Raw genomic sequence first — 72,089 nt, forward strand, 5'->3', positions numbered from 1 at the left:
GGACAGAATGGATTTGTGGGAGTTCTGATGCTACAGAGTAGGAACCATTTAATGAGTGAAATACAGTAAGGTCATAGAACTAATGGCAAGCTCTTGAAAGTTTTAAACACAAAGGAATGGATTTCCTGAAAAAATTGCTAAAAATTGCTAAAACTTTCCTCCAGCAAAGTTGCAGGATATAAAATCAATGCACAGAAGTCAGTTGCATTTCTTTGCACTAACAATGAGGCAGAAGAAAGAGAAATCAAGGAATTGGTCCCATTTACAACTGCACCCAAAACCATAAGATGCTTAGGAATAAACCTAACCAAGCATGAAAGGATCTGTGCTCTGAAAACTATAGAACACTTATGAAAGAAATTGGAGAAGACACAAAGAAATGGAAAAACATTCCATGCTCATGGATTGGAAGAACAAATATTGTTAAAGTGTCTTACCTACCCAAAGCAATCTACAATTCAATGTAATCCCTATCAAAACACCATGAACATTTTTCACAAAGCTGAAACAAACAATCCTAAAATTTATGGAACCAGAAAAGACCCCCAAATAGCCAGAGGAATGTTGAAAAAGAAAAGGAAGCTGGAGGCATCACAATTCCAGACTTCAAGGTGTATAACAAAGCTGTAGTGATCAAAACAGTATGGTATTGGCACAAAAACAGACACAGAGATCCATGGAACGGAACAGAGAACCCAGGAATGGACCCTCAACTCTATGATCAAGTAATCTTCTACAAGGAAAGAACATCTAATGGAAAAAAGACAGTCTCTTCAACAAATGGTGTTAAGAAAATTGGACAGCCACATGAAGAATAAAACTGGACAACTTTCCTACACCATACACAAAAAAATAATAAACTCAAAATGGATGAAAGACCTAAATATGAGACAGGAATCCATCAAAATACTAGAGAACATAGGCAGCAACCTCTCTGACCTCGGCCCCAGCAACATCTTGCTAGACACCTCTCCAGAGACAAGGGAAACAATAGCAAAAAATGAACTATTGGGACTTTATCAAGATAAAAAGCTTCTACACAGTAAAAGAAACAATCAACAAAATTAAAAGGCAACCCACAGAATGGGAGAAGGTATCTGCAAATGACATACAATAAAGGGATAGTGTCCAAAATCTAGAAAGACCTTATCAAACTCGATACCCAAAAAACCAATCTGGTTAAGAAATGGGCAGAAAACATGAACAGACATTTTTCTAAAGAAGACATCCAGATGGCTAACAGACACATGAAAAGATGCTCAACATCACTCAGCATCATGAAAATACAAATCAAAACTACAAGGAGATACCACCTGACACCTGTCAGAATGGCTAAAATTAACATAGGAAACAACAAATGCTGGTGAAGATGCAGAAAAAGGGGACCCTCTTACACTGTTGGTGGGAATGCAAACTGGTACAGCCACTCTAGAAAACAGCACGGAGGTTCCTCAAAAAGTTAAAAATAGAACTACCCCAGGACCCAGCAATTGCACTACTAGGTGTTTACCAAAAGGATACAAACATAGTGATTCGAAGGGGCACGTCCACTCCAATGTTTATAACAGCAATGTCCACAATAGCCAAACTATGGAAACAGCCCAGATGTCCATCAACAGATGAATGGATAAAGATATGGTATGTGTACACGTACACACACACACACACACACACACACGAATATTACTCAGCCATCAAAAAGAATGAAACCTTGCCATCTGCAAGGTACCTGAATGGCACTAGAGGGTATTATGTTAAGCAAAATAAATCAGTCAGAGAACAAATACCATAGGATTTCACTAATATGTGAAATTTATGAAACAAAACAGATGAACACAGGGGAAGGGAAAGAAAAATAAGATGAAAACTGAGAGGTAGGCAAATCATAAGAGACTCAACTTTAGGAAACAAATTAAGGGTTGCTTGGAGGGGAGGTGGGTGGGGGGATGGGATAACTGGGTGGTGGGCATTAAGGAGGGCACTTGATGGAATGAGCACTGGGTGTTACATGCAACTGATGAATCACTAAATTCTACCTCTGAAGCTAATACACTATATGTCAATGAAACTGAATTTATATTAAAAAAAAAAAAAGCTGGGGGCACCTGGGTGGCTCAGTGGGTTAAAGCCTCTGCCTTCAGCTCAGGTCATGATCTCAGAGTCCTCAGATCGAGCCCCCCATCGGGCTCTCTGCTCAGCAGGGAGCCTGCTTCCCTTCGCCTCTCTCTGCCTGCCTCTCTGCCTACTGGTGATCTGTCTGTCAAATTAAATAAAATCTCTAAAAAAAAAAAAAGCTGGATTTCTTGACTCATGTCACTTTACCTCTTCAAATTTAGTTCCCCTGCTAAGCTACAAATCAGGACCAGCACAAAAGACTCGTGAAAATCAACCCCGGTCTCACAAGTCCCACCGGTCCATTTAAAATAATCTGAATGACATCTCATATTCTCTTGCAACCTATTATGTGAATCCAATGGTTTCACTTAAATAATTTTTTATTTTTTAATTTACATCACGTGCCCTCTTCAATGTCCATTACCCAGTTACCCTATCCCCCCACTCTCCTCCCCTCCAGCAATCCTCTGTTTCCTATGATTAAGAGTCTCTTATGGCTGGTCTCCCTCTCTGATTTAAATAAACAATTAATAGGACGGAATAATTTCCTAGGCACTGGGTTTCTTGCAATATTTTCAAAAAACGTCTGTCAGAAATGAGTAGAGACCAACACGGCCAAGAAGGACACCTATTTTTCGCTTCGTCCCTAGAAGCAACACGTTTCTTCACACGAAATGTTGTTAGTGCGCTCAGGATACATTCGGAGCCCTCCATCCAAACCAACCAAGCGGAACGTCCTGCGGCCACGCAGATGGGGAGGAGGGGCAACGAAGAGAGGGGAAGGAGGAACCCTGGAATCCGCGGGCCCACCCACAGCCACAGGGAGACGCTCCCGGGCCCACTCGCCGGCCGCCGAGGCCCCAGGGGCGCTACGACGACGCTCGCCCTCCTCCCTGCGCCCGGGCACAGAACTGAGGCGGCGGTACCATCCCGGCGCTCACGCACGACCAGCCTCGCCCCAAAGCCGCACCCCGGCCCGCCTCGGCCACCTGCCCCTCCAAGCCGCCCGGGCTGCCAGCCACCTCCGGCCCAGGTCGCACACCGGGCACGGGCTGCTTACACGCTGGGGGTCAAGGAAGGTCCTCGGGCCCGGAAGGGCCACCCAAACCCGGCCCCCAGCCCCGGGTCCCCTCCCGGCCGAGAAAGGAAAGGAAAGAAGACAAAGGCCAAGGGACCCACCTGGCGGAGGCCAACGGCTAGCGGGAAAGACAAGGTGAGGTCCGAGCGTTCACGCGAGGGCAGGCGGTCTAACTGCGACCCTAGCCCACCTCTGCCGTAAAGCAGCGTCCTCCAGGCCCCGCGTAAGCCGCAGCCCCTCCCCCCAGCGTCGACGTCTCCTCCTATTCCCCCAGAGCCCGCCGGGGCTGGAGATACGGGGTCTTGGGGGAGGGGGTGAGAATCCGGGTTCCTCGGTGTTGGCCCCGCCCAGGGGAGGGGTGGGACATCCTGAGAAGGTCCCAGGTGCAAGAAGGGGCGGAGAGAGGTGGACCTGGGAAAGTCAGAGCGGAGAGCTGTGTTTAGCCATTTGCTCGGGAAAATCAGTTTGCCTTCCTTGCAGGGTCCCTGCCGGCAAGACGATGAATGTGCTGAAACAAACCGAAAATTTACCGTTCAACAGTCGCAAAACTGCTGAGAGAGAAAAGAAATTTAAATAAATACACTTCCAAACGATTGTTACAAGTTTGCATCATTCATCTGCCTGAGGTTATGAAAACTTTAATTGCTCCCTCCCCAGGTGAGAGTCGGGATCCGAAAAGTTGGCACTCCTTCCGCCCCGTCACCGCCCTCCCGCCCTTTGCCAAGGACCTGCTAGGGAGCGAGCCAGCGCTTCTTAACGTGGGTAGGGGCTGCTGCAGGTGGTGTCCACACGGCCTAGGTGGATGGGGATGTGCTGGGTCTGAAGGAATCACAGCGACTGGAAGGTTTCTCCTGTCTGACCGATGTCTTGGTTCATTCCTTCCTAACTATTGAAGGAGGAACATGTGGCTCTTGCAAAAGAATGCTCCCGTAATGGGGACGCGTGTAGATGACCAGCAGAAAAGGAACCTAACAGGTGATGCTGCCCCTCAGAGATGAGGGCTGTTACTTTGGTACGTGAATCCTCCCAGGAGGTTGTAATCTAAGGACAGAGAGAAATGGATGCAAATAAAGATCTTTCAAAACAGTCTAAGGAGCTCCCTAGGTTCATGGGTCCTCCAGCTATTTGGTTACTAAGCAGTTGACTGTGAAGATATTTTTGTTGACTCTTCTTATTTTTATTGACAAATGCAGCCCTTTCGTGATTATTATTAAAAAACATTTTCACAAATAGAGGAATACAGACCTATTTCAAGGGAGAACTGAAGTCACCACTGCCCACACCTGCATTGCCCCCTCAAGACTACCTGCTGTCTGGCTGCTCCCAGCCTGGCTCAAGCTCTGACTCACAGCCCATTTTTCTCACCCATTCCCTAGTTGTTTGAGCGGAGGAAAGGAAGACAAAGAGCACCCTGAGGGGCTTTGTCCTGGTCTGGCAGCTGCATTTTTGCATTTCAGGTCAACACAGGAAATCTTGCAAAACCCTGCTGCCTCCCACTCCCAGGGGGTGGAGAGAGGGGTTAATGCTCTGCCACAACTTTCCCACCAGGTAGGATGGAAAGTGAAAGAGCTTCCCCCACCTTCCCTTGTGGAATTACCTGACCTGATCCCTGGGCTCTGTATCTCAGCTAACCCCTCTGGATTCCTCCTTGTGTTTCCTGTCCTTTACTTTAGGGAGTTGGGGTCATTTCCCCACACAGAGATCCAAGCCAAAACCTTTTTTCTGTCCCTCTTCCCTGGACAGACACAGATTCGGTAACTACTCATTGTGTCGGGAACTGAGATGGGAAGATACTTACTCGATTTGCCATTGTGAGCCAGGGTTGCACAGGATGGATTCCCACACCTGGAGCTCTCATGCTGCAAATCCATCGGTCCCTCCATGCTAATGCCAATGAACACAAGACACGATGATCAACATCATTAGTCATTGGAGAAATAAAACTTAAAACCACATGGAGATACCACTTCTGCTTAGCAAATGGCTCTATTAAAAATAAAAAGGAAAGCAGCAATTTGCGGTGAGGATGTCAAGAACTGAATCTCACATACCCTGCTAGTGGGAATGTAAAATGGTGTGGATACCTGGGAGAGCCATTAGGCAATTCCACAAAAAGTTAAACATAGAGTGACCATGTGATCAGCAATTCCACTCCTCTGTATAACGGAGAACTGAAAACAGATATTCAAACAAAAACTTGTACATGAATGTTCATGACAGCATTATTCATAATACTAAAAGGGGGGAAATGACCCAAATGTCCATCAAACTGAGGAACATTTTTTTAAATTTTTTTTTAAGATTTTATTTATTTATTTGACAGAGAGAAATCACAAGCAGGCAGAGAGGCAAGCAGAGAGAGAGGAAGGGAAGCAGGCTCCCCGCTGAACAGAGAACCCGATGTGGGGCTCGATCCCAGGACCCTGAGATCATGACCTGAGCCGAAGGCAGAGGCTTAACCCACTGAGCCACCCAGGCGCCCCCAAACTGAGGAACATTTTAACTAAGTGTGCTATATCCCTACTGTGGATTTTTATTTAGTCACTACATGGAATGAAAAATGGATACATGATACAATGTGGATTAACCTTGAAAATGCAGTGCTTTTTAAAAGGCAGACACAAAAGAATACATATTGCATGATCCTATTCACAAGAAATGTCCAGAAGAGGTAAATCCATAGAGAAAAAAAGTAAATTCAAAATTGTCAGGGGTGGAGGGTTGGGGGAATGGGGATTGACTGCTAATGGGTATGGACTTTCTTTTGGGGATGATGAAAATATTCTAAAATTGTGTTGATGGGCGCACAGTTTTGTGAACATACTTAAAAATAACAATGACTTGTATACTTTGAAATGATAAATTATACAGAGGATGAATTATATATCAATAATGAAAAAGTAAGCCCATGCAAATTTAATAAAATTTAAGTAAAAGAACTATGGGACATTTTATAATGTGGATGAATCAAGGTAAGAATACTATGACCCATTGACCAATCTTTCTTTCTTTCTTTCTTTCTTTCTTTCTTTCTTTCCATTATTTATTTGAAAGAGAGACAGAGTGAGAGAGAGTGTGAGCAGGGGGAGGGGCAGAGGGAGAAGCAGACTCTCCGCTGAGCAGGAAGCCTACTGTGGGGCTCTATCCCAGAACTCCAGGATCATGACCTGAGCTGAAGGCAGACGCTTAACTGACTGAGCCATCCAGGAACCCCCTGACCAATCTTTATATCAGCAGTGTGTGAAACAGATATCCTGTGTGTTCTGATATGATATAATAGGAGTGCAAAGCATCAAGTATAAAACATTCCTGCTAAGTTAATTTAGCCTGAATCTAACCAAGTCTGACTACAAGATATCTGACTACAAGATATTCTGATTATAATGGAATATGTTCAGGACAAGGATGCCTCCAGAAAAATCCAGAATATGCATAATTCTACAGCACAAATAGTCCAGTATTTTCATCAAAGAAATGGCAAACAAAAAGGGTTAAGAGGACATTATAGATGAAAAAAGATTACATCATAATCTGGCCAATTATGTGGTTGATCCTTGTTTGGATCCTAATAAGAACAAATCAAATTTGAGAGACGTATTTAGCTCAAGCAGGGATATTGGACATGGATATTTTCATGTGGTATTAGGGAATACAATTGACCCTTGAACAATGAGGAGAGTTAGGGGTGCTGACCCCCTCATGCAATCAAAAATCCAAGTATAACTTTTGACTCCCCCAAAACTTAACTACTAGCTTACTGTTCATCAGAAGCCTCACCAGTAACATAAATACATATTTTGTATATGTATTATATGCTATATTCTTACAATAAAGTAAGTTAGGGTAATGAAAATTATATTAAGAAAGTCATAGGGAAGAGAAAATACATTTACAATACTGTGCTGTTTCAAAAAATATATGTGTGTAAGGGGACCCATGTAGTTCAAATCTATTTTGGTCAAGGGTTGACTGTAATTATAATTCCTTAGTTGCAATGATGATATTTGGGTCTTTTAAAAACCTTATCTGTTACAGTGTTTGTTACAGTAGAGTGTATGGTTTGTATAGCTTAAGATTTATGTGTGAAATCATATATCTGCAATATGTTTTAAAATACTGAAGCAAAAAAAAAAAAGCAACCCCCCCCCCCAGCGAAATGTCGAATATTGTTTAAGTTGACTGTTGTTGTTGAAGCTGTTTGGTGGATACATGGAATTTCTGACATTGTCCCATCTGCTTTATTTGAAATCACCCATGATACCTACTAAATAGGAACAACAAAATCATAGTTTCAGTATGTTATTGAGAAATATGGGTGAAAATAGCAAACTTAAAGAGTTAATGTTGGTTATGTTTACAAAGCTAAATAGTATCTCCGACTAGGAGTGGAAACAAATAATTTTGTTCAATGTATTGTAGAAATATTCAAAGCTAAATTGAGGTGAAAATCCTGAAAAAATGCACACTACACAGTTAACAAGGTCATCTCTGGCATGAACATGAGGCCAAAGGTGACTTTCATTTTTTGCTGAGAACCTACTAAAGGGCCAGACACTGTTCTTAGTGCTTGAAATACAGCCATGAAAGAGACAAAAAAGTCCCAGCTCAGGGGCACCTGGGTGGCTCAACCCTTAAGCATCTGCCTTCGGTTCAGATCATGATCCCTGCATCCTGGCATGGAGCCCACATCCGGCTCTCTGTTCAGTGGAAAGCCTGCTTCTCCCTCTCCCACTCCCCCTGCTTGTGTTCCCTTTCTCACTGTCTCTCTCTCTGTCAAATAAATAAATAAAGTCTTAAAAAAAAGTACCAGCTCACCTGCGGTTCACATTCTGGAGGGGATAATGAAAAAATAAGGTCAATGAGACACATATATATATAGTGTAAAGAATAATGATCTGAGCTTTCCAGCACTCACAAGCAGGAGAGGGGACTCATCTCTATATCTTGATGCATGGTGACCCATCCTATCACCACACCGAGGCGGGGTGTTAGGGCTGGGAAGGCCATGGGAATTTGCACCTTCATGTAGATTGGAAAGTGAAGGCCTCAACAAATAGGTGACATAAGAGGTAAGGGGGCTGGGGGAGAGCTGGGGATGAGAGCTGCAACAGGAGGAAATATCCTGTAGTTCTTACTGCTGTTACTCTGTTAGGTCTTTTCACCCCTGACTGATTGTCGTGTTCCCTCCAGTTTCCATGCAGCAGGGGCTGTATTGTATTTGGCAGCATGCAAGTGGACGGGTTTAGGGCCAGGATTACCTGGATGGTTTATGTAATCAAGATAGGGTTCAAGGGGCGCCTGGGTGGCTCAGTGGGTTAAGCCGCTGCCTTCGGCTCAGGTCATGATCTCAGGGTCCTGGGATCGAGTCCCGCATCTGGCTCTCTGCTCAGCGGAGAGCCTGCTTCCCTTCCTCTCTCTCTGCCTGCCTCTCTTGTGATTTCTCTCTGTCAAATAAATAAGTAAAATCTTTAAAAAAAAAAAAAAAGATAGGGTTCAAGACCTTCGCCACTTAAGAATAAACTGAAGCTCTAGCCCTGAAGCTCTAGCCCTGTGTACTAAGCATGTAGCTTCTATAAATTGGGTCTTTCTTGAAAATGCGTATAAATTGTTCCTTGCTTAGCATCTCACGTGACTCAATTCAGTTTTATCTTATTCTTTTTTAAGCTTTTATTTCTTTGTCAGAGAGAAAGCGCACAAGCAAGGGGAGCAGCAGGCAGAGGGAGAAGCAGGCTCCCCTCATGACCTGAGCCAAGGGAGATGCTTAACTGACTGAGCCACCCAGGCATCCCTCAGTCCAGTTTTATATAGACTGTTCACAGCTACTTGTGTGACAGTGCTATACAAAATCCAAACTGTCCCCTCCTAGTGCCAGGATATTCATCCCTCATTGGAACCATTAAATAGCAAGTGCGGAACAGTTCTGTATCCGTGGATATGGGGCTAACAGGATATTTATTTCATTAACCTCAGGGACAGTGGCTTAAATAAGCAGAGGGGCTGGTCAGTATCTTTGGCCACTGAATCCCAGCAAATTACAATGTGAAGTCATGAAATGGTCACAGTGGATGACATCACAAAGGGCTTGCAGGGTCTCAAGCCCAGACCATCTCTAGGTCCAGGCTTATTTCTCCCACGGGTGTGTGGTGACTGGAAGGGTTTCTGTTATAGGGCTAGTAAAAGACTGGTATATTTTCCTCTTTTTCATGAAGAATCTTTACTTGGAGAAGTTGATTTGTATCTGCAGCAAGGGTAATCAAAAATCCTTTCTTTCCTTTTCAGGTCACAGTTTTAGAAGAAAACCGAAGAGGGTGATCTACAGTGCCTGCTGCGGACCCCGGAGTTCAAGGTTAGACCAGGAGCAGACACTGCCCTCACACTTCTGATAGGTAAGTGAGTTGTCTCAGTTGTACCCCGATGCTGTGCTGTCCTTCTGCACATATGCTCCTTGGTCGAAGTCGGCCTCTCACTGACCTTCCTCTGTTCATATCTGGTTAGCACCATGTTCTCGTATGCTCAATCTCTCTAATGGTTCGTTATGATGATCGTGAGAGATCACGAGCCTGGGAGACTTGGAACTATTAACCCATCTGGTAAGTTCTGACACCCCTGAAACTCAGCTGTAGAATGATAAGCGGTAAGATCTGATCTCAGCTTTGCTCCTAATTTCTGTGGCTTTAAGTAACTCATACTCCTTGGATCTTGGCTTCTTCATTGTTAGAAGTGGAAGATAAGATTAGTGGACTTCGAAGAAGGCGTCTTCCTGCTCACATACTTTAGACTTGTGTGGTTTGAATTATACGTGTGGTTAACTTTAAATTAGAAACAGAGAGATCACATGCCTGTCTAAATGCAGCAGTGAACCATTTACAGAAGAAAATTGTGGACATTATCTTGCTCAGAAGCACGCAAAGAGAAGCTGATTTTAGGAGAGGGATGGAAGTGTGGATTCAGAGAAATCTTAACTTTTTTTTTTTTTTAAAGTAATCTCTGTACCCAGCATAGGGCTTGAACTCCCAAACTCTTCCGACTGAGCCAGCCAGGTGCCCCTGGATTCAGAGAAATCTTAACATGGATAGTGGGGAAGTCAAACAAGCTCACATCTTTCAGCGAAAGATTCATGTAGAGTATGAGCTTGGTTGGCTCAGCTGGTAGAGCATGTAACTCTCTATCTCAGGGTCAAGAGCTCAAGCCCCATGCTGGGTGTGAAGATTACTTGAAAAAAAAAAATAAAGCATCAGATCATTGATTGATCAAAGTCTTTGGGGAGGGATTGAAATTTAAAGATACTGGAGAAGATTAAGATTAGTCACTGTAGGATGTTTTCCAGGACTCAGATATGAATGGAGCAAACAATCACTAAGTAGTATTTTAGGTTTGACCCTAACCATTATTATTATCTAGATTGTTCACCCACTCTTCCTTCAGACTTGGATCTGAATGCCTTTTGTAATTTCTAAAGGTGAAATATACTCTGAGAAAGAATATTGATTAACAGTGAAAGTACTTATTGTTCCATTTAAGCTAAAGACAATTCCAGACAAGAAGGTATATCACTTTTAGAAACAGGAGTAGCATTGTTGTTTAGCTTTCTAAAATGACTTGAGGTGACATTGCAACAAAGGGGGAATAAGATGTAAATGTGGTGTTTCTTCTTTAACTGGGCCAACCACTGTTCATACTAAATAGGTTTGTTTGGTCTTTAGAGGCTTGACTGAGGCAGGAGCTGTGGCAGAACACAGCAGAAGAATGTCCACCATTTAGATGATCTCTCTGGCTTACTGTGTTTTAACATTTCACATCCCCTCATAACATTTTATACAAGTGTGTTTTTTTTAAAGATTTTATTTATTTGCCGGAGAGAGAGACAACAAGAGAAGGAACACAAACAGGGGGAGGGGAATGGTAGAGGGAGAAGCAGGCTCTCCATGGATCAGGGAGCCCAACGTGGGGCTCGATCCCAGAACCCTGGGATCATGACCTGAGCCAAAGGCAGAGGCTTAACCACTGAGCCAGCCAGGTGCCCCTATACAAGTGTTTTGATTTACTCTCTCAAGGAGAATGACTTTATGATGTGTATCATTCTACTGTCTGATTTGGTGGAGCACATCTTTTAAAATGCTAGGAAATTAAGGATACAGTAGAAAGAGTCTAATTTGTATTAATGTGAATCAACTTGAATGTTCTAGAAGTGTGATCTCATTTCAAGATTAAACATATTTAAGAAGTTGAACTGACAGCTTATTTTTTACTTCATTTTCTAATTTATTAACTTAAATATATGGTATATAATATTAAAAAACAGGGTAAGTTATTTTTGTTCTTCTTCCCCTTGCCTCAGGAGTCCTATCTAGAAAGAAGGTGCTATGACCAATGTCCAAGAAGCTACTGCCTGTGTTCTCTTCTAGGACTTCTAGGGTTTCGAGGTCTCACATTTAGGTCTTTAATCCATTTTGAATTTATATTTGTATGTGGTGCAAAGAAGTGGTCCAGTTTCATTCTTTTGCATGTTGCTGTCCAGTTTTCCCAGCACCATTTGTTAAAGATACTGTTCTTTTCCCTGCATGTTCTTGCCTCCTTCATTGAAGATTAATTGACCATATAATTGTGGGTTCATTTCAGGGTTTTCTATTCTGTTCTATTGATCTATGTGTCTGTTTTTGTGCCAACACCATGCTATTTTGATCACTACAGCTTTGTAATATAACTTAAAGTCCAGAATTGTGATGCCTCCAGCTTTGCTTTTCTTTTTCATGATGGCTTTGGCTATTTGGGGTATTTTCTGTACAAGTTTTGGGATTGTTCATTCTAGCTCTTTGAAAAATGGTGATATTTTGATAGGGATTACATTAAATGTATAAATTGCTTTGGGTAGTAGATACATTTTAACAATATTTGTTCTTTCAATCCATGAGCATGGAATGTCTTTCCATTTCTTTGTGTCTTTCCCAATTTCTTTCATCAGTGTCTTATAGTTTTCAGAGTACAGATTTTTTCACCTCTTTGGTTAGGTTTATTTCTTGGTATCTTACGGTTTTGGGTGCAATTATAAATGGAATTGTTTTCTTAATTTCTCTTTATGCTGCTTCATTAGTGGTGTATAGAAGTGCAACAGATTTCTGTACGTTGATCTTGTATCCTGTGACTTTATTGAATTTGCTTATCAATTCTAGCAGTTTTTTGGTGGTCTTTTGGGTTTTCTATAGAGAGTATCATGACATCTACAAACAGTGAAAGTTTTACTTCTTCCTTGCCAATCTGGATGCCTTTTATTTCTTTTTGTTGTCTGACTGTGTGGCTAGGACTTCCAATGCTATGTTGAATAAAAACAGAGAGTGTGAACATCCCTGTCTTGTTCCTGACTGTAGAGGAAAAGCTCTTGGTTTTTCCCCATTGAGAATGAAATTATTAAGATCTTGTTTTGAATAGTAAAATAAAAAAAATGCCCATGATACATGAAGAAAAATGTGGCTCACACATTTAAAAAATATTTTCTAGTATTTTTTTCAGGAGTAAAAGTGCTTTTGTTTGCCTTGGTTCGAAAGCAGAGTTCATCATTACCACCACTACCACCAGCAGCACTAGGCCCATCCCCACAGAAGGGGATTTAATTGTCATGAATAGTCACAAGTGAAGACCCAGGAATTAAAGAAGCAAAGATTGTTCCATTTATTTAATACATAATATTGTTTAAAGCTATGTTATTAAGTGTGCATTTGTGGTGATGATCATTGTAGACAAATGAAGAAGTCAGCACCTCAACCCAAGCTCAAAACAAGATGCCAGAAGAAAAGATCAAAGAGCTTAAGACAGAATTCCAGAAAAATCAAACGCAGGTAATGAAACTACATATATATTGTATCATTGCAAGATGAGTTCTAATTTGGAAAGTATCTAGTTAAATAGAAGGAAAATATGACCAGAAACAGACTTTCTCATAAATTAAAATTTTAATTTAGATAACTCTACACTTGATTTCCCAAGACAAATCATTTCCATGTGTGGAAAAGACTAAAACGTTAGTTTCTTTTTTAAAAAATTTTTTTGAAGATTTTATCTATTTATTTGACACAGAGAGACACAGTGAGAGAGGAAACACAAGCAGGGGGAGTGAGAGAGAGAGAAGTAGACTTCCTGCTGAGCAGGGAGCCAGATGTGGGGCTTGATCCCAGGAACACAGGATGATGACCTGAGCTGAAGGCAGAGGCTTGATGACCTGAGCTGAAGGCAGAGGCTTAATGACTGAGCCACCCAGGCATCCTTACAACATTGGTTTCTTAAGCTTCCCTACATATTTTGTGATAGAATATATTATACAAACAAAATTACTTTTGAGAGAAAATTTATCATCCTAATTTGAAAAATTGCATCCATTTTTATGACTGGGTTCTAGAGATACAGAACCAGCAGGACAGAGATTTTATGTATATATCATACATACATATATATATGTATATATGCTATATAGACATAATATATTCACATGTAAATATGACTATGTTTTATATATGATATATAACACATTTATAGGTACACATGCATATATTTTATATAAATTTGTATATGTATGTACTTTATAACATACATAACATATAACTTTATATAATATACATAATACCAAGTAACGAAGTGACTCACATGATTATGGTAGCTCCAAGTCGTAAGACCTACAAGGTGAGTTGGCAAGCTGCAGGCATAGGAGAGCCATTGGTTTAGATCTAATCTGATCAGAAAAGTCCTAGAATTATGAAAAACAATGGTGTTCTGGTTGGAAGGCCAGCATGATTGAAACCCAGAAGAGCCAGTGTTTGAGTTTGAGTCCTAATACAGGAAAAATGCCAGTGTTCTCTCAGTTCAAAGGCAGTTAGGCAGTAAAAATTCTTTCTCACTGATTGGAAGACTAGCACTTTTGTTACATTTAGGCCTTTAATTGATTAGATGAGGCATGGCCCCCTTAGGAAGAGCAATCTGTGCTACTCAATTTACCAATTCAAATGTTAATCTCATCTAATAACACCCTCGCAGAAACACCCAGAATAATGGTTAGCCAGATATCTGGGCACCCTATTGCCCAGTCACGTTGACACGTAAAATTAACCATCAGGACCACATTTCCTGTCCTGAAGAAAATCTTTAAGTATTGAATGATCCCCAAAGCTTTTGTAGACCTCTATAATCTTGACTACCTTCATTTCAAAACCTGTCAACTTTATATTCCCACTTACCTTCTCTTTGAGAAAAGTTCTCATACTTAAAATCTTTATTAGGTGGTGTACACTTTACAACTGATTAAGTGCTCTCCTCAAGACAGCTCATATTTGGAGGGAATATTCAGAATGTGAAGATTGTATCTTAATATAGAGGATCCTCAACAGATGTTTGTTGCTTGAATTGGTCTGTTTCTACCATTTTACTGAAAACTCACAAGAAAACTCAACAGTGAACTCCAAGTGACCAAGTCCCTGGTGGTCTTTTCTTATCCTCACTTTGCTTTACTGTATCTGTAATAGTTGACAGTTTTTTTTTCCTAGCCTACTTTACTTTTTTTTTTCTCTAAGATGTTGGTTATGCTCCCTTTTTTCACTCTCCAAATTCGAGCATTCACCTGGGTTCTGTCTTCAGCTCGTGACAAATGACTTGCGGGCATGAGGAGGTAATCTGCTTTAATAGAGAGGGAGCCAAACTAGGTGTGTAAAGAACTGCATTCAAGTCCTAACCATGTTTCATACTGTATTTGTGACCTTTGTCCAATCACTTAGGCTTTTGGAGTCTTGGAGTCTCATCTAAAAGCAGTGAGATAGGGGCTCCTGGGTGGCTCAGTGGGTTAAAGCCTCTGCCTTCGGCTCAGGTCATGATCCCAGGGTCCTGGGATCGAGCCCCACATCGGGCTCTCTGCTCCGCGGGGAGCCTGCTTCCTCCTCTCTCTCTCTGCCTGCCTCTCTGCCTAGTTGTGATTTCTCTCTGTCAAATAAAAAAAAAAAATTTAAAAGCAGTGAGATAAAACTACTTGCCCTACCTATATTATAAGGCTATAATAAGGCTCAAAAGAGATAATAGGTATAAAAACTTTGATAAGCATATATTACTATACAAATGAATGTTGCTTACATTAATATAAGATAGCTAGATCATTGGCATTCTGAGAGAGACTCTTTGTGTAAAGCCAATTAGCTCCCAAGGGGATCAAACCATAACCTTATATTATCCACATTTGAACAAACTAGTCTAATGGGCCCAGGCCAGATAGAATACTTCTTCTTTGCACACACTCATCATAAAATCTAATTTTTCATTATTTCAGAAAGCTTTTGATGAGGATGCCAACTCTTCTAGCATTAGAGTGTTAGCAGAAGGACCCTAACTGTGTAGAGTTAAAAATGCTTATTAAGTATCTGTACTGGTCTATTGCAAGTCCTAAGTCCTTGAAGATTGATAAATCAATAAGTAGTATATCAACTCTAAAAAACCCACAAATGTCTATTGCTTATTTTACTGTGAGCATTTTAACATTAGATTATTTCTATTACAGGAACACTGGCGGTCAAGTTACTTATAGATTTCGAGACCTCTTCTATTGTCTCTATAGGCAGATAGAGGGCCATGCCCACTATCATTTCTACCAGTGCCACTTCTACCCGGAGGAGTTGTTCCTTGTCTTCCAATTCTTTTACCTGGAATAAATGATAAACCATCACCACCACCATGGTCCTCTGTGTACAAGGACCTCCTCCTCTATCACCACCTCTGTTGAGGCAAGAGAAACTTCTGTTCCAGGATCATCACCTGATCTAATTTAAAGGAATGAAGCAGAAATAAATGTATAAAACTAAACTTCATGGATCCATTCTTAACCCCGTGACTTGATTCTCCTTGAAGAGAATCAAACGGTCAAAGACAAAACTTGAACTGAAGTTTATGGCATCTTTAAGCCCTCAGTGATCATTAATGTGCATATATTGCATAGCTGTAACCAAGTATGGTACAATGTTGGAGCATAAGACTGCTGGCTCTTCTGCTTTCCTTTGTGAGCTCACCATCTTATGCTCCTCCTTCAGACAGTACCTCAATAATTGGAAACTCCATGGGGACCATGAAACTCATGTTGAAGGCAAAGAGAAAACAGCAAGGTTGTGTAAAGATAACTGTATTAGTTTCTTAGAGCTGCCATAACAAATTATCATAAACTGGGTGTCTTTTTTTTTTTAAGATTTTATTTATTTATTTGACAGAGGGAGACACAGCGAGAGGGGGAACACAAGCAGGGGGAGTGGGAGAGGGAGGAGCAGGCTCCCTGCTGAGCAGGGAATCTGATGTGGGGCTCCATCCCAGGACCCTGGGATCATGACCTGAGCTGAAGGCAGACGCTTAACAACTGAGCCACCCGGGCACCCCAAACCGGGTGTCTTAAAACATTGAGAAGTTATCTCTCAGAGTTCTGGAGAATGGAAGTTCAAAATCAAAGTGTTGGCAGGGCCACACTCCCTCTGGAGGCTCTAGGAGACAATCTCTTCCTTGACTCCTCCAGCTTCTAATAATGGCTATTGGCATTCCTCAGCAACATCTCCCACTGTTCCAACCTCACGTTGCCTTCCTTTCTTTGTGTCTGTAAACTCCTTCTGTGTGTCTTTCTCTCTTTCACAAGGTGATTGCATTCAGAGATCACCCAGATAATCCAGAATAAGAAACTCCTCTTAAAATCTTTCATTTAATCACATCTTTTGCTACTTAAAATAGTTACAGATTCTGGGGATTAGAGTGTGGGCATATCTTTTTGTCTCACTATGGTAATATAGGAAACATTCTTTTTTAAGATTTTATTTACTTATTTGAGATAGAGCGATAGCTCGGGGGCTGCTTGTGCACATGAATGGGGGAGGGGTAGAGGGAGCAGAAGAAGCAGGATCTCGAGCAGGGGCTCAATCTCAGAACCTCAGAGGCTAAACTTCTTAACTAACTGACTCAATGCCCTAGGAAACACTTTCTTTTCTTTTTTTTTTTTTAATAATTTTTAAAAACATTGTACTTATCTATTTGACAGAGGGGAGAGAGGGAGGAGGGAGTGTAGAAGCAGGGGGAGCAGCAGGTAGAGGGAGAAGCAGGCTACCAGCTGAGCAGGGAGCCCAAAGTCGAGATGGATCCCAGGACCCCGGGATCATGATCTGAGCCACCCAGGTGCCCCATATTCTTTTTTTTTTTTTTTGTATATAGTATAGGGAAGTGCTTTCTTCCTGAATGTTTTGATGATTTGCTTAATGATCATGAAACAATGTATTTTTTTTCTCTTACTGAGATTTTTTTTTTCTGAGTTTTTTTTTTAAAGATTATCACATGGGGCACCTGGGTGGCTCAGTTGGAAGCATCTGCCTTCGGCTCAGGTCAGGATCCTGGGGTCCTGGGATCCAGACCCTTATCTGGCTCCCTGCTCAGCGGGGAGTCTGCTTCTTGCTCTCCCTCTGGCCCTCCCCCTGCTTGTGCTCTCCCCCAATCTCTCAAATAAATAAATAAAATCTTTTTAAAAATAAAAATAAAAAGCTTATCACAAAAATTATACAATATCCGTGAATTAGGAATGAATTTTCTAATGAAAATGCACTTACCCAGGCCACCATATGGAAAAATAACTCTTCTATGTGTATAAAAAAATCATTCACTTATTTTTAAAAATTTAGTTTTTTTTTTAAAGATTTTATTTATTTATTTGACACAGAGAAAGAGATCACAAGTAGGCAGATAGGCAAGCAGAGAGAGAGGGGAAAGCAGGCTCCCTGCTGAGCAGAGAGCCCGATGCAGGGGGGCTCGATCCCAGGACCCTGAGACCATGACCTGAGCCGAAGGCAGAGGCTTAACCCCCTGAGCCACCCAGGCGCCCCCCAAATTTAGTTTATTTATTGAATATTTACTCAGCAAAAAAAGAGATCTTGTGGTGGCACCTGGGTGGCCCAGTCAGTTAAGCATCTGCCTTTGGCTCAAGTCATGATCACAGGGTCCTGGGATGGAGCCCCACGCTGGGCTCTCTGCTCAGCAGGGAGTCTGCTTTGCCCTCTCCTTCTGCTCCTTCCCCCAGTAGTTCTCTCTCTCGCTCACTCTCTCTGAAATAAACAAAATCTTAAAAAAAAGAGAGAGAGAGATCTTGTGAATGAATATCACATATGCTAATGGCTCAGTTTATTTAACTTCTTTGTATTACCTGAAATAGGAACACATTCGTTTTCCTTGCCACCATACTTTATTGGTTTTAATTCTGTGGATCAACTTTCTGGTCTCTGTTCTAATAAAGCACAGATCCCAGGATACTCTCCTTACTTACACATTTCTGCCCTCCTGCTCAGATTCCACTCAACGAAAATCTATCTTAGCTAAATTTCTTGGTGTTTTTTTGGCTAAGAGGCCGAGTCAATGTCTATGTCTTTTCTCTTACTGGAGAAGCACAGAGTGAAAGTTTTCAACATTAAATTCCTTGGTATTTAAAAAATTAATAGTAGTTGGGAGGCAGCATTCCCCTTCCAAATGAGGTGGTATCTAGGAGACAGAGCTGGGCAAGCTTGATGAGGTGATGTTTCTCCCCCTCCAAACTAGAAAGTCAACAAAGGAGTTGGAGAAAGGAATTTTTAAAAATATATCCTGGGCAAAACCCCCAAGTAACCTGTACAAGAAATTGAAATCCTGCCTAGGTTTTCAGGCTGGCCTCTGAGTAGCACATACATAAAGCAGAGCAGAGTAGATTTTCAAGGCCTGAAAAAACAAATGTCATTCGAAACACAGCCCACAAAAGTACGCCATGACCCGAGGGCTAAATTTAAACTGTTAGCTGAAATATAACATGTAAGTATGATCCAGATACTCTGAACATAATGCCCACACGTCCAGGATACAATCAAGCATAAATCCCTTGTCATACAAAGAACCAGAAAAAATCTCAAGTGAAAAAATACTATTAACACAGCACGAATGAATTGCTCTCTCTAATCAAACATCTTCTGTTCAAATATCATCCCAAAGAAGCCTTCCTTATTGCAATAGTGGGGAGAGATCAGGCTCATCTCCACATATAACAAAGACTAAGGACTTTCTAAACATCCCAAATAGGGGGCCTGGGAGCCTCAGTCGTTAGGCATCTGACTTCAGCTCAGGTCATGATCCCAGGGTCCTGGGATTGAGCCCCACATCGGGCTTCCTGCTTGGTGGGGAGCCTGCTTCTCCCTCTCACACTCCCCCTCCTTGTAGTCCCTCTTGCTTTGTCTCTCTGTCAAATAAATAAATAAAATCTTAAAAAAAATGAAAAAATAAGGACAAGTGGAGCCTCATAGCCAAGTGAGGGGATCAGTAGGTGGAAAATTACAAAGAGGAGGTATCAAGGGTAGGAGAACTCTTTTTTTTTTAAGATTTTATTTTTAAGTAATCTCTATACCCAATGTGGGGCTTGAGCTTACAACTCCAAGATCAAGATTCGCATCGATTATAGACTGAGCCAGCCAGGTGCCCCAAAAGTATGAGAATTCTTGCTAAAAGCAGGCCAAGGACTTAGACGTCAAAGATAGGCGATGAAGGACTTCCGCTGGTGTGGAGCACCTAGGGCAGGGGCCTGTGACATCACCAGGTCTAATCGGGTATGATGCCCCTTTGGCCCAGGATGACTTGGAGGACAGCATCCAAAACTGAATGGCCCTTTGGGGTCTGCAGAGGCTACAAGGGTTGCCATCTTCAGCGGCACTTCCAGTTCTGGTGGCCAGGGACCCAGGCAGACAGCAGTGGTGGCTGGAGCCCATGGCAGGTGCACATCCAGCTGCAGGGACCAGCTGCAAATGCCTGTGTAGTGGCAGGATCCAGTCACAGATACCCATGGAGCGGTGGGGGTCAGGGCAGGCAGCAGTGGCCATGGCCAACTATGAGCTCACTGGCAGCTGTGGAGGCCCTGGCTTTTGGCGTGCTCTCCTCTTGCTGCATACTTTCCCCCGAGCATGTGGAGAGCATGGGAGGCTAATGCTGGGGTTGGGCTGGGCAGACGCAGGTGTATAAACTGGAGGGTTTTGGGAGAGGGACTCAGGTGACAGGCATCCGGAATACCAAAAAAGAAAAAAAGATGGCAAGATATCTTCAAGGTATCCGCGGTGTGTGTGCACTGGCTGTTGGCTTCATCAGTGATGAAATCCGCTGACTTTGTCTGCACTGTGTTCTCTATACAGCAGCCACTATTTGAAGATGAATGTTTCTGTGCCTCATGACCTGGCCCTATGTCCACGTGATGTCTTATCCCAGATTACCCCTCTGAGAGTCCCTTCTCATTCACGCAGTTGGAAAAGCAGATATGAGGGCGCCTGGGTGGGTCAGTTGTTAAGCGTCTGCCTTCAGCTCAGGTCATAATCCCAGAGTCCTGGGATCAAGTCCCATGCCAGGTTCCATGCTCTTTGGGAAGCCTGCTCCCTCTCCCTCTGCTTGTGTTCCCTCTCTTGCTGTGTTCTCCCTCTGCTTGTGTTCCCTCTCTTGCTGTGTTCTCCCTCTGCTTGTGTTCCCTCTCTCGCTGTCTCACTCTCTGTCAAATAAATAAATAAAATCTTTAAAAAAATAAAGAAAAGTAGATATGATAAAGGGACATGATCTGAGAAAAATTGAGAACCTGGGTAGACGTGAGCAGCAGTTTCACCGATTACTTGGAAAAAGGCAAACAAAGAAGGTGTTAAACTGATGAACGTTAATATGGAAAAGGAGACCAAAGTGTTATATGTTTACATTTTTCTTGTGTATGTGAAAAAAAACAACCCAGGCTTGGGGGCCCTGGGTGGCTCAGTCAGTTAAGTGTCTCACTCTTGATTTCGGCTCAGGTCGTGATCCTAGGGTCGTGAGATTAACCCTGTGTTGGGCTCCATGTTCAGCCTGGAGTCTGCTTGTCCCTCTCCCTCTCCCTTTGCCCCTAGCCCCTGCTCACACACATGCGCTCTCAAATAAATGAATAAATGAAAAAATTAAATTTAATTTAAAAAAACCTCCCAGGCCTTCCTAATTGGATCAGCAACAAAGGCGATGTCAGTGAGGAGCTACCACAGACACCCAGGTAAGGCACATTCCTTTCTTGCCAGCTGATAATACTCATGTCATCTGTCCCCTGGGACCCAGAAGCAGAGTGTTTTCAGTTTATAACCACGTGCATGGTGCCATGCATCGGCTACTTCCTAGAATTCTGCAGTTGGCAGCTGCATGAAATCCTGCTAGCAGAAGGATCTGCTATCATAAAGCTGTTTGTGTGTTCTAGCAAACACTTCGGAGTCTGAAAGATCATATCCAGTGTTACAATGACAAGGGGAGATTTGTGTGTGTGTGTGTGTGTGTGTGTGTGTGTGTGATCCTAACACATCTGAAAGAACGAAGGACTTTGGAGACCCATTGAGAAGGATTGATAATGATCACAGGTGAAGCTTTCCGTTAAGGGTAAGCTGGTGGCAGTTGCAGTGGTGGCAAGGGGGGGGTGTGAATCCCCCATTGATTTCATCAGTGATTTGCAGCTGTTTTCTCTATGTTTGTGAGCCTGGATCTAAGGACAGATCAAATTCACCCTCTGATCCTAACCACCTGTGTCTTCTTATTAGGGAAAATGCTGTGGTAAGGCAAGGGCAGACTGTTACTCAAATCTTAGCTGCAGCTAGCTTCTATGTTTTGCTAAACTCCAGAGAAGACAAAGAAAAAATGAAGAAATTGCAAAAACTACTCTGCTATTTGCTCAGTTAGAACTGTTTGCTAAAGGGAATAACCCTTATTCTGGACAACCTATGAAAGGGACAAAAGAAGAAGGGAAAATGTATGTCAATATAGCCAGAAGTCAGGATATTAGAAGGGGATGATAGAGAGTCTAGAGAACGCAGGAATTACATAAACAGGAAAGCCCAGAAAGCTAGGGAACACTTGATAAATGGCTTAAAGTGGACAAATGTATGGAATCTGAGTTGGAAACTGGTGCTACTGGTACTACTTATTCGGCCATTTTCTCAGGAATTTGTCATATTCCATTTGGTGATAGATCAAAAGACTGTTGCGTCAGTCTTTTCACTTTTACCTTTTCTGACTTGCTCCATTTCGTCCATGTTCCCATATTGATAGGTCTTCCGATGGATGAACATGTTTTGTTACTTTCTCCTGAATCTTCTGTCCACCAGTTGGTCAGGGTCCAGCAGTGCAACTTAGAGGCTCTCATATTCTGTGCTCCAAATAGACTGTGCAGCTCCTCTGAAGGCAGTATCAGAATCGGTTACTATGTGTCCACCAAAGGAAAGGCAATATGGTGGAGTGGCAGTCTCACAGCACTGTAGGAGAACATTCTAAGTTGAAACAAATCAACCACATTGTTTGGGGCCTTAGGGAATAATGATACCTATTATATCCAAACTATAGAGCCAATAAAAATATTTTACCATAGCCATGTCTAAAACAACATCCTTTGTCAAGGGCTCAATTAGGAGGAATAAACATAATTATAAAAGTATTAGAATAAGAGAAGGGATAATTTTCAAAAGGCACTTACCATGTAATACTCCTATGTTTCCAATAAGAAGGAAATTAAATTTGGTAAAGATGGTTACCCACTATATAAATTTGTATAAGATCTTAAAGAACTAAGAAAAATTTGTTGTTCCATTAACCTATGCAACTACTCTGACTTTGATACCTTTGTCTGCCAAGTTTTCCTCTGTAATTGATTTATCTTCTGTGTATCTGGTAATGATAACGATTATGGTGTGGATTATGATGCTGATTATGATGAGATGAAGATAGTGAAGAAGTTGCTGTTGCTGCTGGCAATAATAGTGAATGTGATGAATATTTTCTTCTTCTTAGAGAGAGAAAGTGAGAGACAGAGCACGAGCGGAGGGGAGAGGCAGAGGGGGAGGGAGAATCAGGCTCCCTGCTGAGCAGGGAACCAGATTCGGGGCTTGATCCCAGGACCCTGGATCATGACCTGAGCCAAAGACAGACACTGAACCGAATGAGCCACGCAGACGCCCCAGACTGTGATGAATATTAGTGAATATGCTGACAAGGCTGGTAAGGATGATAATGATGAGAGTGATAATGGTGATGATGAAGGTGAAGATAATGAGTATGATAACAATGGAGACAATCACAGTGATAGTGTTGACAATGATAATGCTAATTGTGGTGAAGGTGATGATGGTGGCAATATGATACTGAAGATGCTGCTGCTGATGGTGATAATATATATGAGGATGAAGGATATGATAGTGATGATAATGGTAAAGAAAAGGGGTAAAAAATGGGTGATGTTGGTGATGAAGATGAGGATGATGGTAATATTAATTGTAATGACATTGAAAATATTGATGACAGTGAGAATAATGATAATAATGATGACAATGATGATAGAAATAAGATGATGGTGATAACCATGGTGGTGATGATGATGATAGTGGTGATGACGATGAAAAGAATACTAAGAATGATGATGATGATGATGATGATGATGATGGTTATGGTGATAAGACTGAAGACAGTGGGATAGTGATGATGATGGTGATGATGAATGCAAAGCTGCTGAAGACAATGGTAGTGATGAAAATGGTGAGTACTGTGATGAGAATGAGGATGAGGCCGTTAATAAGATGATGGTAATAATGGTGGTGATGGGGATATTGTGGATGAGGATTGTAATAAAAATTATCATTGTGATATGGTCATGAGATGGTGATGAAGATGGTGATTGTGATGATAATGGTGATGATGATGATTATGTGACTAGTAATGGTGATGAAGGAGATGACACTGGAGATAAGGGTATTGGCGAAGAGTGTGAATGATGACGATGATGTGTTCATGATGAAGATGATGATGCTAGTGGTTTTAATGGTAAAGATAATACAATGAAGATGATGGCTGATGAAGAAGACAAAGATGTGGTAATGACGAAATGATGATGATGTTCATAATGGTGTTGATGGTAATGATAATGATAAAGTTAATGGTAATGAGGACTGAAAATGATAGTGGTAATAAAAATGATGATTATACTGATGAGTGTGAAGTTGATAATAGTGATTATTGTGATGATATTTGTGACAACTGCAATGATAACAGCAATGATTGTGATGGTCATGGTTATGAGGACAGTGCAAGTGATTAGATGATGATGGTGATGATGAAGATGAAAAAGAAGCTGATGATGATGGTGAGATAAAGGTAATGATTTGGATTCTCTTATGATGATGGGGATGAGTGCAAAGATGATAAAAATGTTGGTAATGCTGAACAGGAAGATAATTTTGAAGCTTATGTGAGGAATATGGAAATGGTGAAAGTGATTATAGTGGTAATGATGATGTTCGTTATGCTGGTGATGATGGCAATGATGGTGATGATGAAGATGTTGTAGATGATGGTGACAGTGCTGATAATTGTGATGAGAATGGTGATGATGAAGATGATGACTGCAGTTATGATGGTAGTGTTAATGGTGAGGATGATGGTGATGATCATATTGATGATTAAGTTTATGATGATGATGATGAGGAAATGATAATAGCAATGATGTTGAAGATGATGATGGTGGTGGACATGGTGATAATCGTAGTGATAGAGATGATGCTGTTGTTGACGATAGTGATTTTTTGGTGATGATGATAAGGATGGTGAAGATAATGAGGATGATAAAGATGATGAAATAATGGGAATGCACACATTGGTGGCCATGGTAGCCATTGGTGGTGAGAAGTATGGGGAAAATAATGTTGGTGATTATGGTAAAGATTATAATATTGATGATTTTGCTGATGATAAGAATCTGATGATGTTGAATCTTATGATCAGTATGAAGATGGTGATGTTGATGTTGATGATGATGATGATGATGATTTTGATGACATTGGTGGTAATGGTGATGATGATGGTGATAATTATGGAAATGAAGATAATGCTGATTTTATGGTGATGACTGTGCTGATAATGGTGAGGATAAGGATGGTGATGATGAAAAATATGATGATGGTGATTGACAATGATGATGTTGAAAATGGTAATAACACAGAAGATGATGATGAAAATGGTATTAACATAGATGATACATATGGTCATAATTCAGTGATGATGGTGATGGTGATCATGAAGATGATGCTAAGGGTGATTGATGATGGTGGTGATTGTGATTATGGTGAAGGTAAAAATAGTGATGGTGCTGATGATGAAAGTGACAGTTGTTGTGCTTTAGGTGATAAAGATGGTTGTGATGGTGTATTAGTCAGCTTGTGCTGCCATAACAAAATACCACAGACTGGGTAGCTTAAACAGCAGAAATTTATTTACAAATAGTTCTGGACACTGATAGTCTAAAATGAAAGTGCCGGTAGGGTTGGTTTCTGGTGAGATCTCTCTCCTTAGCTTGCAGATGGACACCTTTTCATTGGATCCTCACATGACCTTTTCTTGGTGTATGAGCAGAGAATGTGAGCTCTCTTGGAAGGACACAACTCCGATAGGAACAGAGCCCTACCTTTATGACCTCATTTAACTTTACCTTCTCAATGCCCTATCTCCAAATACAGTCACATTAGAGGTTAGGGCTTCAACATTTTTAATTTGGGGGGCATAAGTGAATCCATAACGGAAGGTGACAATGATAATGACGATGATGGTGAAGGGTGATGATGATGAGGATGACCATGGTTGATGACAATGATGTTGATGATCATGACAATGATGGTGAGGGTGATTGTGTGAATAATGATGGTGACCTGCTACTGCTGCTGCTGGTGATAAAGATGATGGTTTTGATTATTATGAAGATTCTTTTGATTATGCATATAATGTTCATAATTATGTAGGTGATGGCAATGATGATGAAGATGATGTTTATGGTGATGGTGATGAAGACGATGGCAATGCTGGTGTGGATGATGATACTGATAATCATGGTGACAGTGATGATGATGGCAATGGGAAGAGGGAAAGAGGGATGAACTGGTAGAGCGTGGGAGATTTTTAGGGCAGTGAAACTATTCTGTATGTTACTATAATGGTGGATAATATACCTAAACCCATAGAATGTTTAAGACAAGATTGAACCCATTAGTAAATGATGAAATTTAGTTAATAATCATGTATCAACATACATATTGATTGATACATTGATCATGTATCAATATTGCTCATCATTTATAACACATGTACAACACTATTGTAAGATATTAATAGGGGAAACTGCGTGTGTGTGTGTGTGTGTGTGTGTGTGCATGTATATTGGTGGGTGGGTGAGGGGAAGTGTTGGGATATATGAGAACTCTACATTCTGCTCAATTTCTAGACAAAACTGCTCTAAAAAGTAAAGTGTACTGATTTATTTAAAAAGTCAACCAACCTACAAATGAGCCAAAAAGAAAAATAGATCAACAATGAAAGAATCAAGATTAGATTGATACCTAACTTTTCAATGGTATTCTGGACTCAAGAAAGCAATGGAGCTATTTTTTTTTTAAAAGATTTTATTTATTTATTTGACAGACAGAGATCACAAGTAGGCAGAGAGGCAGGCAGAGAGAGAGGAGGAAGCAGGCTCCCTGCGGAGCAGAGAGCCCGATGTGGGGCTCGATCCCAGGACCCTGGGATCATGACCTGAGCCGAAGGCAGAGGCTTTAACCCACTGAGCCACCCAGGCGCCCCAGCAATGGAGTCATTATTTTTTTGAATATTGAGGAAAAGAACTTTGGGCCTAGACTTTTTATCTAGCTAAATTGTTATTCAAATGTAAGGGAATAATAAAAATGGTCTTTGGGTAACTAGGCCTTAGGAGGTTTGTTACACAAGAAACCAAACTGAAACTGGAACGGAAGTACTCAAATGAAAATCCAAAAAAATCCAAAAGATAGTTCTGGAAATATAGCAACTTTGGATGACTAAATTTCTTTGCAAAGTTTTTGATGTCTTAAAAATAAAATAAAAATTGTTTCAGGACTAAAGAGAAGAAAAAATGAACATATATTCATCAAAATCCATAATTAAAATTATAGACCATATTAATATAATGGGGATGACAGGTGACCAAATTAATTTAAGAGTGTGCCGAACTTCTAGTTTTATTAGGAAGAAGTTACAGATATTAATATCTTTAAGAAATTAAGAAAAGTAGCATACCTGGGTGTCTCGGGTGGTTAAGCATCTGCTTTCATCTCAGCTTATGATCCCAGGGTCCTGGGATAGAGCCTTGTGTTGGGCTCCCTGCTTAGTGGGGAGTCTGCTTCTCCCTCTGCCTCTGCTACTCCCCTGCTTGTGCTCTCTTGCTCTCTCTGTGTCAAATAAATGAGTAGATCATTTTTAAAAAGAAATTAAGAAAAGTAAATACACATGAGTATGATATTTATTTATTTAGTTAGTTAGTTAGTTTCAGAGGTAGAATTTAGTGACTCATCAATTGCATATAACACACAGTGCTCATTCCATCAGGTCCCCTCCTTCATGCCCATCACCCAATTACCCCATCCCCCACCCCTCTCCCTACAGCAATCTTCAGTTTGTTTCCTATAGTGAAGAGTCTCTTATGCTTTGCCCCCCTCTCAATTTTCATCTCGTTTTATTTTTCCTTCCTTTTTCTTTTCATCTGTTTTGTTTCTTAAATTCCACATATGAGTGAAATCATTTCTCTGGCTTATTTTGTTTCACATAATACCCTCCAGATTCATACACCTCATTGCAAATGGAAAGATTTCATTCTTTTTGATGGCTGGATAATATTCCATTGTATACAAACACACGTACATACCACATCTTCTTTATTCATTCATCTGTCAATGGATATCTGGGCTCTTTCCATAGATTGGCTATTGTGCACATTGCTGCTATAAACACGGGGGTGAACGTGCCCCTTTGAATCACTATGTTTGGATCTTTTGGATAAATACTGAATAGTGCAATTGATAGGTTGTAGGGTATTTTTAACTTTTTGAGAAACCTCCATACTCTTTACCAGAGTAGCTGTACCAGTTTGCATTCCCACCAACAGTGTAAGAATGTTCCCCTTTCTCTGCATCCTTGCCAACATTTGTTGTTCCCTGTGTTAATTTTAGCCATCCTGACAGGTGTGAGGTGGTATCTCATTGTAGTTTTGATTTGTATTTTCCTGATGCTGAGTGATGTTGAGCATTTTTTCATGTGTCTCTTGGCCATCTGGATGTCTTCTTTGGAGAAATGTCTGTTCATGTCTTCTGCCCATTTCTTGACTTGGATTTTTGGGGTTTTTTTTGGGGGGTATTGAGTTTGATAAATTCTTTATGGATTGTGGATACTAGCCCTTTATCTGATAAGACATTTGCAAATATCTTCTCCCATTCTGTAGGTTGCCTTTTGGTTTTGTTGACGGTTTCCTTTGCTGTGCAAAAGCTTTTTAACTCGATGAAGTCCCAGCAGTTCATTTTTGCTTTTGTTTCCCTTGTCTCTGGAGACTGGTCTAGCAAGAAGTTGCTATGGCCGAGGTCAGAGAGGTTGCTGCCTGTGTTCTCTTCCAGGATTTTGATGGATTCCTGTCTCATATTTAGGTCTCTTGTCCATTTTGAGTTTATTCTTGTGTATGGCATAAGGAAATCATCCCATTTCATTCTTCTTCATGTGGCTGTCCAATTTTCCCAACAACAATTGTAAAAGAGACTGTCTTTTTTCCATTGGGTATTCTTTCCTGCTTTGTAGAAGATTACTTGATCATGGAGTTGAGGGTCCATTTCTTGGTTCTCTATTTTGTTCCACGCATCTATGTGCCTGCTTTTGTGCCAGTATCATGCTGTCTTGTTTGCAGGTTTGTAATACAGATTGAAATTTAGAATTGTGATGCTTCCAGCTTTGGTTTTCTTTTTCAACATTCCTCTGGCTATTTGGGATCTTTTCTGGTTCCATATAAATTTTAGGATTGTTTGTTCCAGCTCTGTGAAAAATGTTCATGGTATTTTGATAGGGATTACATCTAATGTGTAGATTGCTTTGGGTAGGTAAGGCATTTTAACAATATTTGTTCTTCCAATCCATGAGCATGGAATGTTTTTCCATTTCTTTATGTCTTCCCCAATTTCTTTCATAAGTGTTCTATAGTTTTCAGAGTACAGATCCTTTTGTGCTTTGGTTAGGTTTATTCCTAGGCATCTTATGGTTTTTGGTGCAATTGTAAATGGGACCTTCCTTGATTTCTCTTTCTTCTGCCTCATTGTTAGTGCAAAGAAATGCAACTGACTTCTGTGCATTGATTATATATCCTGCAACTTTGCTGAATTCTTGTATCAGTTTTAGCAATTTTTGCATGAAGTCTTCTGGGTTTTTGATACAGAGTGTCATGCCATCTTCAAAAAGTGAGAGTTTGACTTCTTTGCCAATTTGGATGACTTTTATTTCTTTTTGTTGTCTGATTGCTGAGGCTAGGACTTCTAGTACTGTGCTGAAGAATAGGGGTGAGAGTGGACACCCCTGTGGTATTCCTGAACTTAGAGGAAAAGCTCTCAGTTTTTCCCCATTGAGGATTATATTCATTGTGGGTTTTTTGTATATGGCTTTTAGTATACTGAGATATAGTCCTCCTTCTATCTCTACACTGCAGAGAGCTTTTTTTTTTTTTTAATCAAGAATGGATGTAGCATTTTATCAAATACTTTTTCCGCATCCAGGGGATGTTATGGTTCTCGTTCTTTCTTTTATTAATGTGATGAGTCACATTGATTGTTTTGTGGATGTTGAACCAGCCTGGCAGCCCAGGAATAAATCTCACTTGGTCATGGTGAATAACCCTTTCATTGTACTGGTGGATCATATAAACTAGTATCTTTTTTTTAAAGATTATTTATTTATTTGACAGACAGAGGCCACAAGTAAGCAGAGCGGCAGGCAGATAGAGAGGAAGGGAAGCAGGCAGGGAGGCGGATGCAGGGCTCAATCCCAGGACCTTGAGTTCATGACCCCAGCAGAAGGCAGAGGCTTTAACCCACTGAGCCAACAGGCGCCCCTATTAGCTAGTATCTTGGTGAGAATTTTTGCCTCCATGTTTATCAGGGATATTGGTCTATAATTCCCCTTTTTGTTGGGGTCTTTGTCTGGCTTTGGGATCAAGGTCATGCTGGCCCATGAGTATGATTCTTAAGTTAAGGGCAAACACCACAGAACACTAAAAATATCATAACTTTTAGAACAATAGAGAGAAGAAAACACTGTTCAATAGAGAGGACTTAGTGGATATAGGAGAAATGAGAAGGAAATCTGTAATATATTCTGATTCCTGGCATTTCATAGACGCTTATTCATCAATGTAAACTCATTTAGTCCGACCTTAGGAAAATCAGATTTCCTCTTCTTTCAGACACCAGTGTACCAAACATGAAGTTTTCCAGTCCCCAAGATTTTAATATTTTATGAGGCTGCTATGCTTAGGTGTAAAGCAATTGGTCCCTATGTAACTGGTATCCAAATTATGGCATCCATACTTTGTGTTCTGATCCTTGCTCCAAGCACAGTCTTATGGTCTGGTCATAAAGAAACAGAGATATGTACATATGCTGTGTGTGTGTGTGTGTGTGTGTGTGTGTGTGTGTGCGCGCGCGCACGCGCACGGCTGCGCGTGTGTTTAGTTGCGAAGGATAAATACGAACATTTTATATTTAAAAACACCCTGTTGAAAAGAAGAAAAAAAAAAAGGAACCCAAGAAGATGGTCTGGTGGCTACTCCTCTTTTGGTCAGTAGAGGGAGATCACGATTCATTTTTACTTGGTTGAAAAATACATGATTGCAACTTTTTAAAGAAGTGAACCTGTTTTTTCCATTCTTCCCACTCTGAGCCAATATTTTCTTTCCAGGGAATCACTGTCCTTCTACTGGGTCCAGAGGCTCTGGAAGTCTAGATATGTTTAAGAGGATTAATCTGTGCCCTTGGACATAATGGAAGCTAACAAAGTTTACATTTCTTCCTATGTTGTTGAGTCCCTGGGACATTCTAAATGTGCAGTGACTAGAGTCCTGCTAAGCTGATAGCAATGGCAGTGCTCTCTGGCTGGCTGGCTGAGCTGCGGACGCCCCTTCTGCCACCCCCAACCCCCACTATCATTTCTGGGCCTGGATTTAGTGAGGCAGCCAGCGGTGAAGGAACATTTGGTTTTTCCAGTTACTGCCCCAAAAATGCGGTTTCAGTTCAATGTCTGTCAGAGTTTAGTAGCCATCTAAGTGCAATGGGAAAGCAAAGACAGCTTCTTTTTTTAACCAACTGAGCCACGCAGGAGCCCAAACAGCTTCTTTTTTTAAATAAGGATTTTACAATTGTGATATTATAGGGTACCATTTGACTCCCTAAATGTAGGCATGTCTAGAATGTAAGGAGTGTAGGAAGGTCCAGAAGAAATATTCACAGCCTGCAGATTAAGAATATAAATTATGATTCAGTAAGGGGACAGCATTTTTCACATAGGACTGGTCTGAGACTCGGGAAGTGCAGGGAGCCTTTGATCTTTTCACTAAGACAACTTGGGACACAAATAGGTTTAACTACACTTAGGTGAGGCTAGAACCTGAGATGTCTGGAATGGGGCAGTGCTGGAAGGAAGACCCAGCTTCAGATGATAAAAATAAGCCCAGTGGGGAGGGGGGAGATGCAGAGGACTGCCTTATTTCTAACCTGAGGGGAAGGAAGCCAAAGGGTGGGTTGTATGAGAGAGGTTATGGTATTGGCCGGTAGGAGAGTAGGTTGGGGTTGTTTTTTTGTTTGTTTGTTTGTGGTTTTTTTTTTAAGACAACATTTATTGACTATTTTCTCTGCACCACAAGTATTAAAAACAACGATGTCAATATAGCACTTTAAAAAATGTTGGGAAAAGCATCACTTTCAGAGAATGCTTTTCTCTTTTTCTTTCCTTAGCTAAGCTTCTAGGAATGTGGTTTTCAGAATAAGCAGTGACAGGTGTAGTCAAGGCAAGCTGTTGACATAGAAGGCATGGGGTCAGCAAAAGAGGTCTCAAAGTATGGACAAAAACAAACAAACAAACGAACCCAACAGGGAGTCTTAGAATAGCTGTTAATAACTGGGGCACAGAGTCAGAGTTAGTATTTGTAGTTAGGGGGCGCCTGGGCGGCTCAGTCTTTAGTCCTCTGCCTTCAGCTCTGATCACAATCCCAAGGGTTCTGGGTTGGAGACCAGCATGGAGCCCCGCATCAAGCCCCGCATTGGGCTCCCTGGTTGGTGGGGAGTCTGCTTTTCCCTCTCCCACTCCCCCTGCTTGTGTTCCCTCTCTTCTTCTCTCTCTCTCTGTCAAATAAGTAAATAAAATCTTAAAAAAAAAGAATTTGTAGTTAGGATGACTTGATATTTACTTATTGATGAAATCACCTAGAGCTCTTTATATCCTTCTTGACAGAATTAGTTCCTTTGCAAACTTGAGGGAGAAGCTGCTGATTACGGACTGTGGTGGTGACCAAGGAAGATGAGAGACAGGATCTTATCGACCCAAATATTCAGACAGATGATACTGTTTGTTCTGCATACCATGAACTGTATAGCAGAGTGGGTTGTCCTGAACCCTGGGATACATTAGAACGGCCTCTGGTACTTCAAAAAATAGAACCATTCTGGAAAATTCTTTGGCAGTACGTATAAGGTTGAATATATAGATATACTACAGTCTCACTCCCGGATATAATGCAGTGTTTCCTAACCCTTTTTTTTATTGTTGTTGTTATCATCTCCCCAGGAGACTTTTCAGACATTTTTCTCCTTATGGTGCCTGCCCCTCCGAGAAACTTGAATACTTGAAGAATACAATGTCATTCTTCCCTGCTTCCACTCCTTCTCCTTCTCTATCTCATTGCCATCCTGTTTTCTAACCTCTGCCCCATGATGAAAGCAGGAAAGGCCTAATATCAAACCCTAATAGCTAGCTCGTCAGCTGTAGGTCAGAAGTACTCAACCATAGTAGCTTATCTTCTGTTGCCCCCTCAAGTCAGACCATGCGACCTCTGCCCTCTAGATTCTCTCCACGGACTCTGAGTACATAGTTTCATTTCTCAGAACATTTGGCATTGTTTTAGTTTGCATTTAAACTGTTTTTTTAAACATCACTCCCATGATCTGATAAGTTGGAACTTACATCTATTATTTCTACTTCTGGGAATGGGATTTCTGTCTTTTCCCAGAGCTAGAGATAATATAATCTCAGACTTGAAATTATCCTAAAGATCACCTAGTTTAACTTCGCCGTGCGGTGTTTGAAATCCCACCACAATATTCCTGCTCAGGAGTTATTGAGTTTCCGCTGGAATGCCTTCAGTGATAGGCTAATACTGTCTCCCAGAGGTGGTCCACACCGGTTTTCGTCTGGCTCTGACTGTTGGAAATGATTTGATAGCCTCTCGGGAGCTTCCAGCTCTAGGATTCTATGATGATGATAGTTTTATTATTTATTATTCTCTGGGGCAGTGCTACTTAAAGCAAGGCCTGTGGACCCCCTACATGTGGATTGTCTAGAATTGTGAGAGATGAAGCTTCCTAAGCCTCCTCCCAAGGCTGTGAGGCTACCAGTCATTAGAGCCCTTCTTCATATTTCTATAGAGTACAGAAGGTGACAGCACCTTTCCTTTGAATCCGTCTTGGTGTTTAGCTGCTTAGTCTCACCTGGATGTACATGGAAGTGGGAGTGCAGAGGGAAAAGTGTGATTTGCTTTAAACTCAGAGCCTCTAAGATGACCATACCCTTTTCTTTTTTCCCTGGGACTAGTAACACTAGTTATAATATAACACTCAGGGAGAAATGCCTCTTTTAACTAATGATTTAGGCAAGTATTCAAGCTCTGGTGTTTTGTAGCGCAAAAACGGACCAAGGGTTAAATTATATACCATTCACTTTGGGTCCATTCAAGAGCACTCTGCTTCAAATACGTATTCTCTCTGATACAACTGAATCTTGGAAGCTAACGTTTATAAAGCGTTACTAAATGACTCATAGTTTTTCAAATTGTGTAAATTTCCTTACCCAAGAAAGCATCTTATTATCAACATGAAAATCTGAGGTGGGAGGCGGTGTCGTTTCCTAGTGAATTCTTAAAGGAATATAGAAATTATAAGATACTTGTCACTCAGCTGCAGTTGGTCATCTGCATGCAGGAGATCGCTTGTCACATCTCAGCCCTAATGGCAAACCCTCCAGGTGAAGGCATTAATAAATAATCTGTCAGCAGGAGCAGGCAGAGTGGAAGCCGTGGCTGTGCGAATGTCCTCCTATTCATCTTCATTTGCCAGTTGGAAAGGCAGCAAGGTGCCAATGGAATCCTGAGCCAGACCCAGGGGTTGACATGGAATAGCTCAGGACCATCCCTCGCTGATGCCTTTCCTCCAGTGACACAGCCCAGCCAATGCACAGACGTAGTTACAGGAACTGGAGCTTTGAAAAGCACTTCTCTTTGCTTAGGTAAACGTGGGAGTCACATGACTCCAGAAGCCACTTTAGTTTCTTCTGCTTAAACAGGAGACACGTGATTTTTTTTTTTTAATATTTTATTTATTTGACAGAGAGAAATCACAACTAGGCAGAGAGGCAGGCAGAGAGAGCGGAGGAAGCAGGCTCCCGGCGGAGCAGAGAGCCCGATGTGGGGCTCGATCCCAGGGCCCTGGGATCATGACCTGAGTCGAAGGCAGAGGCTTTAACCCACTGAGCCACCCAGGCGCCCCGAGACACGTGATTTTTATTGCATGCATAAAATGGAGAGTTTTCAGAACTCTTTCTTTCTTTACTTTTTTTTAAAAAAAGATTTTATTTATTTATCTGACAGACAGAGATCACAAGTTGACAGAGAGGCAGGCAGAGAGAGGGGGAAGCAGGCTCCCTGCTGAGCAGAGAGCCCAATGTGGGGCTCAATCCCAGGACCCTGAGATCATTACCTGAGCCGAAAGCAGATGCTTAACCCACTGAGCCCCCCAGGCACCCCCAGTATGTGCTTTTTAATCACAAGAACTACCAAAATCCCAGCACAGTAAATGTATGATGTCATCAAAAATAACACAGTAAAATCTAATGTTGAAATTGTGAAATGTCTTGAGCTAGTGTTCCATCTGCCAACTGATATATGTCAAATATCATACTGTTTCCCATTAAATTTTAAAAATTATCCCACAGGACCTGATCGGAAGGCAGACATCTAACGTCCTGGCTACTTTTTTTTTTATATTTTTAGATTTTATTTATTTATTTGATACAGAGAGAGAAAAAGAGATCACATGTAGGCAGAGAGGCAGGCAGAGAGAGGGGGGGGAAGCAGGCTCCCTGCTGAGCAGACAGCCTGATGCAGAGCCTGATCCCAGGACCTCGAGACCATGACCTGAGCCAAAGGCAGAGGCCCAACCCACTGAGCCACCCAGGCGCCCCTTTCCTTTTTTTTTTTTTTTTAAGATTTTATTTGTTTATTTGAGAGAGAGGGACAGAGATAGCAACAGAGAGCATGAGCTGGGGAGGAGAGGGAGAAGCAGGAGCAAGGAGCCTGAAGCAGGGACTCCATCCCAGGACCCTGAGATCCTGACCTGAGTCGAAGGCAGACACTTAACTGACAGAGCCACCCAGGCACCCCCAGAACTAATTTTTCTGATCAGATTTAAATTTCTCACATCAATCAAATTGTTAAAAAGGGAACCAAATCTGACAATTTTGTGAGCGTTAAGATTTGAACTCTCTAACTTGATCAAATCACAGAAAATCTAATTAGCAAGCTTGTGATTTGGTCATGGCCTAAATTTAATGTGAAAAGCATTGCGCTTTAATGGGCTGCATGTTTCAGTTTGAATTATCTAGATTTAAATACATTCAGGAACATTTGAGAGAATATTTACAGATACTCGTAATAAAAAAAAAAGGTTTCCCTGTGGCTTCAATGTAATTGACTGGCTTTGGAAGAGATGGGTGATATTTGAGAATTTTGAAGATTCATGGGAATGTATAATATCTGAGTAGAGATTAATTCAAAAGTTTGGAAAAAGAGATTTGAAAATGCAAAAAGAAAGAGTTCATGATTACCAGAGTAATTTGATTTGTTTAACGAGATCATTTAAAGTATTAATATGAAGTTATGTCAACAGGGATGTCTTGCTTAGATGCAACTCTGGACATCTTGAGGGCGTTAAATAATCCAGAGTTAAGAGAACATCAACACAATGTGGTCTAACCAAAGATTGTCAAAGGGGAGTTAGATGGAAGAACAGACTAGAAGAACTATACTTTTTATTTTTATCTTTATTTTTTTAAAAGATTTTATTTATTATTTATTTGACAGAAAGAGACACAGTGGGAGAGGGAACACAGGCAGGGGGAGAGGGAGAGAGAGGGAGAAGCAGGCTCCCTGCTAAGCAGGGAGCCCGATGTGGGGCTCGTTCCCAGGACCCTGGAATCATGACCTGAGCTGAAGGCAGATGCTTAACAACTGAGCCACCTAGGCGCCCCAGAACTGTACTTTTAATTTATTTGTTTACTTTAATATTTTGTTTATTTATTTGACAGAGAGAGAGAGATCACAAGTAGGCAGAGGCAGGCAGAGAGAAAGGGAAGCAGGCTCCCTGCTGAGCAAAGAGCAGGATGCAGGGCTCGATCCCAGGACCCTAAGATCATGACCTGAGCCGAAGGCAGAGGCTTAACCCACTGAGGCACCCAGGTGCCCCAGAATTGTACTTTTTAAAGTACAGACAAAAGTGTTAGTGAAATTTATGGAAATAGTAGATATGACTATTAGGGCAACAGAATTGCTAACTTTTTTTTTCTTGTCAGAGAGCAACACCTTCTAAAACTACCTGTCCTACAGTTAAAAGCACAGAAATAAGTATAGGAAGGTACTACATCCAAGGTAATGCAGAAATGATAACCCAAGATTCTTCGAAGGACTGAGTCACTAGACTGCGGATGTGTAGCTTGTGCCTACTCTGGGCAGATGAGGCTCACCTGTGTCGCAAGGGGTGGCTCCGAGGAGTCGTCCAGGGCCCCGTCCTCATAGCCCTTACTGGCAGCATACTAGTGGTGAGATTCCTCCCTCCCCCCAGAGACTCTACGTTCTCGTCCTACGGAGGGCCCGTAGCAGAACTGGACAGGACATGCCAGTCTCGGAACAGGCAGGCAGGGAGCCGAGTATACCTCCTGACCCATTCGTTGAAGAGGAAAGAGAGGTCTGAATTAGGCTATTCATTGGCAAGAAGGTGTTGATTTTGAAGGTGGAGTATGGGGTGAGCCTGTAGTAGAGGGAGCAAAAGTACAACTATTGAAATTTGTTCTAGGCACAAAAGGAGGCTTTGAGTGAGGTTAGAAGCAATTTTGATCCACAAAGGCTGTGATTTGACAATTATTTTGCTCTTCTGGGCAAATTTTCTCACCCGGCTTGAGGACCCGGTTGGCTTTATGAAAGTAGCAGCTGTAGACAGCAGCAAGTAGGAGCAAGATGAGGCAAGGCAGGCTGAGCGGTGACAGCAGAGTGTCAGGGGCATAGTGGCTGGGGCGCAGCCCGCGTAGATATTCTTTGCAAGACAGCAGAGGTTTGGCAAGTAAAAGAGAATTCCTTGGTGACACAACGTAGCCTAGTTATGCTAACCAGACCCACCAGCATCTCTCTGGGCAGCACTTCAGTTAGGCAAAGTACAGTCTAACTTACTCAGGACAGAGTAACACAAAGGGGACCAGAGTTATGAGTCCTTACAAATCCTCTGTTACTCCCTGTAAGTATGTAACTGAAATAAAAGCCCCTAATTAAAATATAAATTTGAAGTGTGAAAAAGTGTGAAAAAGGAAATCCTAGCAGCATTTTTAGTCTCTTCTATTCCCTAATTAACTTTCCATTTATTGTTCCTTCATGTTTTATTTATCAAGTATTAATTTAGCATGAACTACCTACTAAGTAATGTACCAGGCACTAGAGAGACAGAAATAATAAATAAATAAATAAACAAACAAAGAAGTAAATCATCCATCCATCCAACCATCCCTGCTTTGGGGACTTTACTGCTTGATAGAAAAATCACACAAGTAAATAGATAGGCGTGTCAGTGTGAGATGGTGCTATGATTGCTGTGATAAAGTTACACACTGAATACTGGGGGTGCAGGAAAGGCATGTGTGTAGGGGAGGAAAAGTAATTTTCCCCTTATCTTTCTAGGTTCTTGACTGAGGACCCTCTGTAATGAAAAGATTAGCAGGAGAAAAACAGAAGTTCAATAACATGTATATCTCCTACGTAAATGGCACATACCCGGGAAAGCTGAGCCACTCCCCCAAATGGCCCAAGCCATCACCTTATACAGCGTCACAAGCTAAAGACAAGAGAAGATGATGGGGGGCGGTTCGCAGTTATGGGAGGTTTCCAGGAAAGGCGCAGTAAACAAGGGTATAGCTGTTACGCAGATTTAGGTTGTTGTCTTTGTCTTCTCCGTAGATAACAGTTTCTAGAGATTCAGAGCCATCTTCCTCTTTCTGGTGTAGTCAGGAAGACACCCTTACGAATGGAGATTTCCCTTGTAAATGCCGATTTCTCTTACAAAATGGTAACTTCTACTCAGTTTTCAGGGCTTTTTACTGTATCTGCCGTTTCTTAAAAATAATCGGCCTAAAATAATCCTCATGCCAAGGAGGCATATTTTGGGGGTGGCAAATTCTGCTCCTATTCAAGAGTCAGGGAAAGCTTCCCGAAGAAATTTATGTTTCAGTTAAGTCTTGAAGGAAACGTTAAGAGCTAGCTAAGCAGACGGAAGAAAATAAAGGATTAGAAATGTGGGCTAATTCTAGGCAGAGGGAACAGCATGACTAAAAGTACAGCTATGAAATAGTGTAATACATTCAGGAAAGTGCAAGCAGTTCAGTGTGGCTAATGCATAGAGGGCACATGGAGGAGAGGCAGGAAATGAGACTAGCAAGGTTGATAAGGATTGGTTCGGGAAGGGCCTGTGCTCTAAATTAGTGCTTTACCTTTATTCTCAAATCTACGGGGAGTCATTGAAGGGAAGTGTTATGATCAGATTGTATTTCAGCAATTTCAAATAGGACCTCTATGGGTGAATAGATTCCCCAGGGCCAAACTATGACCAGCCCTCACAAGGTAATCTTGTTTCTCTTATTGCCAAGATGGCATCTTCACTGTTTCTCCTTTGCACTGCTTCCATTTAAAATCTGTAATTATGGGGTGCTTGGTGGCTCAGTCAGTTGAGTCTGGCTCTTGGTTTCAGCTCAGGTCATGACCTCAGGGTGGTGGGATTGAGCCCTGTGCCAGGTTCCACGCTCCGCGTGGAGTCTGTTTGGGATATGCTTCCTTTTTCTCTGCCCCTTTCCCTGCTCATGCACTCTCTCTCTCTAAAATGAATACATACATCTCTTTAAAAAAAAGATTGAAAATCTGTAGTTATAAGAACTGGGCGAGGAAGAGGTGAATGGACCTTCTAAAAGACTCACAAATCTCTCTTTTTTAAAAGATTTTATTTATTTATTATTTTTTAACGTTTTATTTATTTATTTGATTGAGAGAGATCGCAAGTAGGCAGAGAGGCAGGTAGAGAGAGAGGGGGAAGTACGCTCCCCCTGAGCAGAGACCCCCCCCCCCCCGCCACCCATGCAGGGCGCGATTCTAGGACCTTGAGATCATGACCTGAGCCGAAGGCAGAGGCTTAACCCACAGAGCCACCCAGGCGCCCCAAGACTCACAAATCTCTTGCTTGAAAGACTAGGTAGATATTGATGTCATTAATGGACAGGGAAATCAGGAGAGGGAGAAGTTCAGTATGAGACATGTGGAATTTGCACGACCTTTAGTTGATCCAAATAGAAATACTCAGGACACACTTGGATGTGTGGGTTTTAAGTTTGAGAGGGATGGCTGGACTGGATGCCACAGCTGACAGGTATTAGTTGAAGGTTTACGTAAGTGCATGAGATCGCAAGGGAGAGTGTATATAATATGGGGAGGGCATAGAGCTGAGATCCATGTCCTGGGGAACGAAAACATTTATTTGAGAAGCAAAAGCAGTGCTTTCAAAAGTGTTATAGGACATGGCCCTACAGGTAGGAGCAAAACCACTGATGGCAAGGAGAGAGAGTTTGGAGGCAGGGGGAACAGTCAACACTGGGCAAATGCTTCAGACATCAAACAAAGGCAAAAAAAAAAAAAAGCTTACTCGATTTGGAAGTATGGAGGTTAGTGGTGACCTTTAAAAAAAGTTTCAATGAGGGGCGCCTGGGTGGCTCAGTGGATTAAGCCCCTGCCTTCGGCTCAGGTCATGATCTCAGGGTCCTGGGATCGAGCCCCGCATCGGGCTCTCTGCTCAGCGGGGAGCCTGCGTCCCTCCTCTCTCTCTGCCTGCCTCTCTGCCAACTTGTGATCTCTCTCTGTCAAATAAATAAATAAAAAAATCTTTAAAAAAAAGTTTCAATGAGGGATAATGATATAAACCAAAAATCAGTGCTGGTGAAGTGATGGAAAGCAAGGAAGTAGGGACTGCTTTTCAAGCAATTTGGTGGGAAAGCAGTGGCAGTAAATAGGACTGCAGCCAGAAGGGTAGTTGAGGTTGAGGGAGGATTGTTTTTTAGGTGGAAAACACTCAAGCACATTCATATTTTGAAAGGAAAGACTAAGTCGGTACAGAGAATTATCAAAGATAAGAGAGAGAAGGGGTAGAAGTGATGGGTTAAAGTCAGGCCTTCAGGACTAGGAGAATGGGCTAATGTCAAGGAGATGGACATACGGGTGGGAAGAATCAGACTCAAATGGAGGAGGAACATTTGTCCCACTGAGACATGAGGTCAGAATGAAACTTGAGTAATTCTGTAATTGGAGAAGGAACAAACTGAGGAAGCTCCCATCCAACAGCCTTGATTTTCTCCATGACTAGAAAGCAAAAGTTGCCTTGGAAATTGAGGCAAGAGGAAGCAGTCTTTATTGCTCAAAGGGGAGTTGGCAGCTATGAAGTAGCCACTGTGGGGAATAGGAGAGGGTGATATTTAGGGGTGTAAGGTTCACTGAGACTGGAGATCATGACTTTGTAGTGTGATTTTATCCAGCAGCATTCATCACCCTGGAGACGCTGAGTGATTGGATGGACTCGGGGACGTGGTTTGATGAGCCAGGTCGAGAGAATGACAAAGGGACAAAAAACCCCATGAAACTAATTTCAAGAGAGGCAGTGACAGGATGGGCCACGGGAACAAAGTAGACCAGAAAGGGATTGATAGATATGGAAGCCAGGGGAAAGGTGACAAGGGACTAAACATCTGACTGAGAAATGGTGGTAGCATTTTTTGAAAATAAAGGTAGAAACTTCTGTACCAGTAGGAGGTTATGTAAAACAAAACAAAACACGAAAACAGAAGAGTCGAATATTGGCATTAAATTTTTATTTTTTAAGATTATTTATTTATATATTTGAGAGAGAGCAGAAGTGGGGGGGGCATGTAGAGGGAGAAGCAGACTCCCATTGAGCAGGGAGCCTGTCACTGGGCTGGATTCCAGGACCCCGAGATATGACCTGAGCTGAAGGCAGATGCTTAACTGACTGAGCCAGCCAGGCGCCGCCCACATTTCTTGAAGGTAGAACATTTCTGTTGCTGAAGAGTGGGGTACCAAAGTGGAGGTGGCCGTCTTGCAGCGGGACTTGGTTTAATGGCAGAATTGAAGTGGAAAAGGAAACAGTGAACCTCGAAGTCCTCATTAATGTGGAGGAGCTTGATTAAGCAACAGGAAATACAGAGGAACAGGTAGAGGGTCAGAAACACAGATCTTACAGAGGCCAGCCAGGCACTGTCCCTGAGTGAAAGAAGGCACGTTGAAGAGAGCACGTCGCACCTACAGGAACCAGCCTCTCCTCAAGCCTAAAATTGCTAGAAATTTCCATTTCTAAAAGAAACTTCACATCCTTCCTAACAAACGTGGAATCTCTCATTTTCCAATATTGCCAATGGATTTTTTAAAAAATACCGTGAGGGCCAAATCCTGTCTTGCGGCGTGAGCCCAGAATCCAGCTACAAGCTATACAAGCCGCAGGTTTGCACCTCTAGGATGGAAGATAGGAATGAGACTCAAAGCAAAGCAGGCTTTTAAACAATGGTGAATATCTGTCCCCCCCCACCCCCCCACCCCACCCCACCCCACCCCACCCCCACATCCCGAGGCCACGGTAGTTATTACTAATTTGATCAGGTATCCGACAGGGTTTCAGGAAGCAACTACCAATCTGTTGGATTTGGCATGCAAGATAAAACCTAATTAGCCATAACCCTTGTATCAGTTTCAAGAACGTTTCTGAGTCTTTGAACTTGCTTTGGTCTTTGTAAAGGGAACAGGCATGCTGTAATGTTCCAACCCAGTTTTGCCCTCACAGGATTTTCAGGTGGACTTTCTTGTTGAATGTATGCTTTGTATGTTTTCAGAAACCTCTTCACTCCAGTAACTGTGTGTTTAAAAAATTTCCAGTAATGTGCTCAGAGGTCCTGAGTGGGAACTAGTGTAATGTTGAAGGTGAACAAACGAAACCTTTCATCTCTTCCCAGGTATGTCTGGCTTCTGGCAGCTTTGCCATTAAGAGTTGAGAGCCTGTTTGCTGCCTGGAACACTGGAGGGTTGTTAAACGGCTCTCTGCCCTTTACAAAGAGTAGGAGATGAGGCATGAATCGAAAATGCCATGCATGTTTAGCTATATGGTTTCTTAACTCATTTACTGAAGTGCCTGCTTGTGTTCTGTGAAATCTTTTTAAGCTTAGGCATTCTTGCTACTGAGTGATTTTCTTTGGGGGCATTTAAATACCCGGATACCTCATTCACATTCAAATACCTCCTCAGCACATTTCGAATTTCCTTTAGAAGCAAAACCTGCTCTTTCTTTGCAAGGAACTGTTTTCAGCTCCTCACCCCTAAGCTCTTCACTTAGTCAGCTGTGTCCATGGCCTCCGCTACAAACCCCCAGGCCAGATTCCCGTGGCGGGGGGGTGGGGGGAGGGGGGAGAGGGGGGGAAGGAGCACAGCTGAAGCTGGAACGGCCGGCTGCCTTAGCTGCCAAAGTCCACTCGATTCTGACGCAATGCGACTGCATTCTCCATTTGTAATTTGTTCCTGTTCTGCTTTTGCTTTTCAGCATTTACCCCTGTCCCCTCCTTCCCCCGCATTCTCCCAGTCTCCCCCCACCCCATCCCTCCTTCCTCTGTTCCTGAAGGAGGCTACTTGCTTGACCCCGGAGGGCTTCCAATTTGCCTGTTTTGCTGTGACTCACTGCTTATCCCGATCATGCTCACACTTGCTCCTAAGAGGCCGCCTGATCTGCTCGTGACCTGCCCTCCACCCACTCCTGTCTCTGGCTCTGGATCCTGTTGTCTGTCTCTGGCTGCCTGCCTGACACAAGCTGCCTTACTGCCTGGCGTGTCGTGAATTTGCTGATTTTCTGTGGCACCTGAAACAATAAAAGCAGAAAAATTCTCCGCAGTTTTTCCTGTGAGATGTTACGTGTCAAAAATCTCAAACTAAAGTTGCCATGTAAGCAGCAAACTGTGCTTTAGTTCAATGTCAGAGTCACGGTTAAGATTGGGGAAGGGATAGAGCAGACCTTGTCTGGACATGGTTCGTGTTTACATCAGTTCATAGGTGAGGAGGCCTTGTTTACGACCGTTCATAGGTGAGGAGCCACCTTCTAAGTGTGTTGTTACAGATGACATTTTGCATCCCAGCCTTCTTGGGAATCAGGCTTTTATAGTCCTTGTGGGATGAGAAGATAGACTTTCAAGGGATGATGGCTTCTTAACAAATCAATGGGCTTTGGATAAATATGCTGAATTTTCATCCGCCACTTTTTTTGTTTTTTGGTTTTGTTTTCAGAAATAGCACATGCTGTTATTGTCTGTTTACTTAGGAAAGAAAATATTTCCATCCTCATTAGATGATCTGGATCAGTTTGCTTTTTAGCCTCCTTGCAGTCAAGTTCATCTTCATTTGGCCTGCATTTAGGGTATGTCAACACCGTGCCAAATATGACAGATACCTTGATATGTCAAAATAATTTGCCATTTCCACTTTTATTGTACAGTTGGGCCATTAGGATACTACTACTAATGATAATAGTAGTAATAGCTAACATGATTGTGTTCTTGCTATGTCCTAGACACAGCATTATGGGCTTTATTTGTGTTATCTAATCTTCTCAACTGCCACATAATGTGTGTGTGGGGGGGGTGTGTTTTAAAGATTTTTTTTTAAAGATTTTATTTATTTATTTGACACACAGAGAGAGAGAGAGATCACAAGTAGGCAGAGGGGCAGGCAGAGAGAGAGGAGGAAGCAGCCTCCCGGCGGAGCAGAGAGCCCGATGCAGGGCTCGATCCCAGGACCCTGAGATCATGACCTGAGCAGAAGGCAGCGGCTTAATCCACTGAGCCACCCAGGCGCCCCTAAAGATTTTATTTATTTGATATATATAGAAAGATCACAAGTAGATAGAGAGGCAAGTAGAGAGAGAGGGGGAAGCAGGCTTCCTGCTGAGCAGAGAGACCGATGTGGGGCTCGATCCCAGGACCCTGAGATCATGACCTGAGCCGAAGGCAGAGGCTTAACCCACTGAGCCACCCAGGCGCCCCGTGTGTGTATGTTTTTAAAGATTGTACTTATTTATTTGAGAGAAAGCAAGAGCAGGGGGAGATGCAGAGGGAGGGGGAGATGCAGAGGGAGAGGGAGAAGCAGGCTCCCCTCGAGCAGGGATCCCGATGTGGGGTTGGATCCCAGGACCCCAGGATCATGACCTGAGCTGAAGGCAGACACGTAACAGACTGAGCCACCCAGGTGCCCCCATAATGTGGGTTCTAATGTTACCCACATTTTACAGTCTAGGAAACTGAAGCATAGAGAGATTTGCTAATTTGCTCAAGGTTGCAAGGCCAAATTAGTACCAGACCTGGAATTTGAACCCAAGTTTCTAAGGATCCCAAAGTCTGAGCCTCTGAACATCATCGAAGACCATTTTTCATAGGCATAATTTGATATTTTAAAATTTTTCTTGGCTTCTACATTCGCCCTCAAATTTAAGTACCTCTTTCACCCTATCATGTGGTCATATTTAGATATACTACCTCCTCTTACTAAATTAATACATTCTTGCAAGTGTATTATGCACGAGAGGGGTTTGAACTAGAGAAGAAGAAATGAAGGCCTATCACTAAAATGCCTGAGATCATGTGCTGGTTATTATCTGTGTGACTGAGAAAATTACTTTCTGAGCCTCAGTTTCCTTAGCTGTATAACTAGTATCAGCATTTAGTTCATTTGGAGTGGTGAGGATGAAATAAGGTAATACATATAAAGTACTTGTATTAGTGCCTGGATATAATACAGGCTCAAAAACAGCTTGAATTTATAGATGCCTTAAACATTTCAGGTCATAGTTGTAGCCTGTTTTTCCTTTTTCCCATTCATCGATCCACCCACCCATACATGTATTCATTCACCCTCGTGTTCACTGATTCATTTTGCCAACCTACGTTGTATTCTCCGAGCAAGGTTTTCCCATCTACAGAGAGTAAAACTCTGTAAAATCTTCAGGGGTTCGGTTCTTTTGCCAGAACTCCTGCTTGGAACAGGAGGTTGTACATGAATGTTTTGATTAACTTCTGGGAGAAAATTGGGACTTTGCATGCGCCAAATTGCACCACAGTATGCTCGCATTACCAAAGCACTGTGGAAGACCATTTTCCACTTGCCATCTCTCCAGATACTGGCAAGGTTAAATGCTTCAGAGATCTAATTTTATGGAGATTCCAAAAAGTGCTGTACAGGAGGTAAGAAATGTCATTCTCAAATGATGACTTCATTGTAATCTAGCTAATACTGGAAGAAAATGACCTTCCTATGGCATGGTAATGGTTCTCATGAGCAGCTGGTATCTAAATACTTGTGAAGGACCTTGGCCATGAAATTAGTTCTGTGGAATAAAGGCTTGAGCGCTAGACAGATATTGTGGTCATACATGTGATTGAGGAAACTCTGACCTTCCTGTATGAGACTACATCACTAAGATTCCAGGAGGTCTGGCCTCATGATGGCAAAAAAGTTGGTGTCTGTTGTGAGATATGTTTGTGCTGGTAACAGATTTTTGATATAAATGGAAGGTGTGGATTTCTCAGGAAGTGATTGTGAGTCTCTGGCCAAAAGAGGCTGGAACTAAGAAGAAATAGAGGCACTTTAAAGTACTACCAAGTCAAGGGGTGCCTGGGTAGCTCTTTGGGTTAAGCGTCTGCCTTCGGCTTGGGTCATGACACCAAGGTCCTTGGATGGAGCCCCCTATCCAGCTCCCTGCTTGACGGTGTGCCTGCTTCTCCCTCGTCTCTGCTGCTCCCCCTGCTTGTGCCCTCTCTCTCCTTCTCTCTCTCTTTGTCAAATAAATAAATAAAATGTTTATAAAAAAATAAAATACTACCAAGTCAATCTCTCTTGAAGTGTTCTCAGGGAACTGGACTCCAATGACATTGCTAGTAAATGTCTAGCACTTTTTTTTTTAAGTAATCTCTATGCCCACTGTGAGGCTCAAACTCATGACCTGAAGATCAAGAATCACATGCTACACCGACTGAGACAGCCAGGCACCCCAAGTGTTTAATACTTCTAACTGGTTTGATTCAGGGGTACTGGATTAGGGCTTGCTTCACAAATATCATGTCAGATACTACGGTTATTTACATCTGAATTTGAAAAAACTCCTTTAGGATAGGCAACACAACTACCTGTTGTCAAACATTACTTTGGGCTAGTAGAAGGCTACACTGGGGAAGAGACCCTAAGTTTATTGTTGTGCACTCTGTTCCCCCTGCCTGTAGTGCTCTCCCTCCTCTCTTTCTTGACTAACCCCTACTCATCTTTCAAATCTCAGCTCAAACATTTCTTCTTCGGAGAAATCATCCCTGACCCTCACTGAAAGCTTACTTTTACTGAAAGCTTACTTAGGACATGGGACCTATGCTAATCTATTTATATGCATCACCTAATTATTTTACCTACATTAAGTAGGAAGCATTTGATGCTTAGAGGGATTAAGTAACTTGCCAAAAGTCACAATGAAAATAAATGGTAGAGTTTGGTCTCTTTCATAGGTTTGTCCTATGCTACAACCTATTTCTTTTCTTTTTTTTTTTTTAACTGTAACCCTATATTGCACTTGAGTTAATTATGCTTATGAGTTTACTACAGCCTGTGGATGGAGCTGTTTAGGTCAGCAGCCCAGTGATAGGAATGAGCAAAAGATGCTGTGAGCTCGGTGATCAGATAATTCTGGCTCCAGATCTCTCCTTCTTCCAGAGAAGCATAAACCTAGGAGGTTGATTTAGGCTAGCATGCAGAATTTAGAGTTTCAAGGCTGCGTGGTGGTGAGACAGGACTTATCCATGGGCAATTACAAAAGAAAGCATCTCATGCCTTCTGAGAGAAATTAAAACTGAAAGTCTGGCAGATCAACTAATGCGTGCATCAATGCGTGGAAGTGAGCAGAGAGGGAGGATGTAGGTATTTGTTCCTTTCTTCATTTGGCAAGAACTTATCGCACTATTCAAGTTGGGAAGGATGCAGAGGTATATAATACAGGTGTACTACTTCCCTCAGGAAACTTACATTTTAGTGAATCAGTGGGACACAAGCTGGGGAAACCATTAAAAATTTGAAGTGTGAAAACTGTAGAGGAAATCAAGGGATGAGAGAATAGAGAACAAGTCCCCGAGTTACGACAACATGAGGATAGGCAAGGCTTATAGTTTCCTGGGCAGGAAAACTGGTAAGGGTTCTAAACCAGTTTCAAGAATAATAATCATAGGGGTGCCTGGGTGGCTCGGTTGTTAAGGTCTGCCTTTAGCTCAGGTCCTGATCCCAGGCAGGGAGACTCCTTCTCCCTATCCTTCTGCCTACTGCTCCCCCTACTTGTGCTCGTGCACTCTCTCTGTCTAATAAATAAGTAAAATTTTAGAAAAAAGAATAATAACAATAATTACCATTTATGAAGATCTACTACATAAAAGGCACTGTGCGAGGCATCTCACATACATTATTTACTGGTGTGATAGCATTATCCCCATTTTGCAGATAAATTGACTGTGGCTCAGACTCGTTGAATAATGGCCTAAGATTAAACGACTGCAAATGGCAGATCTTGAATTCAAACATGGGAGTTTTGATTCCAATCAGATTTTTTTTTAGAGACGATGTGCTGACTCTCCAAACATTCCTGTGCAGATTAAAAGATGTTGTACACTGTTAGTCATCAAGGAAATGAAAATTATAACCACAATGAGATAACCCTTCACACTAATTAGAATGACAAAAATGAAAAATCTGACCGTACCAAGTGTTCTTTCAGATATAAAGCACTCCTACTCTGCTGTTGGAAATGTATAATGGAACTCATTTTGTAAAACAGTTTGGCAGTTTCTTATAAAATCAAGTATATATCTACCATATGACAGAGCCATTCTCTTCCTAGTTATTTATTCTAGAGAAACGAAAACATATATCTGTACAAAGATTTGTGTGCAAATGTTGATAGCTGTTTTTTATAAAGGGCTCACACTGGGAACTATCCAAATTTACATCAGTAAGTAAATGGATAAACAAACATGGTATCTGCCTGAAGCAATAGGAAGAAATGAACCATCAGTCAAGCAACAATATGGATGTCTTAAAAACAGCGTGCTAAAAAAAAGAAGCCAACATCAAATAAAGCACATACTATGTGATTTCATTTACACTAAGTTCTAGAATAATAAAAACTATGTTTACATAAATAAGATTAGTGTCTGCCCATGTGGGTGGGATCAACTGCAAAGAGACATGAGCATGAGCGGATTTTCTTTGCTGATGGAAATGTTTTATATCTTGATCAAGGTGTTGATTACACAGACATATGCACTTGTCAAAACTCATCAAACTGTATATTTTAAAAGTGTATTTTATTTTCTGTAAATAATATCTCAGTTGGAGGGGTCTGAAAAATGCCAATGCAGTATGACACATGCAATAGGAGCCCATGGGATATACAAGTTAGAGGTACCCAACTCAACTTGGTGGGGACAGAGAGAGAGGGTGGTGGGAGATTTCCGAAGATACCTTGACCAACCTTCAGTAAAAGAGTATAGATTAGTCAGATGAGGATCTGGGGAAAGAGCATTTGTGGTTGAGAAAATAGTTGGTTTAAAAAGTTAGAGGCGTGAGAGATGATATCATATTGGTGGAGCTTTAAGTAGCTTCCTTTGGGAGGGACATAAGGTGCCCGTGCAGTAGATGCCAAGATCAGACTAAAGAGGAAGGTCAGGATGGGGTGGCTCATTTTATGTTGTGCAAAGAACAAATACTAAAGTCATGAAAGAATTGGAGATGAATCTCTTTGGAAAGGATAGATACAGGAAGTGTGAGGACTGAGGGCTAATCTGTATCCATAATGATATAATCTGTATGTAATTATTTTCAAGGTTGATGCTAAACTATGTTAGCTGAAGATTAAAGAGTTAGCCTTTGTTCACATAAAAAAGTCTATTTCGATGGGAAATAGTAAAATTAACAGCAGAAGTAGAAAGGCCATGATAAAAGGAAAAAAGTGATCTCTGATGGGACTTTCAATAATTGCAATCCAGAATTTGAGCAGGCAGATGAAAGTTATAATTATTATAAGCACACTGATTTTAAGTAACATCTGCATTTATACAAAGCAACATCTGCTTTACCCCTCCAATGTGTTTATAATTCCTTTGGATGGAAATACAGAGCCCTCTGACAGAGAAACATCCAGTTGGCTTGAGAGGAAATAAATGACCGTGGGAGAGACATACTCAGGATGACCCTCTCTTCTTTAGAGAGGGGACCCAGGACTTTGCAAAAGAAGACCTTCTGGCTTGCCAAAGTAAAATTCCAGGCAAAGGTTTGCTTACAAGATGGGACAATTCAACCTTGTCAGTGCCTGACTTTTATTTGTTTGACCTTCAGTGAAAAAATGAGACTAAGCATACTTAAAAATACAAATAATTTCAAACCTCTGAAAAAGGTTGACAACTGTATTTGCTCTTTTGAATAGGCCTTTGGTTTAAACAGATTGAAAAATCATAAAAACAACACAAAACACATCTTTCTGACTTTAATATCTTGGGAATTCACCGTTTTAGTGGAATTATAGATGTGATACCTTATTCTTTAGAGTTCTGAACTTTTATTTTGTATTACTAGTTTTGCTGTCCTTATTTCTGTGACCTAGTTTTAGCCCAAATTCAAGTCAACTTCTGTAGTTTTTGACAGTCAATCATTCTTTCCTTGAAGCTCTTCTTCCTTGTCCTTTGTGACACTATCTTCTCTTATAAATCTTCCTATGTTTCAAAATCTCATTGTCAGTATCTTTCTCAAATGTTCCAATTTCTACAGTTCCACTAGGTTTCAAGTGAGGGTTGTGGCTTAACCTTGAGGAAAACCCAGAACTTTGCAAACTTCCATTTGAATGCTGTTCAAAGATGACAGTATACCAACCTGGTTAGGTATTTGACAACCTTCATCTTGCTGAGACTTACAACTTAACAGTCAGTCAGTCCCACCATGAATTTCATTCTTATCTTCCACCATTGTTTCTAATGCAAATATCCAGCTCTCTTTTCACTATGCTGTACTTGTTCCCCTACACGTTACTTTCCATGGCTGAGCCCACTCCAATCTTTTCTCATTTGCCCGCTGAAATCCTTATTTCATGATAAATGAGTCCCTTACAGGTTAAACCTCTTCAGGGAGTGCCCCCAACTCCACCTTAAATCCTCTGAAAAATATAGAAGAGGAACTCCCAACAGTAGATGTCTATACGGAGTAGCACAGGGGGATGGGAGGAGAATGGAAAAGAATCTGATTTGACAAAGAAGACAGAGTGCTTCTTATGTGCCGGGCAGTTTTGGAAGTAAGACGGTATTTATTTCTCCTGTATTTCCAATCCAGTGTGGTTTTAGCTTGAAAACGTTCACATTTATATGTAGTTAGCAACCTAACTTTATTGAATGTCAGATTTTTTTTTTACATTAATGGTTTTGTTCTCTATATATTGCTCAGAACCTAACTTTTCACTTACTATGAAGGGAACATTTTCAATTTCATTGATTATTTTCCACAACGTGGCTTGTAACAATTCTTTGGGATTTATAAAGAGGGTAAAATAGAATTAATTTAATCAATACTGTGTTGTTCGACTTTAAATGTAGACCTTAAATGGTTAGATCTTAAACTATTAGACCATAAATTATTAGACCTAAATTTCCATTATAAGCTATGCTGTAACAATCAACCTTGTATATAAATCACTGTGATCTACTCTGATTAGATAAGCAGATCCAAAATTCTGATTGGGGCATATTCTTAGATGGTAAACTGTTGGGTCAGTTGGGTCAAGGTGTATGAACATTTTCAAGACTTTTTGTTTTTGTTCTTTTAGGTGAAATTTGTTTTTAGAATTAACACGTTCGTTTTCAATGGGAAGTTAATACATGTTCATTTTAGGCAATCTGGAAAACAGAAGAGCAAACAGAATAAAATAAAATTAATTTACAATTCTAAAGGCAATCAGTATCATCACTCTAGTCTTTTTCTCCTCTCATGTAAATAAAATTGGAAGAATATGCATGCTATTTCATAACCTAATTTCTCACTAAAGACATCATGAATATTTTTATATGTCATCAAAAAGTCTTCAGAAACATTATTTTCTAGTGGCTCTATAGAGGTACATTATATTAGTGTACTATATTTTATTTAACTTATCCATAAGTTTAGATATTTTGTGGTTTCTTAATTTATTATCATAAATAAAACTGCAATAAATATCTAGGTACATAAATTTTTAGATATGTCTATAATTATTTCCTTTGGGTAATTCCAGAAATGGAATTGATGGGATAAACTGTGTGATTATTTTAACTGACAAAATTAAAAGAGAAAGATTGTATTGATTTCCACTCCCCCAGCAAGGTACTGAAGTCCCTGTATATTCCTTGCCCTTACAAACATAGGGTATTATACTTTAAAATCATGTTAATTTTGTAGGCAAAAATATTGGTATTAATTCTAATTATTTGACTGTTTTAATTCTTTCACCTTTAAGTGTGACATTAGCTGTGGTTTTTCATAGATGCCCTTTATCAGGTTGAGGAAAGCATTTTCTATTTTGAGTTTTATGAGTATTATTATCATGAAAAGTGTTGGATTTTTGTCAAAATTAAAAAAAATTTTTGTTGACCATAATCTACAACAGTGGAGGCAAGTATATACAATGGAGGAAAAAGTCTCTTCAATGAATGGTGTTGGGAAAACTGGACAGCTACAGACAAAGGAATGAAACTGGACCACTTTATTACACCATACATAAAAATAAACTCAAAATAGATTAAAGGTCTAAATGTAAGACTGAAACCATAAAAATCCTAAAAGAATACATAGGCAGTACACTCTTATACATCAGTCTTAGCAATATTTTTTTGGATCTGTCTCCTCAGGCAAGGGCAACAAAAACTAGATTAAACAGTTGGGACTACACTAAACTAAAAAGCTTCTGTACAGCAAAGAAATGATCAACACAATGAAAAGGCAACCTACAGAATTTTAGAAGTATATCCAATAAGGGGTTAATATCCAAAATAGATAAAGAGCTCATACAACTCAATACACACAGAAAAACAAACAATCCAATTAAAAAATGGGTAGAGGACCAGAGTAGACATTTTTCCAAAGAAGATATACAGATGGCCAACAGACACATGAAAAGATGTTTGACATCACTAATCATCAGAGAAATGCAAATTAACACCATAATGAGATGTCATCTCACACCAGTGAGAAGGGCTAGCAGATAAGAAATAACAAGTGTTGGCAAGAATGTATAGAAAAGGAAACTCTAGAGCACTGTTAGTGGGAATGCAAATTGGTATAGCCACTATGGAAAATAGTATGGAGTATTCTCAAAAAATTAAAAATAGAAATACCATACAATCTAGTAATTCTACTTCTGGTTGTATACCCAAAGAAAACAAAAACACATATTTGAAAAAAAAATATGATCCCCCTATGTTTGTTTATTGCAGCATTATTAACAATAGCTGAGACATGGAAGCAAACTAAGTGTCTTCAATAGATGAATAAATAAAGAAGATGTATATATACATGCAATGGAATATTACTCAGCCATGAAAAATAGTATATTGCCATTTGAAACAATATGGATGGATCTAGAGGGTTTTATGCTAAGGGAAACAAGTTAGAGAAAGACAATATATGATTTCACTCATATGTGGAATTTAAGAAACAAATGAAAAAAGGGAAAAAAGAGAGACAAATCAAGAAACAGGCTCTCAACTATAGAGAACAAACTAATGGTTACCAGAGGGGAAGTGGGGGGGCATGGGTTAAATAGGTGATGGGGATTACGAAGGGTACTTGTGATGAGCACTGGGTGTTGTGTGAAAGTGATAAATCACTAAATCCTACACCCAAAACTAATATTACACTGTTTGTTTGTGGGGAGATGGGCAGCCCAGCATGGAGTCCAATGCGAGGCTTGAACTCACAAGCCTGAGATCAAGACCTGAGCTGAGGTCAAGAATTGGACACTTAACTGAGCCAGTCAGGCACCGCTGAAGGGGTTTAACAGGTACAAACTTCTAGTTATAAAATAAATAAGTCATGGAATGAAAAGTACAGCATAGGGTAGATAGTCAATAATACTGTTAGAACTTTGTGTGGTGACAGATGGTGACTACAGTTATCATGGTGAGCATTTCATAATGTATAGACTTGTTGAATCACTATATTGTACAACTGCAACTAATGTAATTTTATGTGTCAACTATACTTCAGTTAAAAATAAGAAATTTAAAGTATTTATTAACCAATGTGTTATTTAACATTAAAAATGAGTTTTAATTTACAAGTGAGGCAAAATTTAAACATGGAAGATAAGGCTAAAGTCCTTTTGGCTTTGCTTTAAAATCTGATGCTGTTTTCTCTCCTTAGAGGTGAGATTACATTTATCAATTTGGTGATTATTCTTAACAATACTTGTATATATCTCCATAGAAAACCTGCAGTATTATGTTTACTATGTGTACATATAAATGGTATCATTATAAATATATAATTAGGCAAATTACTCTTTTCCTCTTAAATATGTAATAGGTATTTTGATATTAGTACACATAGATCTACCTTATTCTTCATAAGCCTTATGGAATATTATGCTGTAGTTTGTTTATCAGTTTGGAAATGCTGTGGTTTATTTAAGCGGATAATTTGAATATAGCATATTAAGTCATTTTCCCTACTCTTGGCACTTAGGTTGTTTCCAGTATTTTGCTATTATAAACAAATGTTGGCAGTAACCATATCTATACACATCTTCTTTTTTTTAAAAAAAATTATTTATTTGAGAGAGAGTGAGTGAGAGCGAGAGAGAGAGAGACCGTGAGGGAGCACAAGTTGAAGGGGAGGCAGAGGGAGAGGGAGAAGCAGACTCCCCACTGGGCAGGGAGCCCGATGTGGGGTTTGATCCCAGGACACTGGGATCATAACCTGAGCTGAAGGAAGATGCGCTCAACCCACTGAGCCACGAAGTGCCCCTATACACATCTTTTACCTGGGTGGTTTTGATTCCTAACTACAAACTGGTGGCCAACAATTTATTTTCCTAGCCATCCAGCCTGGTTGCACATTGAAGATAGTAAAACAAAATACAAATAAAAAGGTTCTGATTAATATATGTAAAAGTCCATATTACAGTCTGTGTGCTGTTATGCAGTACATAATATGTAGTAATGTGGTATAATATAATTAATATGACACATGGACTAAATCTAAGTTTTTTTTTTGAAAAAGGTTTTATTTATTTATTTGACAGAAATCACAAGCAGGCAGAGAGGCAGGCGGAGCGGAGGAGGCAGGCTCCCTGCTGAGCAGAGAGCCCGATGTGGGGCTCTATCCTAGTACCCTGGGATCATGACCCGAGCCGAAGGCAGAGGCTTTAAGCCACTGAGCCACCCAGGCGCCCCTAAATCTAAGTTTTAAATGTCCATGGGACATTTACAAAGTCAGATGATACAGTAGGTTTCAAATAAAACCTCTGCACATTCTCAAAAGCACACTTTATGCCCCCCACATTCTCTGCTCACTATGCAATAAATTATATAACTTACACCTTCCTTTCTACTCTTCCATTGACCAACAAATTAGACATGAAAACTGCTTATTTATATTTAAACCTCAAATTATGGAGAAAATTGTAACTGCAGTTACATATTATAGTGGTAGAAAATATCAATAATGAGAACTCAGCATATCACAATTTATGGGAAACATGAAAGCCAAACTCAAATTCATAATTATAAATGATTCAGTCAGAAGAGGACAGAAAATAAATGAATAAAGCACTCAACTCACGAAGCGAGAAGAACAACAAAATGAATGTATGGAATGTAGGGAAAAGGGTGTTAATAAGATTATAAATGATATAGATTATATATATATAATTATATAATATATATTATATCAATTATAAATTATGGCAATTATAAATTAGGAAACAGAGTGTTGTTAAGATTAAGAAAAATCCAAAAGTCATTTGTATGGAAACACAAGCATATACATTCATACAAAGTTTAAGCAGAACAAATCAAGAAAAAAGAGAAACTTTAAAGATTAGGAATTATCATTGGGACATAAATATAAGTAAGCATTTTAAAAAAAATTTTATTTTTTTTAAAGTAGGCTCCACTACCATCGGGGGCTCAAACTCATGACCCTGAGATCAAGAGTCCCAGGTTCTACTGGCTGAGCCAGCTAGGCGTCCCTAGATAAGTATTTCTGAAAAGATTTTACAATGTGAAAATCTTGGTGAATTTAAAACTGCTGTAAGCAAATACAAATGTTCAGTGCTGTCTCAATAACAGTGGAAAAACATGAACAAACCAATAATACATTGACAGTACTGAAAAGCTGTCAAGTTACTATGTTCATAAAAGATGGACACAGGTTTACAGTTTTCCCCAACCCTCCTAAATTTCCATAGAACAAATAATTCTTGTCTTAAATATGCACTTTCAGGGTTAAGAATAAGATTCAATGCTTCTTAATTTATGCTTACAAAGTTAGCATAACCCTGTTAGTGAAATCTAACAAAGATAGCAGAACTAAACAACATACCAATCTTATTTATGAGCACATATGGAAAAATCCCAAATGATTTATAGCCAATGGTTTCCAGCGTTACTTCAAGAACATAACACATGTGACTGAGGAGACTGTATTTATGTAGGCCACTGGTATTTCAGTTAGGAAATCCATTAATAACATTTATCACAATTATATAAAAATGTATTAAAAAGATAGTCAATTGAAAATTTACATCTGATCCTGAATTTAAAGAAGCAAAAAACCCTAAACTCTAGGCTAGGGATGCAAGTATATTTACATAATATGATGAGATTTTTCTCTAGTCAATACCAAACTTTATATCTGATAGTGAAAAATTAAAGACATTTTCACTAAAATCTATTATCATTATCATTTCATTTTTTAAAAAAGATTTTTATTTATTTATTTATTTGACAGACAGAGATCACAAGTAGTCAGAAAGGCAGGCAGGGAGAGAGGAAGGGAAGCAGGCTCCCTGCCAAGCAGAGAGCCTGATGCAGGGCTTGATCCCAGGACCTTGGGATCATGAACTGAGCTGAAGGCAGAGGCTTTAACCCACTGAGCCACCCAGGTGCCCCATCATTTCATTTTTTAAAAAGGATTTTATGTATTTATTTGACAGAGATATAGAGAGCACAAGTAGGCAGAGAAGCAGGCAGAGGGAGAGGGCGAAGCAGGCTCTCTGCTGAGCAGGGAGCCCGATGTGGAACTCCGTCCCAGGACCCTGGGATCATGACCGGAGCTGAAGGCAGCCGCTTAACCCACTGAGCCACCCAGGCGCCCCCATTTCATTTTTTCTCATTGTTCTGAAAGTTTTAGCTAATGTGACAAAAGGAGAGAAAAGTATACATATCGGAAAGAAGAACACAATAAAACAAAAAGAAATCAGAGAGGGAGACAAACCTTAAAAGACTCTTAGTCATAGGAAACAAACTAAGGGTTGCTTGGAGGGGAGGTGGGTGGGGGAATGGGGTAACTGGATGATGGACATTGAGGAGGGCACGGGATAGAATGAGTACTGGGTGTTGTATGCAACTGATGAATCACTGAACTCTCCCTCTGAAACTAATAATACACTGTATGTCAATTAATTGAATTTAAATTAAAAAATTTAAAAATGGGGGCGCCTGGGTGGCTCAGTGGGTTAAACCTCTGCCTTCGGCTCAGGTCATGATCCCAGGGTCCTGGAATTCAGCCCCACATCAGGCTCTCTGCTCAGCAGGTAGCCTGCTTCCCCCCTTCTCTCTGCCTGCCTCTCTGCCTACTTGTGACTTCTCTCTCTGTCAAATAAATAAATAAAGTCTTTTAAAAAATTTAAAAAGGAAGAACACAAAATTATCATTAATTATAATTGTAAAATTGCTCCCTAGTAAAACCAAGAGAATCATCTGAAAAATGATTGGAAAAATAAAGAGAATTCAGTAATGTTTCCAGCTGCAAAATATAGGGCAAAATTAGGTTTTATTATGTACCTATAATAATAAGTAAGCACATATAATGGGAAAAATTCTATTCATAAGAACAATAAATGTAGCAAGAAATGTGCAGGAAGATTTACAAAGACAGTTATTCGACTTGATGAATGTACCCTAAAAGAAACATGATTAAATGCAGATTGTATGTTTTGGGTGGGAAGACAATATTATGCTGATGCCCATTCTGTCCCAAAATATACAGATGTATATATTTAATACAATTCCAATCAAAATTCCCAAAGCTACAATGATATGTGTGGTGCTGGTGTTAAAATAAATAGCCATAAAAGTGATGCAGAGGAGAAAACCCTCTATATAACCCAAACATATTTAATATTTAGTATATAACAAAGGTTTCACTTGGCTTGTTTACATATCTTTGGCTTATTCTCATGTATGTATGACTGTAGATAGACATAGGTTTAGATGTAAATGCAGATAAAGATGTAGCTATAGATACAGTTTTGTCCTAATTCCCTTTATTTAACGTGTATCTCATTTACGAATCCTTTTATTGGGTTTATGGTTTTGATCCAATTTATGTTTCTTTGACCTTAATAAAGAAGTTTAAATAATTTCTTTTTGCTTTTATTTTCATATTACAATTAGCCTGACTTCTGAAATTTTATTTTGGTTGATGTTTCTTTTCCCTTTTTAAAAAAAATCTTAGTTTTCTACTATGTGTTTAATATTTTTGAGTATTTTTTTCCTCTTGCTTTTTATATCACTATGTTAAGAGCCCTCATTCCTATTTAAAAGAATAATACCATATTTCTATCCATAATTCTTTTTTAAAAAAAGATTTTATTTATTTATTTGACAGAAAGAGACACAGCTAGAGAGGGAACACAATCAGGGGCAGAGGGAGAGGGAGAAGCAGACTGCCTGCTGAGCCAGGAGCTTGATGTGGGGCTTGACACTAGGACCCTGGGATCATGACCTGAGCTGAACGAAGGCAGATGCTTAATGACAGAGCCACCCAGGCGCCCCTGTATCTATAATTCTTAAATGTCAATTTTAAGAATACAAAGTTTTCTATTATATTCTATATAAGATAAGGACATCAGCATATTTAATTTATTTCATTGTGATACCTCCTGCCTCTGACTTATTTTTGTTCTTCATTTTTGAAATTTGATTTAATTTTGAACAAATAATGCTTTCTTCTATTTCAAAGTCGAAAGGGCACAAGAGGCTGTCCAGTGAATATTTCTCTATAACCTTTGTCCCCCAACCAGCTACCTAGTTCCTCTTCCTGTAGGCAGGCAATCAAATTAAGTTTGCCAAGGTGTTATTACACAATAATAATTTGCTTTTTCTTCTTTCTCCACTGGAAGGTTTTTCTCTCTTCCTTTCACAGCAAAAAGACTTATGTTGATTATTTACCTACTATCAGCTCAAGCAGAATGTGGATATAGTTGTTGGTTCTCATTAAAAAAAATTATTTTAGAGAGCACGAGAGGATGAGTGCATGTGTTTGAGCGAGTGGCAGGAGAGGGGGAGAGGGAGAGGGAGAGAAAATCTGAAGCAGACTCTGCACTGAGCGGCAGCCCCACACAGGGCTCAATGCCAGCACTGGGAGATCATGACCTGAGCTGAAACCAAGCATCTGCCACTTAGCGGACTGAGCCACCCAGGTGCTCCTACTGGTACTCTTATTAATTAATTAGTTAATTAATTAATATGACAGAGAGCAAGAGAGCACAAGCAGGGGGGCAGCAGAGGGAGAGAGAGAAGCAGGTTCCCCACTGAGCAGAGAACCCGACTGATTCGGGGCTAGATCCCAGGACCCTGGGATCATGACCTGAGCCAAAGGCAGATGCTTCACCGACTGAGCCATCCATGTGCCCCAGTTTCTCATTTTCTTAAAAAAGTAAGTCTGCTTATCTTTTTATCAAGAACAATTTCTATCTTTATCCCTGTTTTCAACACATTAACATATACTTAACAAGGTGAACAAAATTTTTAAAAATGTTTCTGCTATGGGGGTTCCTGGGTGGCTCAGTTGATTAAGCAACTGACTCTTGATTTCAGCTCAGGTCATGATCTCAGGTCAGGGTCATGAGATCAAGCCCGGTGTTAGGCTTTGCACTCAGCAGAGTCGGCTTGAGATTCTCTCTCTCCCTCTGCCCCTCCCAGCTCTTGCACACACTCTCTCTCAAAAATAAATAAATAAAATCTAAAAAAAAGTGTTTACTATGCAGCAATTCAAATAGATATAAAAGTAGAGGGGCTATTATAATAAATGACCAAATAAATGCCCATGTATTGATTCTAAGCTTCATTAACAATCATCTTAAAATCAATCTTGTTTCATTTGAACCCCACTCACTCACCATACCTCCATTATTATTTTTTAAAAGATTTTATTTATTTATTTGAGAGAGAGAAAGAGAGCACACACAAGCAGAGGGTAGAGGTAAGAGAGAAGCAGACTCCCCACTGAGCAAGGAGCCTGAAGCGGGACTTGATCCCAGGACCCTGCGATCATGATCTGAGCTGAAGGCAGATGCTTAACTGACTGAGCCACGCAGATGCCCCATACCTCCATTATTTTCAAGCACATCTTTAATATCATATTTAATCTGTATATATTTCAGTATTTCTAAAAGATAAGAGGTAAAATAAAACATAACTACAATACCATAATTACACTTTTAAAAGTAGCACCAATTCCTTAATATCATGCAAAATCCAGCATATATTCAAATTTCCCCTGATGACTCATGATTTTTGTGTAATTGCTTAAATCAGGATTCAAAAATAGGTTGATATTTTACAGTTTGTTGTTACAGTCCCTAAGTGTCTCTTAAAATTTTTTAAAAAATCATGTATGGTAAAGTTTTCTCCTTTTTGTGCAAAGTTCTGTGAGTATTGTAAAATAGAGTTATGTTATTACTACCACAACCAAACTACAGAACAGTTCTATAACCCACCCATCAAATTCCCTTGTGGAGCTCATTCATAATCAACCTTTCCCCCAACACTAACCACTGTGTCCCTATAGTATTTTTTTTTCTAGAATGCTATATAAAGGGTTACAACATGTAGCATCATGAGTCCAGTTTCTTTCACTTAGCATAGTGCATTTGACTTTCATTCCTGTTCTTGAGTAGATCAGTAATTTGCTGCTATTTACTGGTGAGTAGTAGTCCATTGTTTGGGTATACCAGTCTGTCAGTCCATTCACCATGTGAAGGACATTTGGGTGTTTTCAATTTTGGTGAATATGAATAAAGATGTTATAAATATTCATGTAATTTTTGTGTGTGTGAATGTAAGTTTTCATGTCTCAGGTAAATATCTAGGAGTGGAGTGGCTGGAACATACGAATGTTTAGCTTTTACAAAATTACCAAACTAGCTTGTAGAGTAATTATACTATTTTACATTCCCACCAGCAATGTATAAGAGTTCTCTTTGCTTTGCATCCTCATCAGCACTTGTTATTGTTTTTTTTTTCCCTTCTAATTATAGCCATTCTAGTAGGGGTGAGTGGTATCTTTTTGTGGTTTTGATTTGTATTTCACAAATGACTAGAGATATTGAGGGTTTTTCTTTATATGTTCTTTTCAGCCCTTTCTATATTGTCTTTGGAAAACTATTAAATCTCTTAGGACACTTTATTATTTTTAAACTTTATTTAAATTCAATTAATTAACATATAGTATGTTATTAGTTTCAGAAGGAGAGTTTTGCCCTGGCCGGTATCCTTCCAAAGTGGCTCCTATCTTGCCATGCCTGGTGGGTAGCCTTGGTCAGGATTGGCATTCTCTTAAAGTGACTACTGTGCCATCACACTCATTGGGCTGCCCTGGCTGGGCCTGACACCCCTCAAAATTAGTGACTACTGCTCCAGGGAAAAGGGGGAGGCAGCCCCAGCCAGCAGTGCACCTGTGGAAGTCACAGGCAGCCACACTGTAGTGAGGGGCTAGCCCCACCCACCAGCATGCCTGCAGCAGCTATAGCCAGGGCTCTTAGCCAGCTGGATTGGAGGCCAGCCCCACCAACTAGCATGCCTGTAGCAGTGGTCCACTCACACCAGGAGGGTGCATGCAGACCACACAGGGGACACAATTGGAGCACCTGGTTCTGGTGACTATGGGGGATTATGGTACTGGGCCCCACATAATTCTTTCTACATGAGTCCACCACCTTCAAGACCAGGAGATGTAGCTGACCTACCTAACACATTGAAACAAACACAGAAAGTAAAATAAAATGTAGAGACAGAGGATGATGTTCCAAACATAGTCAGAATTCAAAACAAGATAAAACCCAAGAACGAAATGAAACAGAGATAAGCAATTTACCTAATAAAGATTTCAAAGTAATGGTTATAAAGATGTTCACTAGACATAAAAGAAGAGTGGATGAACTCGTGAGAACTTCAACAAAGAGAAAATATAAAACAGAAACAATCAGAGCTGAAAGATACAACAAATGAACTGGAAAATATAGTGAAGGGTCACAACAGCAGATTTGAGGATGCAGTAGAGTAGATCAGTGATCTGGAAGGTAGGTTCGTAGAAATCACCCAAGCTGAAAAGCAAAAAGAAAAAAGAAAGAAATAACTGAGGATGGGTGAAGGGACCTCTGGGACAACAAAAAGCATATTAACATTTGTATTATAGAAATCCCAGATGGAGGAGAGAGAAAAAGAGCAGAAAACTTACTTAATGAAATAATAGCTGAAAGCTTCTCTACCCTGGAGAAGGAAACAGATAGCCAGGTCCAGGAAGCAAAGATAACTCCAAAAAGAATGAACCCAAAGAGGTCCACTTTAAGACACACAATAAGGGGTGCCTGGGTGGCTCAGCGGGTTAAAGCCTCTGCCTTCAGCTCAGGTCATGATCCCAGGGTCCTGGGATCGAGCCCCGCATCGGGCTCTCTGCTTGGCTGGGAGCCTGCTTCCTCCTCTCTCTCTCTCTGCCTGCCTCTCTGCCTACTTGTAATCTCTATCTGTCAAATAAATAAATCTTAAAAAAAAAAGACACACAATAATTAAAATGTCACAAATTAAGATAAAGAGAGAATCTTAAAAGCAGCAAAAGGAAAAAAAAATGTTAAATACGAGGGAAACCCCATAAAATCATCAGCTGATTTTTCAGCAGAAATTTTGCAAGACAGATGCTAGTGGCATGATAGATTTGAAGGGCTGAAAGGAAAAAAAAACCTACAACCAAAGATACTCTACATGGAAAAGTTATCTTTCAGAATTGAAGGAGAGATAAACAATGTCCCAAACAAACAGAAATTGAAGGAATTCATTATCTAAGCCAGCCTTACAAGAAATGTTAACATGACTTCTTTAAGCAGAAAAGGTCATACATTGAAATAAGAATATTATGGAAAAAATTTACTAGTAAAAGCACACATATAATAAAGTTAGAACATCAATCATTTATAAAATTGGTATGAAAGTTTAAAGACGAATGTAGTAAAATCATTTATACCTACAGTAATTAGTTAAGGGATGTCCAAAATAAAAAGATGTAAAATATGTCATCAAATCCATAACATGTTGAAGGGGGAGTAAAAGTGTTGTGCTTTTACAGTGTATTTAAACTTAAGCGACAATTGACTTAAAAGAGACTGGTATATACATAAAGTGTTACATACGAACCCTTTGGTACCCACAAACCAAAAATCTATGCTAGATAAACAAAAAAATAAAGAGAAAGAGATTCAAGCATAGCACTAAAGAAAGCCATCAAATCACAAGGGAAGAGAACAAGAGGAGAAGAAAGGAACAGAGAAAAACTATAAAAAATCCAGAAAACAATGAACAAAATGGCCATAAGTACAATTTATCAATAATTACTTTGAATGCAAGTGGACTAAATGTTCCTATCAAAAGACATAAGATGACCAAATGGAATTTAGGAAGACCATTTATATACTATCTATAAGAGACTCAATTCAGACCTAAAAACACATCCAGACTGAAAGTGAAGAGATGAAAGAAGATATTCCTTACAAACGGAAGTACAAAATAACTGGGGTAAAAATAGTTATATTGGACAAAATGGATTTTAAAACAAAGACTATAACCAAAGACAAAGAAGGGCATTACATGTTATAAAGGGATCAATCCAAAAAGAGGACATAATAATTATAAATATCTATGTGCATGACATAGGGCACACCTAAATCTATAAAGCAAATATTAACAGACACGAGGGGAGAAATTGCCAGGAATGTAAAAATAGTAGGTGATTTTACACCCCACTTATATCAATGAATAGACCATCCAGACAGAAAATCAATACAGAAACAGTGACTTTGAATAATGTATTAGACCTGATGGACCTAACAGATGTATACAGAACATTCTATCTATAAACAGCAGAATACATAGTCTTCTCAAGTGCACATGGAACATTCTCTAAGATAGATCATGTTTGGCCACAAAATAAGTCTCAATAAATTTAAGAAGATTTAAACCATATCAAGCATCATGGTCTGGTGCATACCGCAACACGATGAAACTAGAAATCAATTACAAGGAAAAAAACTGGAAAAAACACAAACATATTGAGGCTTAAACAACATTCTACTAAACAACCAATGGGTCAACAAAGAAATCAAAAAGAAAATAGAAAACACCTTGAGACAAATGAAAATGGACACACAACATTCCAAAATCTTTGGGACACAGCAAAAGCAATTTTAAGCAGGAAGCTTATAGCTATAGAAGCCTATCTCAAGAAACAAGAAAAATCTCAAATAAATAATCCAAACTTACACCTAAAAGAAATAGAAAATGAAGAATGAAGATCAGAAACAAGACAATGATACCCACTCTCACCACTTTTATTGAACATATTACTAGCCACAGCAATCTGGTAAGAAAAAGAAATAAAAGACATCCATGTTGGTAAGGAAGAACTAAAACTGTCACTATTTGTAGATGATATAATACTAAAAATAGAAAACCCTAAAGACTGCACCAAAAAACTATTCACACTATAAACAAATTAGGATACAAAATTAATATACAGAAATCTGTTGTGTTTCTATATACTAATAATATACTAGAAGAAAGATAAATTAAGAAACAATCCCATTTACAATTGCATCAGAAAGAATAAAATACCTAGAAATAAATTTAAGGAAGTAAAGATCTGTATTCTGAAAACTATAAAACATTGATGAAAGAAATTGAAGATACAAATAAATGGGAAGGTATACCATACCCATGTTTTGGAAGAATTAATATCATCAAAATATCCATACCACCCGAATTAGTCTACAGATTCAATGCAATATCCATCAAAATACCAATAGCATTTTTTCACAGAACTTGAACAAATAATCTTAAAATTTGTATGGAACCACAAACGACACCTAATAGTCACAGCAGTCTCAACAAAGAAGAATAAAGCTGAGGTATCACAACTCCAGATTTCAAACTATACTATAAAGCCATAGTAACCAAAAGCATATGCTGCTGACACATAAATAAACACATAGATCAACGAAACAGATACAGAGCCCACAAATAAACCCATGCTCATATGGCCAATTAATCTATGACAAAGGAGACATGGATACACAGTGGGGAACAGAGAGTCTCTTCAGTACATGGTGTTGGGAAATTTGGACAGGTAAAAGAATGAAACTGGACCTGTTTTTTTTATACCATATACAAAACAAACTCAAAATGGTAATGCTTGATAAAATACAGAGTACATATGAAATTTTGTGATAATGAACTTATTTCCAATTGTGGGGCATGTATTAGAATCATTGTTGGAGTTTTCAAAAATATTATTGCTGCTGAGAATCCCTAAACACGTGCATTCTAAAAACTTGTCACAGTTAATTGTGATGTGCATATCATAATAGAAAATATTGCTGCAAATTATATTCAGAGAAAACAGAATTGGACACTATTCAAGGAAACCTGAGACTCTGAGGCTTTATTAGAGCATATATTTTTTAAAGATTTTATTTATTTATTTGGCAGAGATCACAAGTAGGCAGAGAGGCAGGCAGAAAGAGAGAGAGGAGGAAACAGGCTTCCCGCTGAGCAGAGAGCCTGATATGGGGCTCGATCCCAGGACCCTGGGATCATGACCTAAGCCGAAGGCAAAGGCTTTAACCCACTGAGCCACCCAGGTGCCCCTTTATTAGAGCATATTAATAATGACCGTGACAAACAATTTTCAAAGCCGTATGGCACAGAACTAGTGGCTTCCATCTAGGTCAATATCTGATAATCCACTCTGCAGTATGGTTATATAATCAACAATGAATCAATGAACTGGACCATCAATACATGTGTATTTGCAAAAGCATTCCAAGTGATCTGGGGACATGCATTTGGTTAATAATTTCTGTTGAATGGACAAGTCCCTTTTGATCATAATATTAAGATTTGTTCCACCATTGTGGAAGCATCTGTAACTCACAGTATTGTGTATGTCATCGGAAGCCTTCCTTTCTTCTAGATTTGCAGGGTTTCCTGCACTAAGAGATAGCCTCACCCATAGGACTTGCAGTCTGGTGCCTAAGAGGTATGATCTGAGGGGTCAGTTACAGTCTCTTTATCTGAACTCCAAAGATTCATTTCTTTAAGTGTAGTATTGTGCCTTCCCCATCTTTGGCCCTTTTTAAAAATGGTATAAAAGCCCATCACTAAAATCTTAGTCTGAATAAATATATCAGGCCTATTTTAACAGGTAGATATTGGATTCTTAGAGGAGATGTCTCAAGCCACTGACTGTAGAGATAAAAATCCTATAAATAAAACCATCCTTCCTCAGGACCACTACATTTGCCGAAAAAAGAGGAGAACTTCCTAAAAATTTTTCTGAGTCTTTCATTTCTCCTTGGCATCTCTCACTGATCATCGCTGCTGCCCTTGTGTAGGCAGCGCGATCCCATTCCCCTTTCAGTCATCTGATTCAACCTGGTTTGGCAGAACAAAGCACGACTTTACTTATGACCCTAGAGTAACAAAAGGGAAATAAAAATAGAGTGTCGTGAAGCCAGAAAACCTGAGTGTCATGGAATAGCTTGCTGTATGAAAATAAGTACAGTGTCATGGTGAATTATCACAATTTCTAAGGCCCATCTGTCTGGATTCTATCCCCAACTCTAATCTTTATGAGCTTTGTGACTTGGGACAGTTGATTTAATCTCTTCATGAATCATTTCTATTAGTCATATGAAGGTAACACAGTACTTATCTCACAGGTTTGTTGGAACCTAAGTCACTGGCATCAGCATGTAGCAAGTACATAGGTTTCCATAGATGTCATTTCCATTATTATTCAGTTCAACAATATGTCCCTTCTTTCAGGGAACCCTAAGAAGAAGAGCTCTTACTTACTTCTGCCCTGGCTCCAGAACTTTTTTCAAATGTCAGACTGTGTCTTGGATACTTCTTGCCTGGAAATACAATAAAAATTCAGATGAGGAGAAGCAAATTTCTTTTCTTTACTCACGGGGAAACTGTGAGAATGACATCAGGAATAGCTTTTCCTTTGAGGCAAAACTAGCTCTTACCCGAAGGAATGTTTTCTTTTCATGACAGCCCAGAACAGGGTAACTACCTCAAAGAGTACCACAATCCCAGCATTCATATTTCCAAATGTCACTCCCAATTTTGCCAAGGCCAGGCTAGTCTTACTGCTACATGTTCTGTATGATGATAGTATACAGGGTACAAAACAGGTTTGGCTCTTAATAATTGGTCACTTGACACCAAATGATGCCATAACAGTCAATGCTAGGCCACGCTGAGTTTTCTATTTCTATAGAGAGGTCCTTGCTCAATGGTGCAGAGAGTTGTTCTGATTTATATGTTTGGGTAGGTTTCACAGTGTGTCCCTTTCGAATAAACTTTCTTGTCAAGTGTTTAGAGTGAGGAAGAGTTATACTCCAGAACTGATGAAAGTTTGCTATCTTAATCACTTTGGGCTGCTCTAACAAAAATGGCTTCTGCAATGGTGATTTTTCATAGTTCCGCAGCCTCGGAAGTCCAAAATCAAGGCGTTGGCAGATCTGGTGTTTGGTGAGGGCCCACTTCTGGTTTGTGGCTGGCTGTCTTCTGATATCTTCACATGGTGAGGAACAGAGAGAGGGGAAGCAAGCTCTCCCATGTATCTTCTTATAAGAACACTAATCCCAATCACTAGGACTCCGCACTCATGACCTAATTACTTCTCAAATGGCCCCATCTCCAATGCTATTATTACCTTGGGGATTAGGCTTCAACATATGAATGTTTGGGGGACACAAACATTCAGTCTATAGCACTTTATCTCATTGGGAATGGGAATTACATTTACGACATCAGCTAAAGCTTTGAATTTTACCTTTGCAGGCCAAGGTCACAAGGGGTGCCAGGCTAGAATGGACCTAAGCTGCAAACAGAGAGAACCTGTTACTCAGACTGAATTTTGGCCCAGTAATGTGGATTTTAATGAAATCTGACTTATATATGTCTTGTCTTCTCATTTTACAGAATTTATTTATCCAGCTTTGTTGAAGTATGATCAACAAATAAAAATTGTGTATATTTAAGGTGCACAATGTGATATTTTTGTGTATGTATACTTGTGAAATAATTATCACGATAAAGCTGATTAATATATGCATCATGTCACAGAGCTATCATTTTTGCTCTAAGGACACTTGAGATCTACTCCTTAGCAAATTTCAAGAGTGAAACACATCATTGGCTATATTCACCATGCTGTATATTAGATTTCCAGAACTTATTCATCTTACAAGTGAGAGTTTGTGTACTTTGGTCAGTATTTCCCCTCATCTACCCTCCAGTCTCTGGTAACCACTATTCTACTCTGTTACTATGAGTTCAATTAAAAAAAATACTTAATATATAAATGAGATTGTGTGATATTTGTTTTTCTGTCTCTAGCTTATTTCACTTAATATAATGACCTCAATGTTAATCCATGTTGTTGCAAATAGCAGAATTTCTTTCTTATTTAAGACTGAATAATATTCCATTATATATGTGTATATATTGTTATGTATCATATACATTATATATAAACATTTTATATATATAAACTATCTACAAACACCTCAAGTGTCCGTTGATAGATTAATGGATAAGGAAAATGTGGCACTTAAGAAATGTGGTATATAAAGAAAATATACCACATTTTCTTTATCCATTAATCTGTCAACAGACAAGTTGTTTATATATCTTGGCTACTGTGAGTAACGCTGCAATAAACCTAGGAGTGCAGATATTTCCTCTATACTCAGAAGGGGGATTGCTGGATCATATGGTAGTTCTGCTTTTAATTTTTTAAGGAACCTCAATCAGTTTTCTATAATGATATCACTAATTAACATTTGCACCAATGGGGTGTGACACACTTGTCAATACTTTTTAATCTCTTGACATTTTAATAATTGCCGTCCTAACAGCTACGAGGTAATACCTCACTGTGGTTTTTATTTACATTTCCCTGATGATTAGTGATCTTGATCATCTTTTCATATACCTGATGGCCATTTGTATGTCCCCTTTGGAAAAATGTCTATTCAGGTTTTTTGCCTACTTTTATCTGGTGGGTTTGTTTTTTTGGCTATTCAGTTGTATTGAATTGGTACATATTTTGGATGTTAATCTCTTGTCTGATATATGGTTTGCAAATGTTTTCTCCTGGTCCAGAAGTTGCCTTTTCATATTGTTGATAGTTTCCTTTGCTGTGCAGAAGATTTAAGTTTGATGTGGTCCTGCTTGTTTTCACTTTTGTTGCTTATGTTTTTGGTGTCAAATCCAAAAAAATTATTGCCAAGACCAATGTTGAGAAACTCTTCCACTGGGTTTTCTTTTAGGCTTCTGGGCTTACATTTAAATCTTTAATCAATTTTAGAGTTTTTTGTGTGTATGCATGGTGTAAGATAAGGGTCCGTTTTCATTATTTCTCATGTAGATATTCAGTGAGTTCAACACCATTTGTTGAAGAAACTTATGCTTTTCCTATCGTGTATTCTTGTGCCCTTGTCATAGATTAGTTGATGGTATATGCATGAGTTTATATCTGGGCTATTTTGTTCCACTGGTCCATATGTCTTGCCATATGTCCTATTTTATGTCTATATGTCTATTTTCATATTGTTCTGATTACTGTAGCCTTGTAGTATAATTTGAAATCAGCGAGTGTAAGACCTCCAGTTTTATTCTTTCTCAAAATTGCTCTGGCAATTTCGGATCTTTTATGGTTCCGTATGAATTTTAGGATTGCTTTTTCTATCTCTGTGAGAAATACCATTAGAATTTTGATAGGGATTTGGTGAGTCTATAGATCAGTTTGGGTAGAATGGACGTTTTAAGAATATTAATTCTTCCAGTGCATGAATGTGGAATATTTTTTCCATTTATTTGTATCTTCTGCAATTTCTTTCATTAATGTTTTATAGTTCCAGTGTGCAAATCTTTCTCCTCTTTGGTTAAATGTATTCCTAAGTATTTTATTCTTTTTGGTGCTATTATAAATGGAATTTTCTTAATTTGTTTTTCAGATAGTTTGTTGCTAGTATATAGAACTGCTACTAATTTTTGTAATTTGATATTTATCATGAACTTCACTGAACTCCTTTATTAATTTTAAAAATTTTTAGAGGACTCTTTTGCATTTCTATGGAGAAGATTATGTCACCTGAAAACAGAGATAATTTTACTTCTTCCTTTCTGATTTGGATGTATTTTTTTTTTTTTTTCTTGCTTAATTGCTCTGGCTAAGCTTCCAGTACTATGTTGAGTAGAAGTGGTGAAAATGGGCACCCTGATCTCGTTCCTGATCTTATAGGAAAAACTTTCTGCTTTTGAATATGATGTTAGCTGTGGGCTTCTCATATATGCCTTTATTTTGTCAAGGTACATTTCTTCCTATACTGAATTTGAGACTTTTTATCATGGAAGGATGTTGAATTTTGTCAAGTAACTTTTTCTGTGTCTTTTGAGATGATCATGTAACTTTTACCTTTCATTCTGTCAATATGACATATCATATTTATTGATGTGTATATATTGAATCATTCTTGCATCCCTCGGATAAATTTCACGGGATCATGGTGTATGGTCCTTTTAATGTGCTATTGAAGTCAGTTTGCTAGTGTTTTTGTGGAGAATTTTTGCATCTGTGTCCATTAGGTTTATTGGTCAATAATTTTATTTTCTTACAGTATACTTGTCTGGCTTTGGTGTGACGGTAATTCTGGCCTTGTAAATTAAGTCTGGGAGTGTTCCTTAATCTTCAGTTTTGGGGAAGAGCTTGAGAAGGATTGATATATATTTGGTAGATAGAATTCATCACTGAAGGAATCTGGTCTTGGAATTTTCTTTGCTGGGAAATTTTTGATTACTGATTTAATCTCTTTATTCATTATTTTTCCGTTAGTTTTCTACTTCTTTGTAATTCAGTCTTGGTGCGCTGTATGTTTCTAGGAATTTATCCATTTGTTCTAGGTTACCCAATTTGTTGGTGTATAATTATTCATACTAGTCCTTATGATACTTTTTATTTCTGTGGTATCGACTGTAATTATTTGACCTGTCTGGAAGATCTCTGAAAACACCAGTCCCAGACTTTATTTTTTATTTCTTATTTATTTATTTCTTATTATTTTTTACAGAGTTTATTTTTATTTGACCTGACTCAGAACTTGGTCACTTGAGCAGCTTTTAATCCAGGAACATTTATTTAAAAAAAATTAAAGATAAATTTTTAATATTGGAAACTAGCCAAATGTCCATCAACTGATAAGCAGATCAATAAAATGTGGCACATCCATAAATCAAATATCAGTTGGTAATAAAAAGGAACGAAGTAATGATACATGCTACAAAATTGAATACACTTTGCTATGTGAAAAAGTCAGATACAAAAGGTTACATAATGTGTGATTTTATTTATATGCAATGTCCAGAATAGGCAAATTTGTACAGAAAGTAAGTAGTTCAGTGGTTGCCATGGGCTGAGGATGGCAGAAAGATAGGGTCTGACTACTAGTGGGTGTGGGATTTCTTTCTGGGGTGCTAAAAATATTCTGAAATTAGATAGTGACGATGCTTGCACAACTCTTCTAGCATACTAAAACTCACTGCATTGCACACTTTAATACAGTGTATTTGATTGCACGTGAATTATATCTCAATAAAGCTGTTACTAAAATAATAAAGGATAAACAAAAATATACAGGGGCAAATAATAATAACAAAGGACATGCAGAGAAAAGTGCATACACACATCCCTTAATAACACTCACTTTTCATGAACCAT

The 72,089-nt window shown here is 39.8% G+C and overlaps 1 long non-coding RNA gene across 1 annotated transcript; it reads left to right on the forward strand.

Annotated features, from left to right (window-relative positions):
- The first annotated feature begins 2,899 nt into the window (after positions 1-2,899).
- Positions 2,900-15,895, forward strand: LOC123934934. Its single transcript, XR_006816849.1, has 5 exons — positions 2,900-3,328; positions 3,674-3,850; positions 9,473-9,579; positions 12,928-13,026; positions 15,720-15,895. It is a non-coding gene; the product is annotated as an uncharacterized LOC123934934 (long non-coding RNA).
- Positions 15,896-72,089: the final 56,194 nt, after the last annotated feature.

The sequence above is a fragment of the Meles meles genome, chromosome X, assembly GCF_922984935.1.
Source record: "Meles meles chromosome X, mMelMel3.1 paternal haplotype, whole genome shotgun sequence".
In the NCBI taxonomy this organism is placed as follows: Eukaryota; Metazoa; Chordata; class Mammalia; order Carnivora; family Mustelidae; genus Meles; species Meles meles.